The 71,015-nt window shown below is 36.3% G+C and overlaps 7 protein-coding genes, 1 long non-coding RNA gene and 3 pseudogenes across 8 annotated transcripts; 6 read left to right on the top strand and 5 right to left on the bottom strand.

The window, feature by feature from the left end:
* The first annotated feature begins 2,231 nt into the window (after positions 1–2,231).
* Positions 2,232–5,658, top strand: LOC146159085 (transmembrane protein 53-B-like). Its single transcript, XM_083384857.1, has 4 exons — positions 2,232–2,241; positions 2,982–3,136; positions 4,610–4,816; positions 5,389–5,658. The coding sequence occupies exons 1-4, from the start codon at positions 2,232–2,234 to the stop codon at positions 5,656–5,658; spliced, it is 642 nt and encodes a 213-aa protein (XP_083240983.1).
* Positions 5,659–7,134: 1,476 nt separating this feature from the next.
* Positions 7,135–10,962, bottom strand: LOC146159084 (uncharacterized). Its single transcript, XM_083384856.1, has 5 exons — positions 10,702–10,962; positions 9,914–10,058; positions 8,451–8,560; positions 7,642–7,828; positions 7,135–7,187 (listed from the first exon to the last, which is right to left on the bottom strand). The coding sequence occupies exons 1-5, from the start codon at positions 10,951–10,953 to the stop codon at positions 7,135–7,137; spliced, it is 747 nt and encodes a 248-aa protein (XP_083240982.1). The 5' UTR covers positions 10,954–10,962.
* A 10,151-nt stretch (positions 10,963–21,113) lies between these two features.
* Positions 21,114–21,813, top strand: LOC146159083 (uncharacterized; annotated as a pseudogene).
* A 1,054-nt stretch (positions 21,814–22,867) lies between these two features.
* On the bottom strand, positions 22,868–23,692 carry LOC146159082 (uncharacterized). Its single transcript, XR_014494732.1, has 3 exons — positions 23,557–23,692; positions 23,359–23,411; positions 22,868–23,096 (listed from the first exon to the last, which is right to left on the bottom strand). It is a non-coding gene; the product is annotated as an uncharacterized LOC146159082 (long non-coding RNA).
* A 164-nt stretch (positions 23,693–23,856) lies between these two features.
* On the top strand, positions 23,857–24,507 carry LOC146159081 (uncharacterized; annotated as a pseudogene).
* Positions 24,508–25,477: 970 nt separating this feature from the next.
* Positions 25,478–28,432, bottom strand: LOC146159080 (uncharacterized). The gene is made up of 6 exons (XM_083384460.1): positions 28,331–28,432; positions 27,782–27,888; positions 27,228–27,305; positions 26,281–26,409; positions 26,083–26,135; positions 25,478–25,820 (listed from the first exon to the last, which is right to left on the bottom strand). The coding sequence occupies exons 1-6, from the start codon at positions 28,398–28,400 to the stop codon at positions 25,709–25,711; spliced, it is 549 nt and encodes a 182-aa protein (XP_083240586.1). The 5' UTR covers positions 28,401–28,432; the 3' UTR covers positions 25,478–25,708.
* LOC146159079 (coenzyme Q-binding protein COQ10 homolog A, mitochondrial-like) lies at positions 28,429–29,721 on the bottom strand. The gene has a single exon (XM_083384459.1). It carries the CDS (start codon positions 29,616–29,618, stop codon positions 29,022–29,024), a length of 597 nt encoding a protein of 198 aa, XP_083240585.1. The 5' UTR covers positions 29,619–29,721; the 3' UTR covers positions 28,429–29,021.
* A 4,647-nt stretch (positions 29,722–34,368) lies between these two features.
* Positions 34,369–47,324, bottom strand: LOC146159078 (uncharacterized). Its single transcript, XM_083385535.1, has 12 exons — positions 47,224–47,324; positions 45,773–45,975; positions 45,301–45,373; positions 45,050–45,155; positions 43,741–43,974; positions 42,974–43,179; positions 40,816–41,002; positions 39,274–39,359; positions 37,250–37,438; positions 36,217–36,322; positions 35,218–35,381; positions 34,369–34,874 (listed from the first exon to the last, which is right to left on the bottom strand). Exons 1-12 carry the CDS (start codon positions 47,308–47,310, stop codon positions 34,710–34,712), a joined length of 1,806 nt encoding a protein of 601 aa, XP_083241661.1. The 5' UTR covers positions 47,311–47,324; the 3' UTR covers positions 34,369–34,709.
* Positions 47,325–49,430: 2,106 nt separating this feature from the next.
* LOC146159077 (uncharacterized) lies at positions 49,431–52,852 on the top strand. The gene is made up of 4 exons (XM_083384854.1): positions 49,431–49,682; positions 50,913–51,057; positions 52,070–52,179; positions 52,541–52,852. Exons 1-4 carry the CDS (start codon positions 49,431–49,433, stop codon positions 52,850–52,852), a joined length of 819 nt encoding a protein of 272 aa, XP_083240980.1.
* A 4,706-nt stretch (positions 52,853–57,558) lies between these two features.
* LOC146159076 (uncharacterized) lies at positions 57,559–60,145 on the top strand. Its single transcript, XM_083384853.1, has 4 exons — positions 57,559–57,810; positions 58,662–58,806; positions 59,251–59,357; positions 60,116–60,145. Exons 1-4 carry the CDS (start codon positions 57,559–57,561, stop codon positions 60,143–60,145), a joined length of 534 nt encoding a protein of 177 aa, XP_083240979.1.
* Positions 60,146–64,974: 4,829 nt separating this feature from the next.
* On the top strand, positions 64,975–68,472 carry LOC146159075 (uncharacterized; annotated as a pseudogene).
* The last annotated feature ends 2,543 nt before the right edge of the window (positions 68,473–71,015 follow it).

Raw genomic sequence — 71,015 nt, 5'->3', positions numbered from 1 at the left:
GTAGATTTATGCACCATGTGTAAAATATTGCTTTTTACAAAATCTATTGTAACCTTCAGCCTCATAGAATCTTATTGATTTGGTAAAGTCACTGTTCATATGTTGACATTCTGAACTGCCCCTTGCTACCCATTTCTTTTTTTGTTCATATCTAAGAACTAGAGGCCACTCCCCCAAGTCATTGGATTGAGCTGCCAGATCTAGAACCTTTGATGTTGGTAAGGAAGAATGTTGAGTTTCCATTTCCTCGGTTGGTTCCTGTTGTTCTTGCTCGGTAGTACCTGAGCTTGAGCAAGGCTGCTGAAGTTCCAGCATACTAGCATCATTATGAAAAGTTGTGCTAACAGCAGATGGTGACGGAGTACAAAAAAATATGTGACTTTAGGCATTTTTGCAGAAATTTATGTTGCCGTTCTGATGCCTCTCTTTTCTTCTGGCTTTCTCTGCCCCGTAAAGATATTTCCTTATATCTCTCTCTCGTGAAGTCATTGTGAAGTCGTCTCATAAAAGTTAGCAGTAATATTGAACTTAATTAAATTTCACTGAATCAACTATTACAGAGGTTCCCAACGTGGGCGGTACCGCCCCCTTGTGGGCGTTGGCGAGTTACAGGGGGCGTTTTGGGTTTGTTTCTAATTTGGGGGGCGCTGAATGCACATAAGGGGGCGTTACATAAAAGTATTTATAGGCTAAATTTTATAAAAAGTTCACATAACAATAGTAACAAACAGGACTGTAGGTAACTTTTAACCTTAAATGGCAATTTTCGTACTGCGAACTTGTAGTAGTTTTCCGAAAATTGTTACGTAATAACTGACTTTCTTATGTAAAGTTGTTGGTTGTTGTTGCGTTCACAGTTTTATACGCGGCAAAATGTTTGTATATTTAAAGCAGGGGTCGCCAAGTTACAGCCCGCCACCTCTTTGACAACTAGACACGAGTCCGTTTTAAATACTTTTTGACTATTTTAACTGAGTACGGGCAAAAAAATTGTAAGAAATGATCTTACTACGTCCAGTTTGTTTACGTTTTGATGCTGTCTTTGGAATAAATTAGCGCTTTTTTACCGTTGTGGAAAAACGGAAAACGTATTCAAAAATATAATATTTCATTTTTTTATTTTTTCGGCAATGTAGTGAATACTAGCACGAAATTTAAAATAAATGTTTGTATATACCAAAAAAATCGCGCTCGCTTTGCTCGCCAGGACTTAAAGAGCTTGACAAACACTGAATTACACTATCTATAAACACTAAGGTTATCACGTTTCCTCAAACTAGTTTTATAACACTTTTCATTGGTAGCATGAATGAAAACAATCCGAGGTCCGCCTGATTCACAGTTGTTCTAACATTCCAATAACGCAATTCTTAGTTAACATTTTATGCGGCCCACAGATGCCTTTTTGAGTTTGATTGGTTACCGTGACAACAAAAAGGTTGCCGACCCCTGATTTAAAGTATTGGTGCAGAAATTGAATTTTTCCTGGTAATGACATAACCTGGTGAATGAATGTATCCATAAATTCCTATAGTGATTGTATGACAACCTAAAATAAGGCTGACAGCTTATCGAAACGAAAGTAAAAACAATATGATGTTAGGCAACGATTATTATAATACTTTACTGTAAAGCAATATGAGGGGGACGATATGAAATAATATTGAGCCCACTAGTGTCAAAAAGGTTGGGAAACACTGAACTATTACAATCAGTTTACAGTTAGTCTGACAATAAACTTAAAGTACAACAGACTACCATAGGAATTACTGTAGGCCTTCGGCTGACACCCAACCATTCAACCAGCTGGCTAAGTTTAGTACAAAAGGTGCTGTAGTTGTCTCAATCACGAAATAGCTAGTTAGAACTTACTTACAATTTTCTCTCAGAAGCAATAGGCTAAATGCAGTTTAAATAAAATGCGAAGCTGACGTTCCCTCGAATGGTCTCTTAAACAACTATAGGACTAGCATCGTGGCCCTTGTCACAATTAGTATCTAACAGTGGTATTTAACATTCTTTTCAGATGAAAAATACCATATTAAACTTGTTTACGACTAAAACCGTTCGTATTACGTCACAATGTCTCAAAAGTGGCGTGTTGTTTACTGCGTTAAAGCAGTGCGTTCGATGTAAAAAATATGCGAGCTAACAGGAGTGTTTTATGTGCGATTGGGAAACCAAGCTGAAAGCGAAACTAATAGTTAACAGTTCTGGGTATACAGGCTGAAATGTGTCGAAGTATTTCCAAAGTAGCGGTCACATTATTGTGTTCGTGAAAGCACTCGATCAAGTTGCCTGAAAATTACTGTTTTTAAAGTTTACATTAATTAGCAAGGGACAATATTTTGGGAATAGTAATTTAAATTTACAAGTTGCAACTATAATATTATCCTACGCCATTCCAGTTTGCAAGCCAAAAATTTCTTATCAACTATGTTCGACATTTTTTTGACAAAAAAAAAAAAAATAAATGTTTGCTTACCAAGCGCGGGGCCCGTAGCAGCTGCCACATCTGCCAATATGTTAATCCGGCCCTGATCACTCTGTTTGAGTAATGTGCTAAACACTCTTTGCTTGATGGTGTCTAAAAATATGAATTCTGTTTATCAAGGAATTGTGCGTAATCAAATATGGCAACCCTATATAACACTAAGTGAATTGAGAAAAATGTACCCTAAGTATATCTTTTGTAATGATATAAAAATGTAGGCTATTTGCAAATGTCAAATCAAAATCCTAGGATTACCAATTTTTTGGAACTTAAATTTTCTTTAGGGTAACTATATAATTGTACGGCCATTATAAACCATTATTTAAAGGATTGGCAATTTAAAATGTTCATGCCCTAAAACCACATAAATACAAGCACTAAAGAATTACAAAAACGCGAGCAAAATACTTGCTTGAATATCGTTTGTGTTGCATTCCCATGAAGACTAGCTTAAAAACTGACCAGCATGCGTTATTTTTGTCGGCAGCTGGCCACAACACCTCGACACCAGTGGTGCTTATTCTCGGCTGGGCGGGGTCAACTCATAAGCAGCTTCTCAATTACGGGGACCTTTACAAGAACTGCATCGTTCTCTGCTATACCCATCCCTTGTTATCGGTGTACTTCAGACGTAAGGCGACGGTTTGTCTTTTATATATTTAGTGGTAAAACCAACAATTAATCCTATGCAACACAAGATTATCAATATACCTTTCAGACGAAGCTCAGAGTAACAACTACCAATATCATAAGAGAAACAAATTTATTTAACTATAAATATTATTATTATAATTATTATTAAAGAATATCTATATACCGGAATAAGGCACTTTTACACGCATCATGGAGCATGACATATATCTTCATTGGAATAACACCTATAATGCAGAAACGTTTATAACTGTTATATTACCTTCTATAGTTGGGGCGCCCGACATTGTTTAAGGCCCGGGGTAAGGTTAAACTTGGATTAGGAGTAGATTATTGCATAGTATGTTTCTCTTATAAGCTTACAAATACGTAAGAATTAAATGTGTTGTGTCCAATTTACTATTTTAGTACGTACCGGTACGGCAGTAGTAAAGATACAGGTTTTATGTAACTTTATTCGTTTGGTCATATCTCATGTAAAACTTGCAATAAAATTGGGTCGCGAGCTAAAAAAGTTTGGGAAGCACTGATTTAGAACCAAACTTTACGACAACATAGGTTTTCCAATTAGCATTCTAAAAACAACGAACAAATTATTTTGTATGTTACGGGAGGTAATTTTACAGTCCTATGAATTTTTTCATCCCGCAAATTAAGCCATGCGTTTAAACAATCCCAAGCAAAGAAGCAGCACTTATAGACTTTGCAAATTTACAGACCCGAACGCAAAAATACACCAGAAAACCTCTGATCGTTTGGTTGAAGTCCTCGATAAAAGCCGACTCGGTTCTAATCCTCTTCTAATTCATCTGTTTTGCAATGGAGGATTTTTTATCTACAAAGATCTTGCGCTGCTCTTAGAGGTTTTGCATTTGTTTAATTTATCATATTTATGGGACCCAACAGCTTATAAGAAATAAGATGTGGACGCACAGAGAAATGTTCAAGATATGCTTTAACGAAATGTCTCTTCGGTTTAACACATCGACAGGCGTTTGGCATTTTTAATTCAGTAAAACATTACCTTCTTGTAAGTGAAAACCCCCTAACTTATTCCTTTGGTGTGGTATTTTTTGTTCAGCATAATTTGGGTATAACACTGTGGTGTTTGGGGCATTTAGTGAGTATTAAATTACTTGTAATAGCCATCGTAATTTAAGTAGAAATAAACGTAATTTTGGTGAAACTTAAAATATAACTTTGTCAATTTTGTTGCGTTGCGTCACCGATTTACACATTGCTTCCCTCTTGGCCTTGTTTTTATCAATGGCTTTCTGTGGGCTCTACACGTATCATGCTTCTTATTCTTTTTTACTTCAGTGGTTGGCGTTAAAAAGACAGCTTGTCTTTGTCCATGTTAGCCTTGGATGCATTTTATTTATTTATTTTACACTTTTTTGTATTTTAATATTTTTTGTAAATTTTTGTTGTTAAAATAACGGTATGTGACTTGTGTTGTTTTAGGGTGACAAAAATCGTGTGCTGGGGGCTATTTTTGACAGCAGCCCGGTGTACATCACTTTCTACCTGGGTTATAACGCCATATTCGGCATTCCAGCATTGAGCAACTCCTTTTTGAGAGCCTTGGCTGTGCTCATTTATCTTCCAATCTATGCCAAGGCGACAATTCAGCGACTGACTGGACAAAGTGAGCTTAACAAAGGCTACAGAGTAAGTCGTTAAAAGGGTTGGCTTCGGAATGTCGGTAACGGTAACTTAAAAATGCAATGAAATGATGTTAACAAACTAAAATAAAGCCATGGCAGAAAATTCTCAAACACATCGGTTGCTCAAGACATGTCTCGATCCAAGTACATAGCTGCCAGAGCAAGTCAAACAAATATAAAAATGTCCCCAATATTGGTGTTGTTAAAGATAAGCGATTTTGGAAAATAATTTGTTTCAATTGTACTAAAACTCATTTTACCTCTACAATCAGGCTGCATATAGCCTATATAGGCCTATACGTTAAATAAAAATTAAAAAGTGAATCGTAGGCCACTATTAATTAACTCTAGGCTATATATCGGTTTGTCTAAATGCATTAGAATTTTTCAGGCTGATGTGTTACACAAACGTAGGTTTAGCCATTTATAACAGTAAAAGCATTAATTTATAGTTTTAGTCAAAGTTTATTCAAACTAAAGTTAAGTTTATTGATCCTCAAGAAATTTCGATTCGATACATCCGTTTATAGGCCAGGAACTTGTATTTTGAAAATCTTCGAGCTTTGCTTTTGCCAGATTCTAACGGAGTCACAAGAACATACCTGGCCTCACTTGTTCCTTTATTCCGACGCCGACGTCGTGGCCCCTCCCCAATACGTCACGGCATTTGCCGACAATAGAAAAAAGGCAAACGCGAAGCTGGTGCAGGCGCACAACTTCGGTGACTCCCCGCACGTGCACCACTTTTTACGGTACCCTGAAGCCTACAGCGAAAATGTGCAAAACTTTTTCCGGGAATGCCTGGCCATTAAAGAGCGTTTGGATTCCTCAAACCAAGCAACTTGAACAGTTACGTATTTAGAACGCTTTTTTTCAGTGCAGTACAAAGTCGAAATTATGTTTCTTGATGCAATATAAATGCAAATATATTTCTAGTGCAATTATAAATAAAATATATCTTGGTCAAAGCAATTTCCCAGTGAAATTAGATTTGAACAATTTATTCTTAGTATAGTTTAGTTAAATATGTAATATATTATTCGTCGAGATAATCTTTATCAATAAATCTACCAGAAAAATTGCTTTTTCGTGAAAGAACAAGTTATGTTCTCAGCAAAATTATCATAAGAAAAAATATATTTCTTAACATTGGCTGTCAACTTATTACAAATATTACAAATAGTTTATCTGAAAAGATTATGCCGCAATTGTACAACAAAAAAGTATTGAAGCGACACCCAGTGTTGATAACAAGTCATTTTGAAATGACTTATAAGTCCCAGTCAAGTTATTCGTAAATTGACTTGAGTCCAAGTCAATTCTTTCGAATAAATAACTAATCCAAGTCATCGGTGGCCCAAGTCAAGTCATATTTGGAGTTTTCTAAAATTGACAAAAAAGGCGTAAATTTTGGTTGTATTTTACTTTTGTAAGCGCATCGTAAACAATGATATACAGCTAAAAAAAAATTGGGGAAAGCAGTGTTCTAGTGAATTTAATCAATGGCAAGTGCTCTTAAGTCACTGTTTTCAAATGAGCTGACTTGATTTGTATTTTTGGTAAAACCACTTGAAGTCTTTTGGGCAAATTACTTGATTTGGAATTAAGTAATTTGGTCAAATATTTTGTCTGACATTAAGTGTTTTTTTTGTTTTTTTAAGCACCTGCTGAAGGACTAGAGGCAGTCGCTAATTACTTTCTTATCGTTTTGTTGCTCGCGTTTATTTCTGTTTTTTTTCTTTTTTTCCTTTCCATTTATTGTACGAGCGTTCAGTGTCAATCACCCTGACGAAGGCGGCTCGCATAAGTTGCCGAAACGTTGGTTAACAATTACAATTACCAGAGGGGCTGTTTTTGATTTATATTAAGTGTTTTTGTTTGATATTTTGTTATAAAATTTCATTATTTATCCTAATTGTTGTACGTCAAGCGATCAGATTCATACTGTTGTTTTTTTCCTATTTTGAGTTAACTTCGCCACAATTTGTAGTTTAGTATAGACGGAATACTTTTCGTTGGATTAAGCTCTGAATTTACATAAATAAGTATTTCGTTATTAATGCGCTTAAAGATAAAATACCTATAAAAGTCAATCATAATTTAGTTTGGTTTAAAAACACTCAGCATATCATTTTACGCAATTTGACGGTGGACTCGTTACCAACGGTGGACTCGTTACCAATGCCAGGCTTGTCAAAGTGTCATATAATTAAAGAGAGACATAAACGTTACTTAAATTCGGGGCCACAAACCAGATTCAATTTTGTTATTTGATGCTGAATACAATTATAAAACGTTCAAATAACATTTCAATCAAATTGTCTACCAGCCAAATTTTGCACCGTCTTCAAAAGGAATTGCTTTATGTTGTGAAACTAAAATTGCACAAAAGCTTTTTTGAAGAAAAAAATATAGACTCACAATATAGTGAAAGAACAGTAATTATTTGTGAGATTTTACCTTCCAATAAGCTGATAATTTTGAAAAAGTCGAAACAATTTACTTGTGTTTAAAACAATATTTTCAGCCAGTACAGCACGTTATATATGATTTCATTGCTTTAAAAGCAGTGGACGTCGCAAAATTGTGACGTTTATTCATATCACAATGTGCGTTTATAAATCAATTAATTGAAAACCACCAAAGTTAACTTAAAAAACTCAGATCAGACCAATTTTCTTAAATAGAACACTCAATAATTAAATAATTAACGTACGTTTATAAAGTGGTTGAATACGTTCAGGTAGCAGTTTTTTACCCAAGAAATCGGGTTTGAACCAGTCGCTAGTTTATAACCAGCGTAAAGCGTCGTAACCGTTATTAACCCACAAGAGAACAAAAACTCTCGCTTAATGCGGATAAAAAGCGGATTGGTTTTCTCGTATTCTTGAATGATGTTCCCTCCAACGTTGCGACGCGGGAAGGGGGTAGCGGGGATGGGTTTGTCAAGAAACTGACAAAGCGGGCCCCAACCTTGATCCACGGCGTACACCAGCAGTTTGTCTTTTGGTGCGTTCTGCCATTAATACCGCAGCGTAAAAAATCCTATTCTTTTAAAATTACTTCTTCATTGCGTTGGTTCAAACCTTTAGTTGAATGAGCTGAATTTTGTTTAACATGCTCAACGGAAACCAAACCTTATACTTAGTGTTTTCGAATAAAGAATAAGTCCCAGTCAAAGTCGTCAGTTGCGTAAGTTAGAGCAAGTCAACTTCAAGTCATGTTCTTGTCAAAAAGATAACGTTAAACAATTTTTAACTCGTACGATTATGAACAATAACAGAACTAAAAATTAAGAAAAACGCAACATATAGCAAGCAATTTGTTTTTTGGGGCAAACATTGGATAAATAGCTCAATTTTATAAAAAATGTACTTAAAGAAAACACATCATTTCAACCCAAGTCATTTGTCCGAAAGCCTTAAGTTAAGCTTTACCCAAATGACTTTAGTCAAGTCACTTGAAAACAGTGACTTGAGTGCATTTAAGTCAAGTCATTGACTTAAGTCATTACAACAATAGTAAGTATGTTACAGACTATATTATACTTTGCTATTATCCGTTTAACATTAACGTATCTTATATACATGAATTGTATTCGAGCATGCCGTTGCATTAAGGTAGTATGGTAAACGTACCTGCATAACATGCGCGTTGTGCATGCGATAAGCCTTTTTAAACAACATCTCATTTCCCGGTACTTGAGTGAATAAGCTTGGCTCACCTTTCCAGCCGAACGTGACTTCAACTGCGAAAGGAATCGAGTGTTAGCAAACATTTGCGAGTCGACTATACTTCGAGCGGAAGATCACTTTTTCTCAAACTCTTTGATTAATGCATCAATGTCAATTGTGTAATGAACAAATGGAGGCTATATCAGTATTGCCCCAGGGTGTCACCGAGCAATCTGTGGATTATGTGCACTGTCATGCAAAAGATAGGCAAAAAGGTCTGAAAAACTGTATGGCCTGACCATCGCAGGCCGGATGACTGTTATGATGTACGACCCGACTTTTTGAACTTTTAATTATCGTTTAATTAATTTTTTTAGTTACCCAAATCGTTATCATAAGAAATATAAATACATATATGCAATAAAACTGCAATGGGTTTTAACAAATTTTCGTACAGTTCAAAATTCCATCGAAACTTATTTCGATAAATTCCAACTGTGTTCATTTTGATTAATGATTAACCAAATTGTGTAATGGACAAAAAAAGGCTATACCAGTATTAGCCCCCTGGTTCCACTTGGGTGCACCGGACAGTATACAGCGTTTATAACAGGGGCGTTTTGTGAATTGGCATGCATACAATATGTAGACGTACAATATTGTATATATATTTGCCAGGACTGAAAGGTGGGTTGGTGTCAAATTGTTAAGCAATATAAGGAGTTACAGCGCTATACTAAACGCCCCATGGGCCTTGACCCAAAATTGGATCACCGTATGATTTTGTTGGGTCGTCGACTTCATCACTTCACATGGTTAAATTTATTTATATTCTCAAAAACTTAAAAATATACGGAGGCAATCTGAAACATGGATAATATTCGAACTTATTTATGCTATTGTGTTTTGTTGTGTTTATCCACAAAAAGCTCACGGAAGAGAATTGGGTAGCCAAAGTTTTGCAGTTATACTTATAGGCTTATATTATTAGGGTCGCCGCGAAAAAAGGTTGGGAAACACTGCTCTAGACCAGTGACTATGAAACTGTGTGCGGCGTAACGTTTGGCAACTTTGATTGACATCCGATTTAATAAAGGACATATACAGACCAGTAGGACAGCAAATCTAGATTGTTTGTAAGAAAAGTGATAATAGCATGGTGTACACATTGTCTTGCTGCGCATAAGGACCGAATTGAAGATATAAAATTATTAATTTGTAAATAGTGTGGCGCAAATATCTTAGTATTTTTTTTATGATTACAGATAGACTTTTGTTTCTAGCGCCATGTTTGATGAATTAAATGGCGTTGCCTATAGGTCTGGCGCCTTATTGACCATATTTCAAGATGTTTAAAATACTAGCAAACTAAAAACCAAAACAATACAGCTATTTGTTCTCTCTTCCAAAATATTATATGTTCTTACATATCTTGATAGCAAATCGCATCATCTGAGCGTGACTTGGCGAAAGGTATGGAAAGAGTCGATTTGGCATCTCGAAACCTGCTCTAGCTTGCTTCAACCAGCTTTGCCACCATTCCTCCTCTGTCTTACGTGTTGTTAAAATAATCTACAAGCAAAGAGAAAAACTACGTCAGTATATTGGGAGTGCTTTTCGGGTCACGTCAATTTAGTTGAAATGATGTGGACGTTTAGGCAAGAGTAAACTTGGGAAGAATCTTTGACCTGTTCAATTTGGTTAAATATATCGTTAAGGTTTCCCGAAGAGAGGATCAGTATCAACTGGATACCAGAGACGGATCCAATTTGTTAAAGTGTATGTTAGCAATAAACCACCTTTAATTCAGAAGGATACAACCTACAATTGTTATGAGAAGTGTTTTCAGAGTTTTTAGAGATTGTTATGTAACGCAAGCCTTAATAACAGAAGCCCCAATTGATTGAGCATTAAGGTGTAACTTTATTAGGTTGAATATGAACCACCTTTAACTTATAAGGTGACGTGACACTTGGTAAACAAGTGTGCTTCGAGTTTGTTATTATAAATAAATATGGTTTTGCTACCAGGCATAGTATGTACTGAAAATAATTTCTTCTGGTGTTTGTCCGACGTTTCGGCTACCTATTGAGAAAGCCTTCATCAGGGATCGTTACACACCACGCCCAACAACACGCAAAGTAAAACGACACGACGATTTTTTTTATTTGTGTGCCACAGGAAAAAATGTGTAAACCACTGATCAATCGTTTACCTTTGCATCCGGGAAAGCTTTGTGGATTTCATCCCAGAAGTAACAAGCTGGCAAATCAACGACCGCATCCACGTTTTCGTACATTCGACGGAAATCGTCCGTGGTTCCGCCTTTTTCCATGATTTTCTCCCAATCCTTTTTGTGATATTCAAAATGCTCGGGAAAATCATACACGGCGTAGCCCAGTTGTTGCAGGGCAAATCCCATTGATTTTGTGCCAGTTTTGGACAAACCGGCTAGTATCACCTTCATTTTGCCGGAGTTTTGTAAACCTTATATCTGCTTTAAATTGGTCTTAGATGTAGTGATTTAAAATCGAAGTTGAGAAAGCAAAAAATGTATCATAAATTACTTGAATTACTAGAACAGTGAAGAACTACAATTAGTACAATCATTAAAAAAAACAACGCCAGAACCGGTAAGATATAAGGTATACCGAAAACAACAGCTTCTAAATGCAATTTTAAATAACTTAAATGTGTAACAGCGCAGCGCATTCGCAAATGTGTAGCGCTGCCTAAAACTAGCGGCTAACTATGGCAATATGCCAATAAAATATAAAGACAATTTTCTAATTTGATTGCAAAGAACCAGATTATGTGGAAGTTAAAAAAACGTAGGCCTACCCTTTGTTGCAACAAACAACCAATTGTTTTGTTTAACTTTTTGCAAAAGCTGTGTTTGTGTTTGTATGTATGAAATAACCCATGTAAATAATGCTCGACTAACGTACGTCGACAACTGCATTTAGCTGGTACTCACGTTACTAACTCGGCTGTTTTGTGTGTTATAAAGTTTCTGTTTTACTGGCAGAATCATTTTTGTATTAGCTTATATTTATTCAGCACTATAGCATGCCTGCTGACTGGCTGAACAAACGCTTTATTCTTGCAGGCCGAACTTTGGAATTTACTGTCGGGTCTCACTACTATAGGCCTACTGCTCATAAGGGTTCGCCACTCTGCAAACAACCCTACGATTAAACAGCAGCCATATAAAGTCTGGAATATAGCCCTTGGTCGCAGTTTGACTCCCTATAACACATCTGAGCGAAATGAGCGCACGAAATATTTTACGATATGCAGCGTTCAAATTTTTCGCTCAATTACCCTATTTTACAACAACATTTAATAAACAATAAGTTATACAGCGTCACAACTACAGAAAACAGTTTTGTTCTTTTATTGGTGTTGAGATTGCATTACTTATCCCAGACAACATAGGTGTTTTACTCTCTCGCGCTAGTCGTTTGAATAGCGTTTATTAAACTATTACTACGGTATTAAATAATAATTAATTATTATTTAATCAATAACTACAGGGCACACCTAACGTTTTTCGGGGATGAAGATACAAAGTTACGTCATAAAGTAACTTTAGAAAACAATTTATCGTACAAACACTAATTGTTCTTGGGCAGACTGGTTCTCAAACATGTAGCTAAAATCCAATCTAATCGAGCGAAGCATATACGAAATTAAGTTTATTTGTGTTCAAATTGGCAGATCTTTCTATTGAAAAGAATACTAGACGCACAAGGTAAGTAAAATAAACTCATGTAGCAGAAGTTTAACTTTGTTGACTGTACAAGCTTCTCGGTGTAACGTGCCATGGTATTCAAAAGCGGATCCAGGTATAGTCACTTGATTAGCCATGCACACCCGATTAGTATTTTTAGTCAATTTTAGAAATGTCAATACAAAGCAAAAACACCTTACCAAACTAAAACCATAAGAAAATAAACGGAATGTGTAGTGTCCTCACGGTTGGGCCTACTTCTTTATGAAGTCACCTTTAAATATAGCTTTGTTAAGTCAATTTTTGTTTAATGCCGCCCCAAACAAAAAAAAACTGGATCCGCGGCTGATAGTAGCCCATGTATGGCGGTTTTAGGCTGAAAAGATTTCCTTAAAACATACAAAAACATAGGAAAAATGAAATGATTAAAAAAAAATATTTTTACATACCTATTATGTTTTCAACGCTTGTAGCGCTCGTATTAGGATAATTCGGGGCTTTAAAGCGTCTGTGTTAGAACATGTGTTAAAAATTGGACCCTTCAAGCGGACTGTATTAGAACAGTATACAGGCGAACAGCGAATGCGCAGACTAATCATGCATAACGAAACGTTGCCAAGCGATGCAGACTACAGATTTTTTTTATCTTGTACAGTTTGGATATTGTAAATGCGGAAATGTTTATAACTGTACCAAGTTAATGCGATGTTTATAATTTTACCCAGTTAATAGCAGGTTAAAGACTTTTATTGTTGCTGAAGTCTACCACAGCAAACATTATTTGGGTTGGGGCTTAGCGTTTGGGTTTGGGTATAGGTTAAACAATATTATTAAATAATAATACTTAAACCACCCTCACCCCAGTCTGGAAAGTATAACAGATCACGCTGGTGCACGGCCGAAAAAATTGGTTGACCGGGTGCAACAAAGTTAAAAAAGGGCGCTGGTCTAGAATTCTACCACATTATTAAATCAACGCACAATATTTGGGTTAGGGTGAGAGTTAGTGTTTGGGTATGGGGTGTGAGTGGGTCAAGTATTATTTTATTAATTACGTAACCCTAACTCAAATAATGTGCGTTGTGGTAGGATTCTAGACCAGCGCCAAAAAACGTGCATCTCTTGTCTGCTTTCAAATTCCGGACGTCCACATTATGATTTTCTCATGCACTCTGCATTGCATACATTGCACTGTAAACGTATAAATAGGGGTGCACGAACTTTTTCCATGTTTAGGGTGCAGTTTAGATATTTTTTTCGGGGTGCACTTTTAAAAGGTTGAACAAAACTTGCAGGTGCACTTGCCATACTTTCCACAGTGGCCGTCACCCAAACAGTAACCGACATCCTGACCCAAATCGTGTACGTTGCTTTAATAATTGTTTCAACGCTGGTGTAGGATTATAGACCAGCGCCAAGACTTTTATTGTTGCTAAAACTAATAATGCTGTTTCTGGCTATTGACTTTCATTCCAAAGTTTTATTAGTTAAAAGACAATATTATTTACATTTTTAATGCTAGAAACTATTAGTTGCAGCTAATTGTCAACAACTAGATAACACCCTGTCGCCGACTTCTCAAAATTTGTAAAAAAGTGACCAAAATGAAAGTTTAAATCAGCTAATATGGCTTAAAATATGTTTGTTTTACATTCTGCAGATGCCTTTATCACTTTCTAACTGTACTAATCTTGGTTGTTAGTCGGTTATTCCTGTAGTAGTAGTACACTCTTTAAAATGTGCTGTCGGGCGACAAAATAAAACCTAACAATACCCCTAAAGTACTTGCATATACGTGTTTCAGCATATAGAGAAAATTTGTATATACGTGTTTCAGTATATAGAGAAAGCACACTTTTAAAACCAAGCGACAAAACAAACAGACCTCTTTATTGGTTTAATATGTTGGTAATATACATTTTAAACAACAAAACAAATACAGGTAGGCCTATATTGCAGTTAGTGGAAGCATAGCCTGACAGAATTACTCAAAAAAGAAAATGCTTTATTTGGCATTTTTTATAAATTTCATCAGTAACTTGCAATATTTAATAAACGACCATGACTATTTAAATCAGTGGTCGGCAAACTGTGGGCCGCGGCCCAAATGTAGGCCGCAGAGCTATTTTTGGTGGGCCGTGAGTCACTTTTGAATAGCTTAGTGTTGTCATGTAGTTGTGTGCCGCGTGATAACCGTACATTCATTACACTGTACTTAAAAGTTGGTGTGGCTAAGTATTTTTACATTGTCTCCGGCAGTGTTTTCGGCATCAAGGAGTCGTATAATATTTCACCTTTTCTTGGCGTCAACAGCCTAAACTGTATGAACTTAGTTAGACTCCCTGCAAAATGCAATTTCTACCAAAATAAATGTAGTTAAAAATAATTTTCTGTTCAACTTAATATGGCGCGTATCATGAGTAACATTTTTCCAAATTTTAAAACAAGACTAACGTAATGGATTTCTTTTACGCATTTCGTGCGAACGTTTTACGTGATTGCGGGTGCTGCGTTTTACGCGATTGCGGGTTCAGCTTTGTAATTGATATAGTGTTAATCTTTTATGCATTTAAGTACACGTCCAAGGTAAGCGATTCGCCAACTAAAAACAAATATACGCAATTTTTAAGCGTTTTGCGAGATAAACTTGCTTTAGTTACATAATACCACACTGGTTGGTTCGAGAACAACATACACGTTTCTTAAATTACTTGAACTACGGCGTTACTTGTGACGTTAAATGTAGGGATTTTTATGTACTTAAGTTATATACTTTAATCTATTTAGCCCAAAAGAGCGTACTGTTCTATAATTTCTTGCATCCTGTGACTCATAACTGGTACAGTCCAATTTCTGTTAAATGTTACAATAAATGCCGTTATTTTGAGCAATATTCGAATTCTTTTATGTGACTTATGCGTTACATATCCTTTTAAATGAAGTTTTGCCAATGTAAAACGAATCAACTAAGTTTGTTTTTTATATTTTTTTTATACGCTCAATTCAACTGGACTTCAGATTCATATTTGCGCACGAGTGCGTTCGAGTAAAACAAGTATTTCTAACTTTGGGACGTCATTCTAATGCCTCCAACTTAAAACAAATATCCTGGCACTGTTTGCGTGGTGGCTTTACGTAGTGGGCCTTATAGAGCCCCGAAAAGAGTACTTTGGGCCGCGACTAAAAAAGTTTGCCGGCCACTGATTTAAATCATACTATTTGTGGTTAGCTAGAGATTGCTATATAACACTTTTTTAAAATTATGTTTAGAAAGTGTGCAACAACATGACTTTTTATTGAGCCTTCAATTGTTGCATTATATAAAATAGAGAAATCAGTAAAACTTAAAGGCTATAAGAAGACTTTCTCTCATAGAAAGAAACGTTTATTTTCTGTCTGGGAGCACACGAGTTTATTTTTATTTTACCCACTCGCCCGGCGTCTCGCTTAAGAGAGAGCATAGTATAAGCGACGTTGCTTTGTCTGTCTCCTTAAAGATTGCCTGTCAGCGACCGAGCGGCGAACATGTGCGCAAATGTGTGGTGGTCGACCGACCGGCCGAGAAACTTTTAAATTTAGTTAGATAGATGTGCAAAAACAAGCACTGTCAACCGTGGTTTTATTTTTTACTTAGTTTACACCTTAGAACCTGTGCCTCAAAATTTATCTTTGATTGCTGTTTACAACAGAATGTCCCAGCTAATACACAGCGTTTTTTTCGACGTAAACGTTGTGGGAATGTGTTCAAACGAACGTTAAGAAAACATGTCGTGGCGTTGTTATCAAAAGCAATGAAAAACGTGGCCCTAACGTCTAATTTAAAGCTAGAACAAACCGCAATGCGACAAAACTTTAACGTCATTTGTAACGTAAAAACGACGTTGATTCCAGACGTCGAACCTAACATGTGTTACATCATTACGGACGTCACTGAACGTATTATGAACGTTTGTTTGTAAACGTTGCGACGAACCACAATGAAACAAATTTACAACGTCATACGTGACATGCAAAGAAAGTCTATTACTGACGTCAATACTAACATTTTTAGACCAGTTTAGGCGTCGTTTACACGTTAAACTAACGCTGTATTTTAACGTTGCGTAAAACTATAATGCAACCAGTTTAGAACGTCATACGTGAAGTAGAAATAACGTTGATTTTTAACATCAAAATTAACTTGTTTTAGACAAATTGTAACGTCATTTTAAACGTTTTATTAACGTTCTTTCTTAACGTTGAGACAAACCAAATGCAACTAATTTTGAAACGTCATAAATGACGTACAAAAAACGTTGTTTACTGACGTCAAAACTAACGTTTTTTCAGCCACTTTTACGTCATTTCAAACGTTTTAAAATGGTATTTTTTAACGTTTTAGCGGACCACTAAGCAACCTGTAAAAACGTCAAGGTGACGTACGAACAAGGTTAATTACTGACTTCCAAGCTAACTTGATTTATGCCATTTTGGACGCCAGAGCAAACGTTTTGCATACACTGGTCTAGTGAGAAGCCCACGATAATTGAGTTTAAGAACTTCGGGGTATAAATAAACGAGGTATAACTATAATATATGTAATATTATTCACAAAACACTGTAAAATTGTTTCCTACAGAATTACAGTCTAATAGGTATTAGTCTTGGAGACATTAGAGTCATCTTGTGATCAAAAGCCTGCATTTGGCTGGTGTTTAGCAAGCCGGCCAGAAGCCGCAACGCAACCGTCCCGTGTATTAACTAGACAAGACTGGTTATATTGATATAAGCTTTCGCATATATAAGTTAAAGGTTTGCATCAAAGAGAAAAGGCAACACCAATGAGTGCATGTTGCATGGTCTTCCTTGAAGATCCCATGTGGACTCTCCACACAGCCAGCAAGATAAAATTACCCATTTTATTGTTTCACTACTTGACTTCTTTAACAATTTCTGGTTCAACAGAGGATCTCCACCAGATCACTTATTTAAAACATTCAATGTATAATGTTGTATATAATTTGTAAGTTTTGTTGTTAACTTACCAGCCGCTGGATTAAAAGAGCTGCCTATATGATCAGGCTAAAAATGTCAACCATTAAAAAGCATTAATTTGTAGCGACTGGGGTCATTTAAGATGTTTTATTGAGTATTTAAGACGTTTATTTGAGTTGTGTTCTTTTCACAATGTAATGATTGACGATTTTGTAAATCGTGCATCCCTCAAATTGGTGCCCCCGAGGCAACAAGGGTCTCATAATCTCAAGGCCGTGAGTTCGTTCCTCACTCGGGGCACCAATTTGAGGCAATGGGTTGAATTATGAGCCTCATTAATGTCTTGTTGCCTAGGTGAAATCAACCTCACTCCTCCAATCAGTATTGCTGTAGTCTGATTACAAGTCCACGCAGTTTGGTTGGCTGGTAGTCTGATTACAAATCCACACAGTTTTTGTTGGCTGGTGTTTAGCAAGCCAGCCAGAAGCCGGCAAGCAACACAACCGTCCCGTGTATTAACTAGACAAGACTGGTTATATTGATATAAGCTTTCGCATGTATAAGTTGAAGTATTGCATCAAAGAGAAAAGGCGACACCAAAAAGCGGAAATGATTTATAACCCGGAGCCTTTTTGGCAGCCGGGAACTGCAACAATAACGCGTTCACACAGGTGAAATACTTTTATCTATAACGAAAATATGTGTCACACAAAAACATTTATCATGTGTGAAAATGCCAGGCGGTTGGTTCGCAAGCGACGGGATGTTTTGGTAAAGGGATGCACGATTTACAAAATTGTCAATCATTACATTGTGAAAAGAACACAACTTGAATAAACGTCTTAAATACTCAATAAAACATCTTAAATGACCCCAGTCGCTACAAATTTAAAGAGTAGAATTTATCAGTTATGAAAATCCACAATTAACAATTATGAAAAAGTTTTTAAGAAGCACACTTTTTAAAACGGTTTTGCCTAAACTATATCTGTGTTTAATTGTGATGACTGTTATATTACACGTCGATAAGAGTAATAAACAATCAAGAAGTCCATTTGGTTTGTAATTTTTTTTCCAATTTTGCGTTTTCCCTATTTGCTGTAAATCATTTATTGGCATAGAAAAGAAAACGCTGTAAGGATATTATTGGATATTCTACTTTGAGCGAACTACTCAAAATAAACTGTCCGGATTCCCATAAAGATCATTTAACATTAGACGTTATTCCAAATAAAATCTTAATAACGGTAAAAGTAACAAAAGAAAGACGTTATACATTGTGACTACCAATGTGTTTATTTCAGGATTAGTACTGAAATGTTGGCAAACTGGTTTGTGGGTGTTAACAGTTGACATGTCAAATGAAACTGGACTTATAGTTATGGGTAACAAATGAACTACTGCGGAACAAACTACTGCGTTTTAAACCACATAAAAATGCGCTTTTGTGCACTGCAAACTTTTCCAGATTTAAAAATAATGAGTGACAGGGTGTCAACGAATCGGTGACAGGGTGTCACCAAATCGGTGACAGGGTGTTACTGAATCGTTGACAGGGTGTCAAGGAATCAGTGACAGGGTGTCACCAAATCGGTGACAGGATGTCAACAAATATGTGACAGGGTGTCACCAAATCGGTGACAGGGTGTTACTGAATCGTTGACAGGGTGTCAAGGAATCAGTGACAGGGTGTCACCAAATCGGTGACAGGATGTCAACAAATATGTGACAGGATGTCACCAAATCCGTGACAGGGTGTCACGGAATCGGTGACAGGGTGTCACCTAATCAATGACAGGTGTCATCAATTTGGTGACACTGACAGGGTGTCAATAAAAAGTCACGACCCCTCCTCTTTGGTCGGGGCATGAAATGGTTAGAATGACGTCACAAAGCATCGTCAGATACATTAAGCTCCAAAAACTTGCTGCTATCGTCGAACTTGTGCGCAAATGAAATCGAGTGTTGTAAGGCTGGAAAAAAATGGTGCGTGCAAAGCGCGAAAAATTTGCGTATTTGACAAAACTTGTAATTTAGATGACTGTATTTCATAAGCGTAGAATATTGGCGGAAACCGTGCGTGCCTTACTAAAATTGGGAAAGATATGTTGCAAACTACACAATCGCTTAATTACAAAGATGTTATCGCGCAAAAAGGTTACCTGATGAATTTGGCTGAAATTGCATCTTGGAAAGGGCCAGGGCGTTAGCCTAAAGTCACAGTGAAAACCAGTAAAACAATATTTTACAGCAGTTTTTGTGGCCTGCAGGCCTAGGTTTGGACCAAATTAGTAGACAATAATGACTAAATTTGTAGACAATAATGCATAATGTACAATAACGCAATAATCAACAAATTCATGCCAGGTTTTAAATAGGCTAAGCAGTTTCAGTTACTCTTTAAAATTTTAAATAAACTTCGAAAGTTAGCATACTGTGAACCTTTTTTTTTTCAAATTTGTAATTCGGTTAACATTTATTAGTTAACAAATCATACAGTACGATTTGCCAAAAATTGGCGAAAAATCCCCCAAAAATTCCTAGATCATCAAAATCCCCAGATTTGTCCCTAAAAGGGGCTAAAAGTTCCAATTTGGAACTAAATCCCTAAAAGGGAGAGCACTGTCTGCATCGCTTGGCAACGTTTCGTTATGCATGATTAGTCTGCGCATTCGCTGTTCGCCTGTATACTGTTCTAATACAGTACGCTTGAAGCGTACAATTTTTAACACATGTTCTAACACAGACGCTTCAAAGCCCCGAATCATTCTAATACGAGCGCTACAAGCGTTGAAAACAAATCGAATCGGGTGGCTTAGTACAGTGATCGAATGGCTGTGTTTTTCGTGAAATAATATAGCGTAAAATAACAGTTTTAGGGATTACGTTACCGCTGGTCGGCGTCTTCTACGCAAAGATTTTGAGTGAGAGGTAACCATTATCAGTTTAAAGAAGTGGCGTCAAAATTGTGCCAGCAACAAGTAACCGGTGGTCTTATCATCATAGGAATACAAGACATTCAATTGTAGCTTGGGCGGACCGCGCAAAAACAAACTCAAAACTGATAACGACTTGTGACGGTTTTAAGAGTCTTATTGCAGGATCGGCCAGGTTGCTTAGGTGATGCGTAAACAAAATTTAGTAATATATATATTTTTTTTTGATAAAATATTTGCTGGATAAGATATGTCGCATTAAGTAATGTGTGAAAATTTTGACTAAAAATCTTGGTTAGGTTTATTTCTCGAGTTATGGGACTTTTGCTTTTAGCCCAATTGAACATTTTTGACGTTTATGAATTTTTTAACGAATATTAACAACCTATCCCTAAATTACTATTGGTCGAGTCGATATCATGTCTCTTTGATAGGTTGCTTTGAATTAGGGCGTCGCAGTCGGACTCGGTTTGTTTTGCTGGAGTCGTACTCGGGACTCGGGTAGGAACATGTAAAACTACCAGAGTCCCGAGTCCGACATGCGCAGTACCACATTTTTAAACTGATATGGCCGCCGCCAACTGGAAATTGTAAAGGCGGAGTAATTTCCAACCATGTATTGTTAGCAATAGCGTATTTAGGGGGGGAGGGGGGTGCCATGCAAATGTTCAAAATTCTGTTTACGTACCATTGTGTGGCACGCAACCTGAATCTCTGTCTGGCCAAAGCTTGAAATATGCCACCAATATCTGCGGCACTTGCCACTATTCAATCTTCAGCCGTATTCTTTTTTGATTCTAATAAAAGGATGGCCTTTTTGCAATCGTTTTGTCCAGAAAGCGCTCACACAAGACTGTACAACACTGTCAGACACGATGGGTCTAAAAGCAGACTTCTGTTTTGATATTCAGAGAGCTTTACCCTGCTGTTGTCGCACCATTAAATTCTTTGACTTCGTGTCCTCGCAACGGAGGTAAAGTGCTGATGTTAATGAGACCTATCAGTAAGCAATCATTGTTAGTTGCTCTTAAGGTTACTGCAAAAGTATTGGAAGTTACTAAACCGTTAGCAATGCTTCTCAAAACTGTCTCTTTCGATTTGCATATGGCTGAAGCTTCTGCAAATAACTGTTTTGACACATTGCAGCAGATGCGAGAAGATGACACATTTCCAATGTTATTTTCGAAGGCCGAGTCATGCCATGGCGGTCCTATAACCCTGCCCCGAATTATTGGACGCCAAGTTCACAGAGGAAACGCACCAACCGATTCTACAGCGTCGCACTACAAGCGAAAAGTTTTTTTTAACCTTTCATTATTAATGTACTACCATATCACAGCTTCGTGAACGGTTTAACGAACACTCTGCCAAGGCACTGTCCATGTAGTCTTTTCTTCAGAAGTTCTGTGTAAACGAACCATTCGGGCGAAGCTGCTGTTGAAGAGTTTGGTCGCTTCCTTCAAGGACCGAAAGATGCAGTATGGAGCTGAGTTTTTGCGATGGAAAAAACTTTTCCAGTCACAACCGCCTCAAAGTGAGCATTCATTGAGTACGTTAAAAATTACAGCGTTCTAGTATGGGTGAACCTCGATTGAAAGGCCTTGCCTTTTTATTTATCCACCGCGACATTAAATTAAATTACAACGACGTAATTGTGGAATTTTCGAAAAAAATAGACGTATAGCAGGGGTGGCCAAACTGCGGCTCTTCACCCAGTTATATGCGGCTATTACATACATGTTGTATTTATAATTTGTTTTCGATTTCCTTTGGTTAAGTTATGGATTATTGTCAGCTTCGATTTCGAATCCGACTGTTTGCCGAAGGCCATTGTATTCATTCTAATATAAAGTTGTGTCTAACGGAATAAAGGCACTTTTATCGCGCTTTGTGGAGTTAGTAAGAAATGGAGTGATGGGCCGTTCATTTCGTTTCATGTGTATGGTTTGGCTCTTTACGATTAACCAAGTAACAAATGCGGCTCTTGGTATCTGATTGGTTGGCCAGCCCTGACGTATAGACTTCATTATATAGATGGTGTATATTCCCTGTGTCGTATTACCTAAGTGTATATTTTCTATTTCTTCCATTCTTCATTCGTTTCCGTTGAAAAACATACCAAGTGTTACATGTAAACGATCTAATCGTGACTATATAACGTTCGTTAGTTACAGCAACAGTAAGGGCTTCACAGGGCCTTAGGCTAACCAGCATTTAGTTGATATTGCGAGTTTAGTAGGCACAACAGGTGCTAACAGAGAGGCGCATTTGCCGCCGCAAGGTGGCCCAATAAATGTCATATCCCCCCCGACTCGACCAAATCGCACGTTTGACCAGAGTCGGGTAGTCGGGTTTATTTTTTAAGCCGGTGTTGGACTCGGGTTATTTTAACCGACTCCGCAGCCCTGCTTTAAATAATGTGTAACAATTTCTGATCGAACTTGTTTTCTTCCGGCGATATTAAACGATGACATTTCGAGCTGCATGCTCCCTTTGGTTTGTTTCTAACAATGTCGCGTGGTTTATGTTAAGTCATGCTTGGTTTACGTATCACACAGCTCAACACTTAAGCATTAGTCGAGTTTGACTTGCTGACAGCATGGCTTTACAACTAGATAAGTAACTGGCAAAGTAATTCACGCCGTGCAAAAGACCAATTTAATTTATTTATATGCATATTGCATAACAGTCAGAAAAGAAACCTGTTTTTTTTTGTTTCACTTCGAAACTGAGTTTTTCACACCACAAACAAACCACTCTACTGCTTTATCAGCCTTATATGACTTCTTAGCACCGTTCTGCTTACACCAAGAAAAAATCAACCTTAAAATGGTTATTGGTGGTAATGACCTCCACTATTCTTTCAAAGTTGTGTAATCATCCTGTTCTTGTTCATTTATTGAATTGTTAGCCCTACAACTCAGGAAAGTGTTCCACCCCACAGCTATCAACTGAATAAAGAGCATTCTAGAAGAAAGAAAGACATGCCAGTAAATAAAAAATGACTTTTCTATCAACACAAAAGTTACATTATAATTCATCACAAAAATACTGCATCATTTACCATGTATCATTAGATTACCTTAAAACTAAATTTATTTTTAATAGCCTAAAGGTTATTTTGTAATATAATCGCAAATCATTGGTTGGTAAACATTTGCCCAAAGCATACCGTTCATTGCAACTCTGACAAACATAATGTTAAGAATGTACCAACATAAGTACTTACCTATATTCATGCGGAACCAGGGAGAAATTTACAGTTTGCACAGGAATCCAAACCTGCAAGCAAAATTGCTGGTATGTTATAAAATTTCACCTAAAAGCAAAATTAATGTTTCAATACAGAATCTTTGGCTGTGTTAATTTAATTCTATAAACACCAAATTAAAACGATTTGGGGTAAAAAAATTGTTTTCTTCCATACCATCCAATTTGTTTTCAGTAGGTCGAAGTAAGAGTTGAAAAAGATGGACTTGGACTCTTGCCAGCTTTTTTGTGACAATACAGGATGTAGCAGGGTGAATCCTCCTAATATTATAGGTGCTGCAAAAATCTAAACATTTAAAAAAAATGCTCTTAACAGATAAACATATCAGTATTATTTTTTACCAGTGTTTCCAAACCTTTTTTCAAGGTTGCTAAGCGTAAGTACAAACGAAGCTTTAGACCAGGGATCGCCTCGTTAACAAAAAAAATGCCGGTTTTCCAGGTGCGCCCGACTTAAATGGGTTAACAAACACTAAACTACATTAAAGGTTATCGCGTTTCCTCAATGTAGTTTTAACTGTCTTTTTGTATTTGCATATGGCTGCAGCTTCTGTAAATAACTGTGTTGACACATTGAAGCAGATGCGAGAAGATGACACATTTCCAATGTTATTTTCGAAGTCGAGTCATGCCATGGCGGTCCTATAACCCTGCCCCGAATTATTGGACGCCAAGTTCACAGAGGAAACGCATCGGTCGATTCTCCAGCGTCGCACTACAAGCGACATGTATTTTAACCCTTCAGTAATACTGCCATATCACAGCTTCGTGAACGGTTTAACGAACAATCTGCCAAGGCACTGTCCATGTAGTCTATTCTCCCGTAGTTCTGCGTAAACGAACCGTTCGGGCGAATCGAAGCTGCTGTTGAAGAGTTTGGTCGCTTCCTTTCAGGACCGAAAGATGCAGTAGGAGCTGAGTTTATGCGGTGGAAAAAACTTTTCCAGTCACAACCGCCTCAAAGTGAGCATTCATTGATTACGTTAAAAATTACAGCGTTCTACTATGGGTGAACCTCGATTGCCTTGCCTTTTTATTTATCCACCGCGACATTAAATTAAATTACAACGACGTAGTTGTAGAATTTTCGAAAAAAATAGACGTATAGCAGGGGTGGCCAAACTGCGGCTCTTCACCCAGTTATATGCGGCTATTACATACATGTTGTATTTATAATTTGTTTTCGATTTCCTTTGGTTAAGTTATGGATTATTGTCAGCTTCGATTTCGAATCCGACTGTTTGCCGAAGGCCATTGTATTCATTCTAATATAAAGTTGTGTCTAACGGAATAAAGGCACTTTTATCGCGCTTTGTGGAGTTAGTAAGAAATGGAGTGATGGGCCGTTCATTTCGTTTCATGTGTGTATGGTTTGTGGCTCTTTACGATTAACCAAGTAACAAATGCGGCTCTTGGTATCTGATTGGTTGGCCACCCCTGACGTATAGACTTCATTATATAGATGGTGTATATTCCCTGTGTCGTATTACCTAAGTGTATATTTTCTATTTCTTCCATTCTTCATTCGTTTCCGTTGAAAAACATACCAAGTGTTACATGTAATCGATCTAATCGTGACTATATAACGTTCGTTAGTTACAGCAACAGTAAGGGCTTCACAGGGCCTTAGGCTAACCAGCATTTAGTTGATATTGCGAGTTTAGTAGGCACAACAGGTGCTAACAGAGAGGCGCATTTGCCGCCGCAAGGTGGCCCAATAAATGTCATACCCCCCCCCCCCGACTCGACCAAATCGCACGTTTGACCAGAGTCGGGTAGTCGGGTTTATTTTTTAAGCCGGTGTTGGACTCGGGTTATTTTAACCGACTCCGCAGCCCTGCTTTAAATAATGTGTAACAATTTCTGATCGAACTTGTTTTCTTCCGGCGATATTAAACGATGACATTTCGAGCTGCATGCTCCCTTTGGTTTGTTTCTAACAATGTCGCGTGGTTTATGTTAAGTCATGCTTGGTTTACGTATCACACAGCTCAACACTTAAGCATTCGTCGAGTTTGACTTGCTGACAGCGGGGCTTTACAACTAGATAAGTAACTGGCAAAGTAATCCACGCCGTGCACAAGACCAATTTAATTTATTTATATGCATATTGCATAACAGTCAGAAAAGAAACCTGTTTTTTTTGTTTCACTTCGAAACTGAGTTTTTCACACCACAAACAAACCACTCTACTGCTTTATCAGCCTTACATGACTTCTTAGCACTGTTCTGCTAACACCAAGAAAAGAATTCTGCTAACACCAAGAAAAGATCAACCTTAAAATGGTTATTGGTGGTATTGCCCTCCACTATTCTTTCAAAGTTGTGTAATCATCCTGTTCTTGTTCATTTATTGAATTGTTAGCCCTACAACTCAGGAAAGTGTTCCACCCCACAGCTATCAACTGAATAAAGAGCATTCTAGAAGAAAGAAAGACATGCCAGTAAATAAAAAATGACTTTTCTATCAACACAAAAGTTACATTATAATTCATCACAAAAATACTGCATCATTTACCATGTATCATTAGATTACCTTAAAACTAAATTTATTTTCAATAGCCTAAAGGTTATTTTGTACTATAATCGCAAATCATTGGTTGGTAAACATTTGCCCAAAGCATACCGTTCATTGCAACTCTGACAAACATAATGTTAAGAATGCAACAACATAAGTACTTACCTATATTCATGCGGAACCAGGGAGAAATTTACAGTTTGCACAGGAATCCAAACCTGCAAGCAAAATTGCTGGTATGTTATAAAATTTCACCTAAAAGCAAAATTAATGTTTCAATACAGAATCTTTGGCTGTGTTAATTTAATTCTATAAACACCAAATTAAAACGATTTGGGGTAAAAAATTTATTTTCTTCCATACCATCCAATTTGTTTTCAGTAGGTCGAAGTAAGAGTTGAAAAAGATGGACTTGGACTCTTGCCAGCTTTTTTGTGACAATACAGGATGTAGCAGGGTGAATCCTCCTAATATTATAGGTGCTGCAAAAATCTAAACATTTAAAAAAAATGCTCTTAACAGATAAACATATCAGTATTATTTTTTACCAGTGTTTCCAAATATTTTTTCAAGGTTGCTAAGCGTAAGTACAAATGAAGCTTTAGACCAGGGGTTGCCTCTTTAACAAAAAAAGCCGGTTTTCCAGGTGCGCCAGACTTAAATGGGTTACCAAACACTAAACTACATTAAAGGTTATCGCGTTTCCTCAAAGATGGATGACGACATGTGGACTCCAATTCTAAACCAAACGAACGCCTTTTTCCCCGCTTGGCACCAACACTTTACTGACACCTTAAAAGTAACTAAACACGTTTTAAAGTGCAAAAATAAAATCCGAGGCCCGCCTGAATCACATTTGTTCTAACATTTTAATAATACAATTCTTAGTTAACATTTTGTGCGGCCCGCAGAGACCTTTTTGAGTTTGGTTTTGGCCAGCGACTAGAAAAAGGTTGCCGACCCCTGCTTTAGCAGATCAATTCTATAAAATGAACTTTTGATAGGTGAACAAAAATGCATAAATAATTTTGAATTTAATAAATCCAGTCACATTATTGTATTTCTCCTGGAGTTTTCTCAAATGTTTAAGATATCTTGCCCAGTGCCGATTAAAATGAATTCAACCATTTAATGAATAAAAATAAAATACACACATATATATATAGAGAGAGTTTTCCATGGTATTGTAGGATTACGAATGACATTACAGGATGATACCAACCAGAAAAAACACCATTCCAACAAATACATGAACAAATATTGCAGTCAAGAAATTGAATGTTTGGTTAAAAAAATAAACAACGACAAACCTGATCAAGTACAACAGTCAAGGAAAAGTGAAGATTGAGATGTTTCAGTGTTCTTAGCCATACAGAGACCAAAGGACCCTAAATAAAAACATGCATACTCCTAGATAATATACATTCACTTATTCCTGAAAAAACGAAATATTGAAAGTTAGATATAAAAAAGGTATATTTAGTAACTTTTCTTTGAAAACCACAGTTAAAACCAACAGTAAATTTAAATTGACATTTGCAGTGCATGACTATGTTGTGTTAAATTAGGAAGGATATACACATATTAAATTGATATGGGGGCTTAGTTTAATACTATTTTCTACTGAAAATAAAGGGAGATATAAAAACAAAATTTTGCAGATTGAGATTATTAAGTTTCCTTGAATATTTAACATCACTAAACAGGATGTTATTTGCTAAATGTTTATCTAATTATACAATACTTGTAAAAATAGATGTTGGCCAACTGGTCTCTAATATTAAATTAAAGGTTACAACTCAGTTGCAATCATATAATGTTATTTTGAAGAAACAAAACAACAAAATCAAATGAATGTAGTTACAAAGTAAAATAATCCACATGAAGACATAACCAGAGTTCTCTTGAAGTTGTACTTTTTGCAGCCCTCTACCCACTGCGCAATGCCATCTCCTGTAGTGGTTAGAACCCCTAAACAAACATATGTTAATATTAATTGAGCAAAAAATAAAAACGAGCTAGACATTTTCAGGAATTTCATACAGCACTATATACGGATCTGTTCATAAGTTTAATGGTGAAAATAACGGCCTAAATAGAATAAAGCATGTCGCTTTTAACGTCTATTTGGGCCGTTATTTTCACCATTAAATTCATACAGCAGTTTTTACGATAAAATGTACTTTTATATTGAAATTCAGTTGTAAGTAACTCAAACTTTTAATAGTAAAACAATAGCTTAAAATTGTAGTAACATAGCCTTCTTTTACCATTTTAATTCTATATTATTTGCTGGATTAACAATAAGCAATGTAAGAATTCTTCAAACCAATTTGCCTAATATTTTCTTAAAACCTAATCAAAAATAATTAATACATGCTGAACAGAACAGCCTTATGGCACACACACTTACCTGCAGTTACAATTTGTGTTAGGAATGGTCGCCTTTTGACCAGCTCGCCATACCAGCGCAACAAACGCATAACAATATATCTGACTAGAAATTACATATTCTGCGTTTTTAAAAGAACAATATATATTAATTGTAAAATCATGTGTACTAAATTTACGCATATTTCTATTGTTCAACAATTAACAACAAAATTACACCACATTATAGGGATATCTGATGTTATGTAAGTGTCCTTTTAGAATGCAAAACAAAGGGGTTAAATTTGGACATTTATACTTAAAACAAAGACTTAAAAAACACTCAAAAATAAATAAGCTAATAAAACAATCGATTGACAAAATGCTAAATTATTATAAATGTTTCTTCAACGACCAAATTTAAAGTAAATTAATGCGCAATAAGAAGAAAATATTTTAGTTTTTCTTTAGCATTCAACATTCCTAATAAGTGTTTTCTTGCCAACAACAAACTACTAGGACACAAGCTATCAGACATCCCTGTTTAAAAAAAAGAAACAAATTACCTAGCTTAAAACAGACACAGTGCTTTTAAACTAGAGCAGTGAACAGCGGACATAAAATCAAGCAACAAACAAATAATAGATAAAAACGCCACATAAAACTAAACATCACATATAATTTCATACAGAAATTATTAAGGTTTAATAAGACCAATAAACTAACATTTACAATCATATAGACATATTTTTTTTTCTTTTCAAAACCTGTAGTTTAGCTCTAGATTCAAATGATGAAACCATTTTCAAAACGACTTCGTTGAAAAACATATTGGCTAGTTTTGTATACATCAATGATCGAAACTCAAATATGATATGAAACTTAACAACACATTTTGAAGGGTCTGGGCCAGGAAAAAACTTCCATGTACAATCAAGCATGTTAAATAGCCTTCCTTCAGTGCAAATTGATTTAACATATCTTGGCTTGTTGAGCACCAAAGTTGAATTATAGTGTTCCATAATCGGGCCAAACCCAACTGAAAGTCTCGCTTTAGCGGTCCGATTCGTTGTTGATAAAACCTTGCTTTGGGTGCAGTAAGGAATAAACTCCTTGTATTTATCAACGTCAGCGACCACTTCATACATTACTTCCATTGGGGCATCAACCACTTTGCAATCAGCATGCTCAAGAGTTTTGGAGAACACAGAGTAACTTGCATGAGGAGTCAAAACTACTTTATTGTTCAGGGCAGTTCGACAAAAAGAAATAGAGGTAGATTTTGCAACATTGTATCCAATAGATACAAAGGCTTTTTTTATAACAAACATGACGACCAGACAGGTTGTATGTGTAGCGGCATGGGCAAATTTGAAGTAAAAACTTGATCAACACAACATGTAACACATGATTATCAATTACCTAGTGAGGCCTACCGCTGAAACCAATCAGTACATTATTACAATAATTTAAATCATTTTTTGGACAAAACAAATTAAATAGCCTGCTGATTAATAAATTGTGTGGAAATACTATATATGCAAAAACATAGGCGCTAAACTTTCAAAATTCCAGGGCGTTTTTTAAAATCAGTACAAAATGTTTACTTGTCAATAATCAACAACAAAACAGAACAATACTTGGGAAACCGATAGCGCTTCCGTGTTAACCAGCACGAAATATTTTATGGTCTACCAGTATTATTTGAAAAAATAGCCTGCACATTTTCTTACATAGGCTTCATTGCTGCGTTATCTTTAAAGTACTGAGGCATGAATAAGATTTGAACCATGTGCAAAAAAAAGCTTTTTCATTATGTAAATGCCAACAAAAATTTATGGGAAACGGCCCCGTGCCCGGTTTGTAAAAAGCGCTGTAAGTTCCGCACATAATTTTAGTCAACTTAAACTGTGCAACCTGTGGGGTATCTTTATTCTTTATTATAGTTGTTTCAGAAGTGGAGTTTGCACACTAAGTGCAAGTGCAACTTGATCAAATTTCAGGGCGTTTTGACACCCTGCCTGGAATCCAGGGTGTCTAAATACGCTCTGCACACCCACGTTCGGCGCCTATGTGCAAAACTAAAAGGTGATCCAATAAATATATATATAAATTATTGTATTTGCAAGAGCATATCATCATACACAGGTAAGAAGCTAGTAAGGTAAAACCAAAATCTTTCGCAAATAATAAGTGGTATTAAGTTTAATTTTTGACAGTTTTATAATTGAACAATTTCGATCCACCAAAATACTTCCCATGTTGGTGAAAATATACAGTGAAAGCCATTTGCATCTATACACGGAGGTTATTTAAATTTTTATTAGAATTTATACTATCTATGTTAATTTGCAAATGTGCCAATTTTTTTATTTCTATTCTGTGAGAGCTTCTTAAGAGCCTATTTGTTACATTTGCGGAGAAAAAAAAGAGTAAGAATAACACAAAAATATATGGCAAATACTCAATATAAAATGTCAGCAAGCTGTTTTCATTGAAATATATATCATAAATTTAAGGAAAACAATGCAAATCAGCACGGCAAATCTGTCATTTAATCCGAGGCCAGGTTAGGTCAATTTTCGTATATTATTTATTTTTCAGCAGTGAAATATAACCCAAACTAGCAACCTAACCCAAATAATGTGCGTTGTGTTAGGATTTTAGACCAGTGCAAAAATTAGTCTGCGCATATTTTAAGCTGCATAAACGTATACCAGTCCGTATTGTGAAGGTTTAGTACACAATAAGAAAACAAAGAAAGGTACTAAACTAACGCTTAACCTTTAATCAATAAATAAGTATCAGCGCTTTTCAGCTAAACTTTCACTTCAGTAGACTTTACAAATTACTTTTGATGCAAAATGTCCAACAATTATGCATTATACAATCTTGATTAAATATCTAAAGTTCGTATTTATTAATGACTGCTGAATATTCGCTAAAGTAACTCAATTGTGACTCACTACATGCAATTTTACACTAATTATATAAACACCGTATGACTGTTAAAGTTTTTGTTAACACTGGTTATTTGCTTACGGCCGACAATGACAATCAAATAGAAATTTAAACAAGGTGTCTAAACTTTTTCTTCCGTACGTTTATTTCGAATGTTGTTGTTAAACAATATCTACAATCATTTTCTTTTTACCGTCTTTTTTAGGCGAAATAATTTTGTTTTTTGAAGTTCTACAATTTATTTGTTTATTTTTATTTAATGCTGCTTACCATAACATTCCGATGGGACAAAACAAGTATCCGATGGGACAAAACAAGTATCCGATGGGACAAAACAAGTATTACAAAACTTACTGAAAAATATTAGTAGTTTGTGCTAAAAGAGTAAAACCATAATCTGCTTCCAGCAGTATGGCAAACTGTCATAACAATTTAAACTAAAGTAAGATCGATTAAAAAAGAACACTTTTAATCGACAATTTATTGTTTAAATCGCGATTCTACGTACGGTATTTAAAGTTTAAACCTTACGATATAATAATACATATTAGTATAATCAAAGAGACTTCAACATTTAGATCTCTTTGGTATAATATAGTTCAGTTCCATTGTTTTTATATAGTGATTTTTAACTAACAACAGAGTGAGAAATGTGAAAAAGTTTAATATAAAATAATAAAAAAAACAATATTAGTATGTAATGGCAAAGAGATTATAACTTTTATAATCTCTTTGGTAATGGTAAACGGCATTAATAGCGTAGTTACCATGCACTCTGTAGGTCTGTATATAACGGCAAAGATCAAGTTCCTGCTGTGTTGTCACAATGCTGCCACTATGCTCTGATCTGACTACTCACTTCACCAGCGACCGGCCAATTGTCTCTTACTACGGCCATAACCATTTTCTCTGATCTCCCTTGCTTCCCCTCTACTTGACCTTCTGTGATGGAATAAACAAGCTAACAGTACGATACACTTAGGCCTAGTAGTTGGCTATATACGTTTGATATGCCCTACAAAAGCATCAGAACAACATTGAAAAAAATGTCCACAGATATATTTTCCTAATAGATAAAATACCTTGTCTTATTAGGGGCACAACGGAAATATTGCCCTATAAAATATCTCGGCTCTTCAAGAGTATTTATCACTTTATTCTAACCCGGCGTTGACCAGGTTAAGAGTATTCACCAGTAGGCCTATAATTCTAATCGATAAAGACTAATAAAGCCTAGTTTTACCAGCGATCAAAATTCATTGCAACTGCAATATCCGCGAAACTTGCGAAATCTACCTGAATAAATTTAATTATAACATCATAATGATTATAAAAAGTAAATGCGGCAATTAGCTTGTAACGAAAAAGTTATTTTACAATTAGCATAACATATTTGACCCAGGGATAAACAATTCGGAAAAAAAATTATTTTTTATTTTTTATTTTTTAAACGAATGTGTAATCCCGGTACCAAACTGCGTCCAACGTAAAATAATAATCAAGTTTAAAATGAATATTGGTTACTGGTAAAACAGTTGCACAAGCCGTTATGCCATAACTTATAATTTAAGTCCAGACGTTCCAGTACGTGCGCTACACATTGGATAAATAGAAATTCGTAATATATAATATGTTTTTTCCCGTTTTGCCGTGATCGGAGCACGTGTATAGCCAGTCTATTTACCCGTGACTGTGTCTGAGATTGGTTCTAATTTTGTATGAAATAGGTTAGCTTTGCTTCCCACAATAAGACTGTCACGGTATAAGGATAAAGGCCTGTAAGGAAGCTTCATTGAATTGACTAACATTTCACCTGATCCGTTAGAAATTAGTGCATTTCTAAGCAAAAAGGTCTACGACAATTAGGGCATCCAATGGCAGAAAAGTCTAGCCTTTTAGACCTTGAGGTTCTGGCAATGCACTAATTTGGACCTTTAGGTAAACTCCCGGCGTAGATAAGTTGAAAATATTCGTTGAACATTCACAAAAGATTACAAAAACTGTGAGATAGCATTAATAACACTTGACTCACCCTAACCCAAACGCTAACCCGAACCCCAACCCAAATAATGTGCGTTAATGTAATAATTATTTGAATGCTGGTGAAAAAGTCCAAACTCGGGTGGGCATAAGATAGTTTCTCGTCTATGGTACCATAGGATTGTTACGTCACAAATTGAGGTATTGGAGCCTAAAGCGTTTATGTAATTATTAATTCAATGCACATTATTGGGGTTAGGGTGCTGGTTAGCGTTTGGGTTTAGGTAGGTCAAGTATTATTAAACTTAATCTTTTGAAGCACATTGTTAAGTCAAATTAGTGCATTGTCCGAGACCTCAAAGCCTAAAAGTCGGACTTTTTGATCCTTCGGATGCATTAATTGTCGTAGACCGTTTTGCTAAGAAATGCACTAATTTTTAACGGATCGGGTGAACATTTATTGTCGCGATTGGTTGTGTGACTGCAAAAATTAAAGTTCAGCTTTCGTCTTTGTAAGATAGGCCTAAATTACCTACTTTTAAACATGCATTGTGCCGGTGCAAGTGTTTTGTTTGAAATACCCCAAAAGCAATATGTTGTGTGCTGTGTAACTTAAAATCATGACCTGTATCAATCTGGAACCGGTTAAAAACGTTAAACGTATATTGCCCGGGTAGTGGCAGCCAGAGTTCGACTAACGTGACATTCAAGCATAATGCGTCATACCGTTTGCAAACTGTGCCAAACGTAAAAATTATTCAAATTGAACAAAATACTTATTGTCAAGTTTGACGTCACCGCCCGTTTTGTTCTTCAACGATTTGTTTCCCTATTCGCAAAGCAAGAAACGCACTAAAGCGGACTTAGTGACACACTTCCTCATTTATAGAAGAGATATTTTATTTTGTTGCTGAGCAGAGACAACGTATATGATATTTGGTAAAAGACGTACCGTAACTACTTATTTTGTTGCTAGTAAAATAAAGCACCTGCAGGAAGTTTCGTACATTTGAAATGCAGCTCTGGAAATAAGTTTTTACTCTGGTCTGACGGGGTCAATAGAGCATGAACAAAAATGGAGGTTCACGGACGAAAACGAGTGGTGAAGCTCAGTTTACACTTTTCAATTCTGTAACCTCTTTGCTTGGTTTGTTTGACCATCATGGGCGGATTCAGGGGGTACACGTGAGTCGTGTCAATGCTCCACTCAAACCAATTTGAACTTTGTCAAACATTTTACAGGATCTGTCCTTTTCACAGTTTTGTAGCAAAAATTGTAATCCGCCTGTTAAAGGGAGTACAGTATTTTTTATTTAACAGTCTATACTGCAGACCAATTTTAATTATTAACGACTAAGGTAGCGCTTATTACAGTTTTGGAAATAAACCTCCGTCATTTTTCAGTCCTTGAAGCGAGGTTTGTATTACATACAAAAGTTGTAGAAAAGCACGGCACCGAAAAAAAATTAGTTCATACGCGTTCAAGACGAAACGGGCACAAAATTAATCTCGCCGTTAGTTGAAGCGAGTAGCGTGACATCACCATGGTTGCTCGTGGCAGCGACACGTAGCGATGACGTCTTTAGAGGTACGGTTGAGTGATTTCGCTTGACTTGGCAAACCGACGAGTGGCCGTTCAGCCAATCCTATAGTAACAAAAATCAGCATTCTATTGGCCTGTTTTTAGTAGTTCAATAGAAAAGCAAATGATGTACCCCAAGGGCGGACAAAGCAAGCTTTTGGGCGCCATAGGCTTAAACTTGTTTTTATTTAATTACCAGTCCAAATGGTATTTACGTTTTTTTACTAATGAATTGTGAAGCCCTCCGTGTGAGGTTTTGTAAAGTTTTTTTTTTCTGAAACGTAAACTTGTTTAGGGGAGGGAGCACAGTCTGCGGAAGGGGGGGATCAAACACGGCAGGTGACATACCACTGTGTCAAGGCATAGATCTCCTGCAAACAGCACTATTGAAAGCACATTCGAGCTACCTTTTCCTGGCAGGCTGGCGAACAGTAGGTGGCCTTGTGGCATCCGGTGCACTCGCTCACCGCCGGAGCGCCGCAAGTGGCGCAGTTGTGGGACACAGCGACATCTGGCGGCGGACTTGCCCGTCGTTGCACGGCGTTAGAAGCGCTAACGAGCTGCACAGAACCTGAAGGGAAATAGCAATGTATGGCGGTCGCATTTGCCAGAACTCGCAATAAGGTTGACCTAAATAAATATTAAAAAAAAAAATCTGATTTTGATACTGATTTCCATACTTGGGCTGTCAGAAAACGTAAAAACCAAAAAGTGAGCAGAATATAATCGAACTAGAATTTTTATAAAATTTTAAAATAAAAAAGAGTTACATCTCCTGTGTTTTAAGTGGAAGGTACTAATCGACTTCAATTTGTGTAAATTTTAAGTCACAATGGTATAGATGGGTTTTCCAGTAAACATAAAAAAAAGTATTATTTCACAAGTTAGTATCGCATGCCTCCTTTAAAAAACAGTTTATATTTAAAAATAAGAACAGAAATTTGAAACATTTTATAGACAAAACCTGGGAAACTTTAAAACGCTCGATTAAGACAGCACTTTTACTGCTGGTCATCATTTAACCTAAAGTTATTGCAAATAAACTTGCGTAATTTGAAAACCGAACAAAATACTAAGGTAACAAAATGCAATGTGAACAAAGAGTGCTTATTGTGGATTTTTAGTCACATAAGGCAGAACGGATCCATTTGAGAAAAGTAAGTATACAAACATATAGAACTGAAGACGCATAACGTTGGTTAAAAAAAATTGATTCAATTAGGTATAGCTTTGTTCCAATGTAAAACTATTAAGAGGTTAATTTTGATATTTGACAATACGTATCCTAGGGAACTCCCTAGCTCCCTATAAATTAACTATATTTTCATATGTTGGCGTACTATAAATAATATGTACGAAGAAAGAACGGAAATCAATGAAAAACTGTAAAACGTTTCACCACAAACCTTTGGCAATGGACGTCTGGGAGGTATCGGTGACGCTGCTGCACGCTTGAGTGGTTACCAGGGTCACGTGGTACAGCGGGGCGCTCGACCGTGACTGTTCTTCGACCTATTGAGCGATAACACGCATTTCATACTCGGAACAACTGAATTGCCATTTATTACAAAATGTAACTCTAACTTAAATCAATTAAATTATTTAGTTTAAAAAAAGTTTTAAAGTAGTGTTGGTCGGCTAAATGGCTGTTTTATTTCTGTTCTGAGGCTCCCGTAACTCAGGAAACAGCGAGTGTCGTCTTGTATACTGAAAGATATATAATGATATCCACTGGAGTTCATCGGCAAAAATACAGTTAACCAGTGCACTTAATTTTCTTTGCAATACTGCATTTCTTATCGTTCAGAGCGACTGAGTTCCACCTTTTGCAAGTAAAGTTGAAATATATTTTTGACCACATCAACATGATACTACAAGTGCGTATCGAAAACGTCTTTGTAAGGATGATGGTGGTTTGCTCAACCTTTTTCACTTTTTGAAATGTATCAGTTGTCATTGTTCCGATAAGTTATACAGTCAGTTGAGCTGGTGGTAAAGTGTACAGTAATAAAGTTGTAAGGTGAAGCTATTAAACATTAGTCATAATTATATAAGTAAGTATAGTCATTTAGGTTCCTCATAAAATACTTCAGTTTGATAAAACTTGCTCAAATTTTGCCAAAAGATTGCCGGCACGTAAAACTTGTAAAAGTAGGATCTACAGATGTCGGGCAAAACTAGAAGTAATATTGAAACACGCACAAGATTATAGTTAATTTTTCAAATCTTTCATATAGGGACACACCACATCATTGACACCAACCTGAATAATATCCAAAATATTTTAAAAACAAATGCAACACTATCAAAATACCTTAATTGGTTATAAAAGGTTTTTCTGACCGAGCGCCTCATGTCTAAGTTCAGGGAGCCAGACTACAGACACAAAAGATCCGCAGGTTGCCGACCGTTGGCCTACAAATGACAACAACCAATCACCTGTTCGGCCAGCTCTTCGCTGCTATGTTCGGTAAGGGCGGCGGCAAGCTGTTGCATCATGTGGAGGCGTCGCTTGGCGCAAACCGACTTGGCTTCCAGCACTGCCACGTTCAAAGATCTCGTTTGTTCCAGAAGGTTCTTGGCCGACTCCTCGAGCCGCCACCAGAGTCGCTGTTCAGCCAGGTCGTTCTACAAAGGTTTAAAAATTTGCGTTTAAATTTTGGGAAGAAGTCACAGCCTGGATTTCATCCAAACTTTTTATATCCCTACAAGCCATTCCAGTAACTGTTCTGTTTGGTACTGTAAACGAGAATGATTTGCTAAACTGTTAACTGATTTGTGCTCGCTTTGTGATTCATCGATGTAAATACGCCAAAACTTTGCCTTCCGTAATGATATTTAAGAACACGGTAAAAACAGCGAAAAAAATCAGAATACCGTATTGCGCTAAGAAATAAGAATCTCGAAGCATTTCGAGTTAAATGGGCCAGTCTTTAAACGTATATCTGTCGCTTCTTATTAGGTGCCATTTATTTTTTATTTCTCGTGCGTCTTTAAGGTGCAAAATATGTTAAGTGGGCTTGCCTTTAGTCCAGCCCAACCTGTCGCTTCTTGATATGTGCTATTTTTTCGTTCGTCTTTCGATTTTGTTGTTTAAGTGTAATGAAAACAAGCGCACAATATGTCACAATTTTATTAAAAATAAAATAAAAAAAGAATTTGCGTTTGTGACGTGTTTATACTGGAAAAAGGTGAGCGTGTGATTAAGTATGAAACTACGAAGGTCGTGTATTTTTATCTCGAGCAATTAACTGTTTGGAGTGCACAAAGATAAACCGTGCAAAAAATCTGTAAATTGTGTTTTTTATGTGCAAGATTTTGTAATTTATCAATGCAAATATGCCTAGAGTGCCCAGGCTATGCTACGCTTTTTAATTTCCGAGCAACATTCGGCTTAAAAAGAGGAAGTATGACGATACACAAAAGTAAATGGTCGTTAGCTGCTTGAGAGGTTTACTGTTTTGATTTGTTTTTCTTGTTCGTTTTTTCAAGAATTTGCGTTTTTACAGAACTATTTCAAATATGTGATAAACCAAAGGCTCTTTACAATAAAATATAAAACAGTATGCACCCGTTTGCCCAGAAAGACAAAAAAATCGGAGCGGGACTTTGGCATATTTCTTCAAATAAATCTTCTAGGGGAAAATAGTATTTTAACGCATAAAATTCCACAGTTGACTTGTTGAATTACTCACTGTTACGTGCGCGGTTCGTTATATACCGTTATTGTAAGTATGCAAAGACAGTACAGCCGCTTTTTGTGTTTGCTATTATAATGAAGTCGATAAAACACCCAGTATATATCTGTGCTTTGAATTCTCGCAACAAGGTAAAGTTAAGTGGGCTGGCCTTTAGCCCAACCTGTCGCTTCTTGATAGAACTTTTATTTCAACAACACAGATTTGTCAAATTCATAAAATTAATACCGAGTCTCCTAGGGACTTGGTCAACGTCACGATCGTTGACACTACAGCTGAGCTGAGCTGAGCTGAGCTGAGCTGAGCTGAGCTGAGCTGAGCTGGGCGTAAAAATCGCTCCAAAACGGAACGTTTTTCTATAGCTGCAATGGCCTTTATTTTAGCAAAGCGTAAAAATCGCTCCAAAACGGAACGTTTTTCTATAGCTGCAATGGCCTTTATTTTAGCAAAGCGTAAAAATCGCTCCTAAGCGTGTTTTTTTACAGCTGCACTGGGCTTGAGTTTAGCAAAGCGTGAAACGCTAGCCACAATAGAATTTGAATGCAAATTACGTTCTGCTCAGCTCAGTGCAGCTGTAGTGTAAACGGGCCTTTTAAAGTATTTATTCAACAGTACAACTCCACCAAAACGGTTTACGAACAAATAGAAACATTAATCCTCTTTCCATCTAGAGCTCAGTAGAATGATAGGTTGCCCTAAGTTTCCGACTATAATTTTTCTAATGTTATACGACAATTAGGTCACGAAAAATCAAGATAAATGTACCTCGCTGATGATTGATTTTATTAGGGCTTCTGTTTCGGGCGATAAATTTGCTGCCAGTGTTTCCTTTTCGTCATTGTTGTTAAACGCTGTTCAAAAAAAAAAAAAAATTCTTGTATAATATTAAAATAAAATTAATAAAATATTATTCAGACTAAAAAGTTATTTCGAAAAATATAATTTATCATTACAATATTTATTCACCTTAAAATATAAATTAAATTTTCCGACTACATATATCCAACAAAACTTAAATGTTGTTTAATACAATATTTAAATTGCAAAGATGAACACTAATTTTATGTTGCATAACTAGAATAGAAAAAACGTTTCCAAAACAATCTTTAACGAATAGGTAGCACCAAGACACGAAATGCGCACTTCACTATTAAAATAAATTAAAAAAAACTATAATTTAGACTAAAAAGTTATTTCGAATGAATATAATTAATCACTACAGAATTAAATCAACTTAAAGAACATATACTTATTTTTCAAAACTGAAATGTTAATAATACAATAATTATAGAGAACATGATAAAACTAATTTTCCATTGCTGTATTAAATAACTATAAAAAGCAAAAAATTGCCAAAACAATGTTTAACAAATAAGTCGCACCAAGGCTAAAAAAGTGCGGAGTATACTGAAATACTGTAACAGGAATCAACGGAATATAGCACAGAATAACAACTTATTTCTACAAATTCGAAACGTCTGATACTTATTTTAAAACCCATAACTATTATATAAACTGTTGCTACCAGGCATGGTAATATAAATCAAAAACAGCTCCTCTGGTAATTGCAATTGTTTACCAACGTTTCGGCAGTCTATGCAAGCCGCCTTCGTCAGGGTGATTGACACTGAACGCTCGTACAATAAATGGAAAGCAAAAAAAGGAAAAATAATATTTTTGGAATCGTGGAACATCCATAAGAAGGGTAACACCATGAACGTCAAAACTGACGTGATGCTTTCTGCATGCTACAAGCACCTGCTGAAGGACTAGAGGCAGTCGCTAATTATTTTCTTATCGTTTCGTTGCTCGCGTTTATTTCTGCTTTTTTCCTTTTGCTTTCCATTTATTGTACGAGCGTTCAGTGTCAATCACCCTGACGAAGGCGGCTTGTATAGGTTGCCGTCGAAACGTTGGTTAACAATTAGAATTACCAGAGGAACCATAACTGATATTTTGAAAAAAATTATCGCGGCCTGATCTGATACCAAACGACGTCATTACTATTCTCAAACAAGTAGGTAAAGTTAAAAAGTGCAACGCCATTTTTCCAGGGTTTTCGAGCAAAATTTGCTTTCGCGCTGAGAACTTTGGTTACCCCTAGTTGTTACCTATATTATTTTATTTAAAAACTCACCGGATCACTGTGTTGGCTAGTAAATCAACACTGCAACTCAACTATTGATTTCTCAGGGCACTGATGCCACCCTAGTATGGTACGAGTGCCAATGCCACCATTTGGCATCGGATATCGGTTCGTAATCAAAATTATCGAAAATCGACAATTCAAATACTGGCCAGTCATACCTTTTTGCGGGAGGATGGATGGAGGTAAATTCTTCCCGTCGGAATGCGAAACGAGCAAACTGGGGCTCTGGGAGGGAAAGGCGGTAACCCTGCTGTGGTTTAGGTAGGGGCTGGTGAGGGGGGATTGAGGGGCCACTGCGCTGCGTCTTCTGCGCTTGTAGGGAAGATAAAGCCTCACCGGACAGTTCTGCGCAAGGCAAATAGTGGTTAGCAAAGTGCGTCAGCTTGCAGCGCACGCATAAATTGAAAATGACACACTTTAATTCCAATCTAAATGAAAAATTACTTTATGACTCTTCTTGCTAGACGGCAAGGTAATATGTAACCCGTAGTGCATTTTTGTCCAAGTGCAGCCCTTTTGACAGTGCGATGTTAACCGTAAAACTTACCGCTCTAAAGGAAATTGAGAACACCTGACCTAAAACGTCGCCAGAAAAAAAATAGCAAGGTGCGCCAGCTTGCAGCGCACATATAAATTAAAAGGCGGCACAGTTTAATTTCAACCGAAATAAAAAAATATTTTATGACCCTTACTGCTAGACAGTAAAGCAATATGTAATACCTGAAATGCATACTATCTCTTAGCAAACTGAAAAAATGCATACTATCTCTTAAAATACTGGAAATATTAAAGCATTTGCCGTTTGCTCATCAATGTATTACGGGCGATTGTCAAGTTATAAAATAGTATATATACTAGGTTCGTTAAAAGTGTGCCGCGTATTGGTTTGCTGTGCTAAAGAAAAGTTAAAAAAGTGCTTAAGAACCACTGCCCTAAAGTATTATCTTTTATCTAGTGAACGCTTGTCTGTATGCTTAATTGTTATGTTATTTTAGGAAAAAAAAAATTTTTTTTGAGAAAATTTTTTCCAAATAATAAATAGTAGCATTAATTTAAAGGAATTGACAAATAATAATATCTAATTTTATGTTGCAGTCGAAAAGCCAGTTACAGCCTTGAAAAAACAAACTGAATCGACATTTACAGTACACGCATGGTCGAGATTTCGCACTCGCCAGCTTGGGTGATGTTGATGTATGACACCAACTAACTAAAATAGTTCTAGTTATCAGCCAGACCTATTATATCAGTGATTCTCAACCTTTTATGGCTTGCGGCATCCATTAGAAATAATGAATAGATTGCAGGACTCCTACAAGAATTTCCGTAGGTAATTCACTAGAAAGTCAAAATAAACGGAACTGGAACAACACACATCAACTATACACAACGTAGGAAGTTTTAATTGGAATTATTTCACTCTAATCCTACACAAAAAGTTGTAAGAGTTGAGTCAAAATCAGATTGTTAAAGATTGTCAAATAGCTCTCGGCACCTTTGGGCATTAGAAATGGCACTGCAGGGTGCACGTTGAGAACCACTTTACCATATTAACCGCCAATGACTTTTTACAATAAATAAGGCAGGGAATGCGAGAGATATGTAAACGCAGATATTTGAAAAAAAGCATGTTAAATCTATCTTGAAAACAATTAGGTGGGACGGAATTTGCAGGCAACGTGCCGACATTTTTTGGAAATGCAAAATTTTCTAAAAAAATATATCGAACATGCTTTACGATAAAAAAAATTCTAAAAACTTTGGGAGAACCATCTCAACAGTACACAGTATAGCCAGAGACTGAGCCAAAAAACGGCATTTTACGATTTCGCTAGCATTTAAAATTTCTCACAACACCGCACAGCTTGCGAAGAGCCAGACCCAACTAAAAACATTTAGAACGACCGGAACTTACAACTAGGGGTGTCCAAAACCTGATGCTACGGTATTTCTTGGTGTTAGTATCGGTATTTGATCGATACCAGGCTGGTATCGGTGCCAATCCTACCCAGATTAGTGTTGGAATTTTTGCCCTAACCCAGCGACTTGACCTAGGCATGTAAATTAAATAAAAAAATAGTAGGTTGAAAAACAACTGGAGGTAACTAAACTTAACAACGACAAATCGAATTTTGATTAAAAACTTGGTAGAAAAAAACTTTTGAACGTTTTATATTCATTTATTTTGCCTGTTTGGGCACAGCACAGTAATAAAACATTTTAAAGTCGGATCGGACCGTGATACTTTTAGTCCAAAATATCGGGTATCGGAATTGAATGTCAAGTATAAAGTATCGGCCATCCCTATATACTTACAACGCTGGAGTCGCCGCTGCAGATGGCGCAGGCGCACATGGCGGAGTGCGGCTGAAGAAAGCCGTCGCTGATCAGCTTATGAAGGCTGATGCCGCCGTGTCGAATGCTGCGCTTCCAATCCTTGGAGCCGCAGAGGCCGCAGGCGTTTTCGAACTGGGACGGGCTCATCCACTCGTTTTGGAACAGGATGCACTTTCCTCGCTGTCCTAAAGCCATTGCAAAAAATTTATTTTACTTTGTTATGTTCGAGAAACCAAGTCGACAAAAATGAGATCAAACCGCGAGGAAAAGGTAATAACCGCAATCCGTACCTAACTTTATTACATATACTACAAGCCAATGATTCCACCCATCATTCAAACGACATCTAATCCGAATAATTGCCATCCTGTCACAGCGCAAACAGTACCGTGACAAAAAGGCGGTACCCAGTCGCCTAGCTAATACAACCTAAGTTAATAGCAGTAATGCGAAACCTACGCTTAAAAAAATATTTCCTACCTTGCGTTAGCCCGTACAACATACCGCTTTAAAGGAAATTGAGAACACTTGACATAACACGTCCTCAGAAAAAAAAACGCTAAGCACTACATGGCTACCTTTGAAGCAAGCACTATAAACAACAGGCTTTTATACAACTTGCCAAAGACAAATGTACAATTAGGCGCAAACTTACACGGTAAAACAAAGAAATAATACCGGTTCCGAATCCAATTTGGAATTGAATCTAAAGTTCAGAATTCTGCTTAGAACACCTATAATCGTACCTGATCCTAATTTTGTGCGATCCAACATTGCCCGGTTCTTTTTGCAAACCACAGGTATTTGATCTCCATCGCTGAATGGGTTGTTTTCTAGAGGGGTCGCAGGGGTAACAGGTTCAGTGGTCGAGTAGCTAGGAGAGGGTTCGGGATTGGTGCTAACCGCAAAAGTTGGCCTCACAGTAAGTTCGTTCAGACTTTGCAGTGGCAGACTTCTTTTTTGAGAGCTCGGTAAGACAGCTGTAAAAATCACAAAATAGTAAAAATAGAAGGTTTTTAAACTTAGCCCAGAGAAAATTACTAAATTTAGCATGTTATATGGTTATAATTGTCATATGAGATTTTTTTATGAGATTTTAATATTGGAATAAAGTTTTTTTTTTTTTAAACAAACTTTTTTTTTAAACAAAATCTACACAGCTTGAAAGCAAGAATTTTCTTACATCTACAACAACAAAAATGGAAATTGAAATACATTTATGGAATATTACTTTGATGTTCAAGTATATACTGTTTCAAAACGGATGTGAAATTCTATCAAAACATAAATACAAATAGGGGTGTCTGATATTTGAGATTTTACTTCGATAACAATACACTGTATTTTAGACAAAATGTATCAATGCGATGCAATACCAAATGACATCATTACTATGCTCAAACCAGCAAAATAAACACAATTGATAGGTTTAAAGGTAATTTTACAGGTCATTATACCCAAAGTAGCTTCAGTGTTAATAAATTTAGTTACCTCAAACTGGACAAAAAAAATTTTTTTTTAAAGTTTCAAGCTAAAAATATCTGTGGCTGATCGCAAACCATGCCTTAAATTCTTTTGAAAAAATTGGTATTGGTTGAGTACCAATACTACCCCTTGATATCGGGTATCAGCTTTGATGCGATATTATCTACCCTTTTAAAAACAAAAGATATCTACTAGAGACTGATATATCGGTTTTACAATAATATTGGCTGACATATCTCCTTTATTGATATAATATAGGCCGATATTACGTTTTTACTGATATATCGGTATCAGTAATTCTGGCCGGTTTTTTACAAAATATATATTTTTTTCCTAAAAAACAAAGAAATTTCCTATTTTTCGGGAAAAGATATTTTTGATTTGTTTCGCATCATGCTAGGTTAATATGCCAAACAAGAGTTTAATATATATATAGATATATAAACTGAAATGGTATTTTGAGTTTGTTTTTTAATTAACTCAATTTATTAAAATGATCCAGGTATATAAACAAATCGGTATCGGGTATCAGTTGCCAAACATATAAAAAATAAGGTATCAGTATCTTACCTCTGGATTGAGTGGACTGTTGGAGTCGATTGGAAATAGTGGCAGGTGGTGAAAGAAGATTGCTGGCAGATACAGTTTGAAGGGTATTCACACTTGACGACACAATCTACAAAAATTATAGCATTGTTGTGATTTGTGAACATAACTGTATCATTATTTAAAAAAAATTAAATCAAAAAAATACTGAAATTAGTACAATTATATTTTGGATATATCATACGATAAAACATGGTTGTAATGAAATCATTTACCTGTGGTTGTGAAAGGTTGATGCTCTTCATTACTAAAAATGTTTTCATCTGAGATGAGACTGGAACAGATTGCCTGAAATGATATTATTTTATTTAATATGCTAAAACTTATTTTGAAGATTTTGGGTTTAAATACCTTTTAATTGCATAGTTGAGATTTTGCGTTCGCCTGACTGGCGAGCAAAACATTGGTTTTGGTTATTATTATTATCAGGCCTAATGGAAGCTATGATTTGTTAATCTGTGATGTTGTTTAACTTCATTGAATGTAAAACACACCAATGTAGAAAGGCATATTACATTACATAGCAGAAATTATCAGACAATATGCAGACAGATTCGCTAACTGTTTTTTTTTCATGGCGAATGATTTGTAGACACTCGCTTGACTGGGGCATAGGTTTATTTTCAAATGCCAAGCCTGAATTACCTAAAACATAAAAATCTTACTTTAAGTTTTTCAAAAGTGTACCTTTCTGGTCCATTTGGCCTTAGCTCAACTAAAGTTGATCCAGTTTTCTCCAAAGCATTAGGCCTGCTGGTACTGGCATGATTGGCAAGTATGTTGCAACCTGCTGAGTCAGGCGTGTTAGTAACAGAGTTCAGAGATGTAACAGCAAAAACAGAGTCATCCGGTGGTCTGGTTATCGGACCAGCATTTTGTCCAACATTCACCTGAAAAATTATAAAGTATATGTAACAATTTGCATTAAATACCAGGTGAGAATTGAGAATATCAATGAAAGTCTTCTGTATGATATTTTAGAAGAGTGTGTCTCAAAAGTCTTTTGGGTGTGTCACCCACTTTGAAAACTATGGCAATTCAACCATTTTTTTTCTTTTTACCTCCCTACCCCTATTTGTCGACCGTGCACTCATAAGAATCTTTTTGAATTTTGAAAAAATAACTCTGTTTGGTTACAAGCATGCCAGTCTGCATTTCATGGCATTTTATACAAAGATCTCGGCAGTGCAGGGTCAAATTTGAAGTGTTTAGCCACTATGGAAAGCATAAGTGCACCGACAAGTTTTTTTCAACAGACTAGACCTGCACCTCTAAAAAATAATATGCACCCGGTTTTCCCTTATGTTATAATGGCGGGTTACACTTTTGACCATTGAACCCGGTCACCCGCAAATTTTTTTTTTTTATCTTGTCGAGATCTGCCATATTTTCCAGAAAGGGTGTTCAGGTGTGCCATCGAGATTTAATGCACACCTGAAGTTTAAAAAAACTTAGGCGTACAACTATATCAAGTGTACACACTGCACACAAGTTGCTTATTAACAAAAAAATTGGGTGAGTACCTGGGCCACAGAATGTAGGACAAGCAGGAAAGAATGAATATTTTAGTAAACAATAATTGCGCCATCAGTTGCCTTGCCAAAAATATTTTACGAAACAAGTTGGAGAAAAAACTGATTTAGACAATTGATAAATTTAAGCCGGAATGCACAGACTTTTGAACTTGGTTGTTAGCTGGTCTAACTTAATTTTTGAACATAATGCAAAAAAAAAAAAAAAAATAAATGAAAAAATCATGTGGGGTAACTGTAATAAAATTGGGTACAAAATATATGTAGTTTATCTGAACTTGGTAAAGTTGATGAAGAAATAAGATGTACTATATTTATAAATGATTATTGTAAAAAACAGTAAAGGTAAATATCATATTAAATTAAATATATTTTTTAAACTAGGTGTACATAGTACTATTAGGAATTTAACACAGTTATGCTTTTTTAAATATATAGCACAGCATAGAGCAATATTTATCAAATATTTAATTTGACAATATTTTTCTCTTTCGGTATACAAAAATGCAAAAAGCTGGTATTGTTGTTGATCAGGTCCAACTTAAACACAAAGGTATAACGCCAATGTTTGCATTATCAAAAATCAAATCGTAAACAACCACTCACCAATTCAACACGGACCACTTCTGGCGAGCCTTTCTCGTTAGATGCAAGGTTCGCATTCGGAATCGTTTTTTGGACTTCGTCGGACATATTTACGTTTTCGGATTTCGTCTTCGGATTTCTACGGGTCAGCGATTCTATTCACTCAGGCGTTTCGCGTGAGCCCTTCGGTAGTGCGTTGATGGCGCCGCCATAAATACCTTAAATCTTGCTAAAGCTGTTAAAGTTAACTTTTTTCTACTTAGATTCCCGGTCGTAGTTATCCAGTAGAGGCTGGGAACCATGTGCTAAAAGGATAGGCTAACGTCCAGCAGGTAGGCTAAGATTAATGAAATCAGGTCAAACTTGAATCTGTTATTGCGTATATTTAACACAGATTGATAAAATCCTTGCAGATAATATTTTGATGGCAATTCTAAATCTTGTATGAATCAGTTTTTAAGAGAAGAATAGGACCGAAGAAGTGGTGCGTTTTCTATGTGATACAGTAATTCTTGAACTGCGTGCCCCAAGAAAGAAGTATGACGCAAAACTTTCTGAAAATTAGAAAATCGACGCTATTGGGATTGTCAATCTTTTCACGGTTGACTATACTGCCAGCTTGTTTTATTCCTTAAAAAATTGAATATCTATCATAATTGGGATGGGCGCATTAAACATAGTGAACCGCCCAAGTTCCATAAAAATGACTGTATATTACTGATATCATGATAATTTAATTTCCAATTGGTGCCACTGTGACTATGTAAAACCACTATTGGCCTAATTTAAAACAACAAGTTGCAATGTTTGTTGTGATGTCCATAATTGCTCTGAAAATGTGCGTGATTTCCGCCCATGCAGTTCGCGTGATTTTACGACCGTTTTTATAACGATTTTATCAGTGTCGCATATTTCAGATTTGAATTGAATTCCAGTTTTTAATTTGTGGTTTGCGGCCAGAGTTAAGCTGCCGGATAAACCGGCTAAAATCTTAATATTATATTAACACCAGCTAAAATCTTAATATTATTCTCACATATCAAAGCACAGGACAAGTGCCTCGGGGTAAAAAATGCACACCGGTTTTACTTGGGCATTGTTTTTAAGTTTCGCTCTATTTGCTGAGAGTGATTGTTTACAGAGCGTCCCAGCAAACTGAATGCGTTTATCCACCACTAATGATGTTGAGTGATTTAGAAGCAAGTTCGATTTAGAAAAGCTTTGAACAAAGTCATGATTAATTCTACTCTTATTGGCTTACTTATTGCAATTGCTGTACAGTTAACTCTTATTTACGTGTGTTTAAATGGTTGCAGCAGGCCGGTAAGTTCGATTTAAGTTTGAATGAAAGACAAGTTAAAACTTAAAGGTTGTATACATTGGATTGCAATATATCAGATTGTTAACTAAAGTATATAGTCGTAAAAATGTACATTTGTTTGGTAGCTTAGCGCTAAAAGAAAACCTATCCATTGTTTGCAACGGCCAATTCCGAAACTAATGTAGCTGAAATCGACAGAAAGGCTATACGGGGATTCCGGAGCGCTTAGAATAGGATACAACCAGTGGTTGGATTCAGCCGTTTTGCACCAGTTCTATAGGGCTGTCTCACGAAATTTTATGAGATCAGCCAACCGGTTATCATATCCAAGTAGATCAGGTGTTTTATTTTTCAAAATGTGCAATGTTCAAGTTTACACGTATAACAATTATACATTGTGTTCATTTTTATAATTGTAGTAATTTTCCTTTTGTGATTGTTTGTCCGAAAATTGCACTGTGGCGTCGTAAGTAGGCTACAAGTCATGAGGCGACTGCCGCTTTTTAGTGTGGCTGTTAGCAACTTAGCAGTGATGGGATTCAGTCGGTTCCCACCATTCGCTGGAACCCGGAGTTGCATCCTGTTCTTGCAACTACTTTAATTATTTGCCGAAAAAAATGACTTTTTGTAACAGAACCGGCTGGAAAATAAGACTTTTGTGATAGAACCGGCTGAAAAAAATGTGAATCCGGATACAACACATAGGCCTACTGTTTAATCTAGTGGAATAAGTTGTCCTGACTTTTATTCCAACAGTCCTGCCTATTTAAGCTTTGTATACATCTTTTAATATTTCATTCCTAACTATAATCGTAAAGGCATCGTTTGTCATTGATCAATATTGTAATGAATGTCGGTCAGTTTGGTTAGAAACTTATAGGAATCGGTTTAATTCCATACCGACAAAATGAAGGTGATACTGGCAGGCTTATCAAAGACTGGCACCAAGTCGATGGCAGTAGCTTTACAACAGCTTGGGTATACCGTGTACGACTTTCCCGAGCACTTCGAGTACCACAGAAAAGATTGGATGCGAATTATGGAGAAAGGCGGAACCACGGACGATTTTCGTCGAATGTACGAAAACGTGGATGCGGTCGTGGATATGCCAGCTTGTTATTTCTGGGATGAAATACACAAAGCCTTCCCGGATGCAAAGGTAAACAACAGGGAACTCGATAATATCGGATTGGAGCCGATACCCGATGCCAAGTGTTAGTATCGGTGCTCGTCCGATTCTAGGCCAGAATCTGTGCAATGTTTTTACCATAATTTCTCACCAAAATGTATTTTAGCCATGATTTCTCACCCAAAAAAGCAATTGCTACGTTAAAAGATATATTCAGCAAACACTAGTAGGTTTAACAACTGATAGTAATTAAATTTCTTAAGAACTACCGGTACAGAAAATTTTTACCTTAGCCTATAACCGGAAACAAATCCCCGTAAGGTTTGAATTTAAACTTTTTTTTGTTTGAGCATAGTTATGACGTCGTTGCTTTCGGATCGGATCGCGATATTTTTGAATAAAATATCGGGTATCGGTATCGGAATAAAATGTCAAGTATCGGACATCCCTAGTAAACAACTTAAAGCAGGGGTGGGCAAATTGTTTTTACCGCGGGCCGCATGAGAAACATAAAATGATGTCACAGACCAGTTTAAAAATAGGTTCTCAAACACACGCAATATGACGTCATACTGTGACGTTTATTAAACAAGTAAGCTAAAGAATCTGTATTACTGTGCGTTATGATTTGTACGCTAATGAGCAACGGAAGTAAAATGAAGCGCGAAAAAAGCGGCCATTTGTTTAAAATAATAAATTTAATTTATATTTAGAGGGAGACGTAGCGTATTAAACACAGATAAAATATGTTTGAAAATATTGGGATAAAAATTCGTATAAAAACGAATTTAAAAAAAGCTGAACTTATTCTAAAAGTCTGCAACAAATGCCATGTTAAAGTGTATAACAAAAATTGAATGCTAAACAAATAAATGTATAGGCAACAGGACAAAAAAAGCGCTAGAAAAAGCAATATTACCATAAATTTTGCGCGTGTTTTACATTAAAATACGGTTCGGTGCATAGCCAACACAATCGTTTTCAGAATTATTTTATCACCCAATTCGATTTGTGGAAACATGCAGATGGAAGTTTAAGACAAAATCTTCAGCAAATATATGTTTGTTTTGTCGTTTTATAAAACGGCTGTCGGGGATATTACATAAAAACGATTTTGACGGGATTTGTTTTAGTATGAAATGTGTGCAGCAGTCAAGGCTTACTGTTATGTTTGTGACGTAAATAATAAGCCTTACTTCTTCGTTGAGTTAGACATTTCTCTGATGCATTACAACTGTTGATGAGCGTTTTTTTTCGCAGATAATTTTGACAACTCGTAAGACAGAAGAGGAATGGTGGCAGAGCTGGTTGAAGCAGATGACGTTTAGCTTCCAGATGCCTTATCGACTTTTTCCCTATCTTTCCCCCACCGATGCCGAAATGGTCCAATTCTCGTTCAAAATGTGTAAATACGAAATGTTTACCTCGGCCTTCGTAAAGAATTTCTTGGTCATTATAAGTTTTCCCCAAAATTTGTCACCGATTTTTCATAGTTTAGTGTCCGTATGTATAAGTTCTCATAACAAACCTTGTATTAATGTTACATTTTAGGACATTTTTCATGTTCATACTTAAATCATTTTTAACTGGTTAACTGTAGTCCAGTCTTTCAGACATATGCTTTGACATTTTCCCATAAAATGGACAGACGTGTTTCTGTAAAAAAGCATTTTTGTTCAATTTACATAGTTATTGCGTTAATACTCTTAGACATTTGAACACCTAAAATAGTTTTCGATTTGCCATTTTAAAAACAAAACGAGTGAGTTAGTAATATTAAATGTTACAGTAATATTTTTGAAAAAAATATAGGTTAGCCCAGTGGTCGTCAAACTGTTGCCCGCGGCCCAAATGGGGGCTATTTAGCCATTTTAGTGGGTCCCCAGATATTTATTATTATTTCCATTCATCATGCAGTAATGCGCCACGTAATAGCCGTACCTATCGTTAATCATTGTACTGTATTTTAAAATAGGTGTCGGGAAAAGCTTTTATTTCGTTGCACTTAGCGGTAACTTTTTCTGGTTTTAATTAAATTTATTCAATCCTAAGGCACGAATGCATGTTATGGCATATTGCGCCTTGTGCTTTATAAACTCTACAAAGTACAGTTTTCGTTTAATTAGACTGTAAGTGCCGTTGTTGGAAGCAATATTTTGATTCTAGCTCTTTTACGGGCCTCTTTTTTTGCCATTTTAAAACAAATAAAGAAAAAATATTTTGTGCTACTTGATTAGACTGGATTTCAGCTGCATATTTGCACAACTCCTGTCTTTACATTCGTTGCAACCACTTAACCTAGGTTTTCAAAAAAATTTACTTGATAGAGAAGCTATTCAATTTGACTTTCCAACATTGCGTTCAACATAAAAAGTAAACGCGCATTTATTTTTATACGAACTATTTTTTTTGCGCAGTTCAAGTCATTTTTGGATGGAGAGGCGAACTTTCTTTATTCTTTCCGAAATTAGGACACGAAATGCTGTTCAAAAAGACCTACCGAATGCACAACGCACATGTAATACAGGTAAGTGGGTGGAAAGCGCGATTAGCTGTACGAAAGCTGTGTTTAATGTTGTTTTAAAACGGGCTAAGTTTGCTGTTTTTTGTTCTTTCAAGCAGTGAGTCACAGCTTTGTGATGTATTGAAGACAAAAGCTATATTAAACTCGATTGACCCTTATTGGATGTGTTTAAGTCGGATAATCATTTTACCTAATATAAAATTGATATCAACTGACTATAGTAGCCTCTTTGACTTCACCAAATGCCAGACAAATTGTTGGATTTTGAGGAACTTCCGATTTGCTGTATTTGAGAAACTTTCTTTCAGCTAAAGAAAAGTCGGATCTATTTGAATACTCTAAACTTGGCGTTTGTGTTTTGCAGAACGCACCGAAAGACAAACTGCTGGTGTACGCCGTGGATCAAGGTTGGGGCCCGCTTTGTCAGTTTCTGGACAAACCCATCCCCGCTACCCCCTTCCCGCGTCGCAACGTCGGAGGGAACATCATGGAAGAATATATGAGCAGCAATCCGGTTTTTATGCGCATTAAACGTGAATCTATGCTCTCTTGTGCCATCATATTGGTTGTGACGCTTTACGGTGGCTATAAAGTAGCCACTGGTTCAAATCCGTTTTCGTGGTTACGCAACTGTCATCGATCTGCCGTTGACTACATTTTAAACGTACGCAATTGATGAAAAGCCTTGACAACGTTTAGTGTAGGCCTATAATCTTCCAACTATTTTTTTTTGTGTAATAATTCTGACAGAATGTATCAATAGATAAAATAAAACAAACCTTTTTGAGTGTTATCACTTAATTTCTTTTATTTCCTCTTGCTGTGACCATTGCTTGTTTCAGTTTTATTTTACTTTATTTGTTGTACAACTTAAGAACGTTGAAAAAACAAATAACACAAAAACAGCATCTTCATCATCGAATCAAGCTGTCTATACAAGCTACCCATATTGATAACCTCAAAAAAGGTGAAATTGGAGATTCAAATGTGTGGACGGTTGTGTTTTTCACTAGATAGCACAGTCATTGATGCATTAAACCAACTTATCAGTTTCAAATCATCTAAGTGGTCATTACCATGTGCAGGGTTTTTTAAGGTTTGGTTTGGGTGACCGCTAAGTAGTTTTAAGAGACCGCAAGTGTTTCATTTAAATACCAAAAAGTTGCAAGTCCAAAATTTGGGAAACCGCTGGATAAATAAAAAAAAAACCTTAAAAAAAAAGATAAAACGCTGACCATGTGTACACTATGTACAGAGCACACTTGATTCCATGTCTGATGGACCCTCATGAGACACGAAGCTATATTTATGTCGTGTTGTAGCACGAAACACGAAAACACTTTCTCTGGTGTGTCTTTACCCTCTTTGAGAATGTAATAAAACAAATTATCGCTCTTTCCAAGTGTATTCTTCTCCAATTTTATATGTGATTCTGGGATAAGTCCAAGGCCCTTTGCTAATTTCTAGACAAATTAACAGGTAGTTATTTCTATAACGAGTCATTTTTTCTATACAGTATTTTTGTATAATGAGTCGTTTTTTCTCCAACAAAATCTCAAGAAATATTTGCACTTTTGGTGGTTTCTGTTCAGCCATATATGTGTGGGTAAATGCCGTCAAAACGTATTTGCCTAAAACATCTTGTTAAGTAGGGTCATGACCCTAAATAAAAGTGTGCTAATTAAAGCTGTCCGCTACGATTTCCGGTCCACATTGCAAACAGAAGGCTTCTTAAAGTAACTTTTCTATGAGTTAAAGTTTAGGCATAACAATTTCAGGTAACGTCGCTTTTTTTGACTTTTGAAATCGTAGGCGCTACCAGGAGAACGCGATAACCGGCTGCAGCCTTCTAATGGCCGCTACTGCACAAAAATTGGTAAGAAGGTGCAAGAAATGTGTCTTGCATAAGGTTCATGGTGTTATCATGATTGTGTATCGCCCAGAATTCTACGAAGACACAGCGGTGGAAATCTCCTTCTCGAGTTACAACAGATGCACATTCAAAGTCGATGTCATGACGTTGCTTTGTCGCGTGACTTTTAATCCATGGTTATCGCGTTCTCCCGTTATTCGCGCCTTGTTTCCTTTTTTCGTCTTTTGACTCACTGTATATATAGTATATCTTTCTGTGAAGTTGCAAGTTTAGTGTCCAGTTAATCGAAACGTTGGCACTGAATACATATTTGTCAGAAGAACCCCCTTTATAATTGATAGTGAAGCATGTGTGGGTTGAATATGAGAATCATTAAAGTCTTTTTGCCCGATGAATCTTCCCTACTTCTCCAATTGGAATTGCAAAGTCTGATTACAAGTCCACACAGTTTTTTGTCGGCTGGTTTTAGCTTAGCGGATTTAAAATATCACTAAACGGCGCATTCAGCGTGGCATACAGCGGCGAAACGAAAACAGCAACTAAATATTCCATTACATGTGATTATACATTAATTACTGCTTGTGATACTACAATAGTATGCCTGACAACAACAGTATATTCATTGCATTTAGGATATTAGCTCATGCAATTATTTTCTGTTTGCGCGAACGTAGGCTACAACGCTTTTTTTGCAAAACGGCCATTATTGTATCCTAAATAGCATTGCGGGATATTTGCCGTTGATTTCTGTTGGTCAATTCTGGCAGAAGGTTTCGCCCTTAATCTGCACCAGTGAGCACATCTCATCAACCGGTTCTTTATTTGTTCAAAGTTGTGTGCACAGCGCTTCTTTATTTCTCCAAAGTTATTGGCACAGTGTCCAAACATTTGCATAGCGCACTTTGGCTACACTTTTAAAGTTCTAGTTATCTGGTAAGTGCAAAATGTAGGTTACTCATTTTACAATACGATGTGCTGTCAAGTTAGAACAAACGTTTTTGGAGCAAATTGAAGTAAATATAAACTGAAGGACAAAGGGCTAATGCTGCAGAAACAACCTTTAGATAAAATCTTCAGATTGAGGTCAATGAAAAGCACAATCCTTTTGCAAATTTAGTAGTGGACGCAGTATATATATATATATATATATATGTATATATATATATACATAAATATATTAGTGTAGTCGTATTTCATTTTTTTTTTTTAAGTTTATCAGCTTAAATTCGATTCAAGTTTAGAAAAGTTCTTGAAGTAGCAACGTTCAACTTAAAAAAACATATATTCTAAAGTATTATGGTCTAGCTCGGTCATGTTCAAATGGCGGATCGCGATCCGGTTCCGGATCGTTTCAGCGTTTTGTGCGGATCTTCTAATGTCGTCTTGAAAAAATAAATTTTCTACAGTGTTTTCATGTGAATACCAATTGTCAGTGTTAATGAATTTTGTAAAAATCAACCATAGAACGAGACTCCCAAATGCTAATCTTTGTAAGCGTTTGAGGATATCAGTCAGCGACAGAAAGCCCCAATTCGATGCTATTGTAAGACCTAAAGTCTAAAACAGGGGTCGGCAAACTACGGCCCGCGGGACGGATGCGCCCCGCCAATGTATTTCATTCGGTCCGCTGCCTCTTTGACAAACTGGATACGATACGAGTCCATTTTAAATACTTATTGACTATTTTAACTACGTAAGTTTGAAAAATGTCCCCGCTTCACGCGAATTATCTTTCTACGTCCAACTTGTTTACGTTTTGATGCGGTCTTTTGAACTAGATCAGCGCTTCTTTACCGTTAACGGAAAACGTAATATATTTTTAACATTTTTATTTTCGGCAATGTAATAAAACCTTGCAAGAAATTTAAAAAGAAATGTTGGATACCTAAAAAAAAATCGCGCATGCCTGCAAGTTATCGCGTTTCTTCAAACTATTTTATTACATTTTTCATTTGTAGTATGGATTACCACGTTTGGGTTTTTTTAAACCAAACAACGCTTTTTTTTCGCGCTGTGCGCCAACACTTTACTGCCTTTTTAAATGCAATTAAACACGTTTTTAAGTGAAATAACACAATTTTTCTCAGTTAACATTTTCCTTCTGAGTTTGGTTTGGGCCCGCGACTTGAAAAAGGTTGCCGACCCTGGACTAAACCAACCTGTCATTGTTCTCACTAAAATCTTGGTGCTGTATAGCACACTTCACTTTTGGGTTTTACAAAGTTATCAATATGTTGTAGGGCAGGGGTCGGCAACCTTTTTTGCACTGCGGACCGGTTTAAAATTAAAATTTTGTAGCGGACCGGCCCTTTAAAAACAAATGTTCAGAAAAGGAAATTTATTACAACTTTCAATGCGAACTTTATGCTTGTTTTGTCGCAAAGTGAGGCTCCCATCTAAGAATTATTGAACTTACTGAAACCCGCGGGCGGCATTCGGCCAGTCAAACAATTTAATTTAATCCAGCCCGCGGCTCATTTCAATAAAACGTTTAGGCCTTTACGTTTTTTCTTAAATTACACTTGTATACCAATATTATCAATACCTGAAAGGCTTAGGATAGACATACGTACAAGGCTTACCAGAACGGCTTTTTTGACAACAAAAATCATTTTTTTTACGTGGTTGATGTTAGAAAAATCATTTGTCATTTTTGTCATTTTTATAGAGTCTAAAACTATAGAGGCTAAAACTAATTAATATTGGCCTACATACGTTTTTTTAGAAATCTTTCCTGCCTAATCAAAATAATATATTCTTTCATTATGGGATATAGTTTTTAAACATTATTGTTTACATGAAATTCTATTGCACTTTAAGATGAGCACGCTTAAAATTAGAACACATGATATTTTAGCCCATTTTTCGATATATTGTAAGTACTGGAAGTTAGATTTTGTAATAAAAATATGCATTATGGATGTTGTGAACGTACTATGTAACTCATATAGCCACATTAACACACTAGTTGTTTTGAACCTAACGAGCTTGATACTAAATTGTGATTTTTTAGTAGACCAATCAACAATGGAGTAGTAGGCTATATTAAAACGAAGGTAAATGTGTTAAATATAAAAATACATTTAATTATTTTTGACTTTTTACCAGGTTGTTACGTACAGTTCGTATTTAAACAAAATTTTAATCTGACAACCCTGCTGCGGACCGGTAACCAACTTCTCGCGGACCGGTGTTTGCCGACCAATCTTGTAGGGTACATTTACATAATTAAAGCAACATAACAATTAAAGCGTGGCCAATATGTTTACTATTCGTATTTGGTGGATCATCATGTTGTCAGGTTTGGCTGTGATGGATCATGGCAGAAATCATTTGAACACCCCTGGGCTATCTATTTTATCATCTGTGGCCTATCTTCGGCACTTTTGCACTAACTCTAACGGTTGATGTGTTTTTGTTTTTTTTTATAATACATGAAGATATTTTATTAGTCAAACTCCTGCTCAATTCGTTTGACTCCGGGCAACGGTTTTAGAAAGGGCTAAATTATGAAGGTGATACTGGCGGGATTCCCAAAGACAGGCACAAAATCCATGGGATTTGCCCTGCAACAACTGGGCTTCGTCGTGTATGATTTTCCCGAGCATTTCGAATATCACAAAAAGGATTGGGAGAAAATCATGGAAAAAGGCGGAACCACGGACGATTTCCGTCGAATGTACGAAAACGTGGATGCGGTCGTGGATTTGCCAGCTTGTTATTTCTGGGATGAAATCCACAAAGCTTTTCCGGATGCAAAGGTAAACGATTTAGGCAGAAAATAATAACCGGAAACATAACTCATACAAGTTGAGGTTACTTTTGAACATTTCGCGTCCATCATGCTTAATGTAGTACCGGAACAGTTGCAAAAAAACAAATCTTTAGCCAACTTGTAAAGCAATAGTGTAGGCTTGTTCTTTAGTATAATAAGTCTAACAGATTTCTAATTAATTTTTCGCGTTAAACAAATGCTATTTGAAGCAGGAGGGTCAATTCAAACCCCACCTCGAAATAAGTATCTGTGTCCACTACTACACTGTTTAATTTATTGCTTTCCGAAATTCAAATTCGAGTACCGGTACCATATATTCAATTGTGTCGTAAGCAATCCATTTTTGCACATCAGTCAACATAATCGTACACGATTTAATTTTAAAAACAGTTATATGTGCTGGATAGATGTGTGTTTTACTACCATTAATATAGCTTATACTGTAATCAAAATTGTGGCCCTATACTTTATATACTGGCAATTATATGTCTGATACGTTGTATTTGTTATAGGCTCTCAAATTTAGGACGAAACGTACAACCGTCCGATCCGACACCTAATTACATCATTGCTAATACAAAAATAAAAAATATTAATAAAATTAAAACGCGCAAATTTAGGCTAATGTTTTAATATTGTTATGGTGTCAGTTTTCGCGATAAAGAGCTAGGTTACAATTACAGTAATAGTGGTTTCAGTATTCTGAAGGAAATAACTATTTTAAGTTAAAAAACATTGTGATGGATTGTGAATCCAGACTAAAAGGCATGAATAAATGTTGTATCATACCTATCGTACAATAACAACACTGAATAAAAACTCTCCTATTTACTTCAGATAATTTTGACAACTCGTAAGACAGAAGAAGAATGGTGGCAGAGCTGGTTGAAGCAGACGAAAACACTTTTCAAAATGCCTAATCGACTTTATCCCTACCTTTCTTACAGTCACGCTAAAATGTGGCAGTTCATCGTTGATATGAGTTAGTTATATACGTTATAGACCCCTTTTCAGGGTTATATAGCCTATGTTCATGTGTAAGTTGAACGAATTCCCAGCGATTTGTGGCAGTGTTGTAAACAAGTCATTTTGAAACGACTTAATTTCCAGTTAAGTCATTTGTAAAAAAAAAACAAGTCAGGTCATTTTGAATTAAGAACAAGTCATGTGCCAGTCAAGTCATAATTAAAAGTTCACTTAAGTCAAATCATTTAAGTCATTAACTTAAGTCATTACAACACTGATTCGTAGATTCTTGTATTTGTAGAGTAAGACCTTGCAGTCCTTCAGTCCATAAAAACAAAAATAATGTAGCATTAATTTAATTTCGGTACATTTTTGGGTGTTTATCATTGATCATAACCATATGTAATAGATATATATTGGATATGTCAAAGTCTGATCTTAATTACCTTCTATTTTGCAGTTGGAGTCACATTCGGTTGGAAAAGCAAATCCACATTATTTTCATCTAATGGAAACGAAATGTTATTCAAAAAGGTTTATCGGATGCACAATGCGCATGTTATACAGGTCCGTAAAACACTCTTTTTTCCTGTTTGGATACCAGACAATTTTTAAATAATGAATTTAAATCATACCCATACCAATTTATAAAGAGATAATTTCATCTAAATTTTACATCATGCCCAGTGTGAAGTTTTTCTACTTTTGAAACTTCAGTAAGCAGTTTTCCGAAAGAAAAACACTGCGTTAATTTTGTAAATGTTTATTTTGGTTTCATGCCTAATCATAAGACTCAGTCTGGGTCAAATAAAAAGTGAGATTGATAAAGACAATCGGTCGACCGAAATGCGTGGTCAGTCTTGAAAACTATACACTTTGAATTACATGGTCCGCATTAGGTCCTTTGCAGCATAAAAAAGGTTAAGTCAAATTTTTAGAACATTACTAAATCAATGTCGTTTTTAACCAAAGGTAAAAACGTCTTATAGTTTTCTAATTTATTTTCTTTTTTAATTTATTTCAAACTACGCTTCACGACTGATACAATTTACGCTTTAGATTGATTGTTATTATTCTTTGTTAAGCATGTAAATTCTGTTGAAGAACATTATGATTTAAAACAAATTACTTGACGCTATAAGGAATCACCAAAACATATGTGGGTGGTTGGTTTAGCCCATTACATCTATAAACTGTATTGTTATTTTTTTTATATTGAAAACTCCTTGGAAATCAAATCTTACCATATTTAAATTGAATGAGACAAACTTAGAAAATCTGTTACTGGTATGAAGTTATAATTTACTCTACGGTATTATTGGCAGAACGCACCAAAAGACAAACTGCTGGTGTAGGCCGTGGATCAAGGTTGGGGTCCGCTTTGTCAGTTTCTTGACAAACCCATCCCCACTACCCCCTTCCCACGTCGCAACGTTGCGGGAAACATCATTCAAGAATACGAGAAAACCAACCCGCTCTTTATCCGCATTAAGCGGGAGTTTTTGTTTTCTTGTGGGTTTCTAACGGTTGCGATGCTTTACGCTGGTTATGGACTAGCGACTGGTTCAAATCCGATTTTATGGATGAAGGCCCGCTTTCTGAATGCATCCAACTTTATTCTAAACAAATGATAGTAAGTTAACGCTTTGACGGCATTTTTGTTTTGCATTGACATTTCTAATATTGACAAAAAATACAAATCGGGTATGCATGGCCAATCAAATGACCACCTCGATCCGCTTTTGAATACCATGGAACGTTACGCCGGGTAGCTTGTACAGTCAACAAAGTGAAACTTCTGCTACATAGACTGTAAATGCAGTTATGTTGAGCAATATCCGAGTTTATTTTTTGTACCTTGTGCGACTCGTATCCTTTTCAATAGAAAGTTTTGCCAAATTGAACAAATAAACTTAATTTCGTATATGCTTTGCGGGATTAGACTGGATTTTAGCTGCATTTTTGAGAACCAGTTTGCCCAAGAACATTTAGTGTATAGCTGCCATTTTTTTCTTACGGCAAACATCTAGAAATACAATAAATTAAATCTAGAAACATCTTGATTTTTTTTATAGAGAACACTTAAAATAATGTAAAAAGGACTTTTGAAAATATTCAATACATTTGGACAAAAAACAACAACATTTAAAGCTTTTATGCCGGAATAAAGTGTCTTGCTGGAGGCTTTAGATCTAAGATTTTCTGTTTTATAAAACATTTTACTGAACTTGACCAGTTACTGAAATTTTGATTTTATATCTCACTATTTTATTTTCAATTAGCAAAAAATTTAAACTTTTGAAATTACTGAAATATTCATCCTCGATAGCAAAATCATTTTTTATAATAATCTAAAAAAACATTCAACATCTAGATTGCATTATCCTACATCACAAACCAAAACATCCAAATATGGATTAAAATAATCCAGAATGGCAACTATGGATACGTGTTTGTAAGATTAATTGTTTTATAGCAGTGGTTCTCAACCTTTTTGTTCTCGCGACCCCTTTTAAGTTTTCGATAACTTGCGCGACCCCCCAATTATAGTGTGTGACACATAAACCTGAGTAAATTAAAAACACATTTTAAAATTGGCAAAATTTAAATAGGGAAATATTCTTGACTAGGATTGTATCAAAATTTGGTTAAAATGCGCTATGCACAACAAGCTAAAGTTACGGTTTGAGCCAGGGTTGCCAGATGCTTGGTTTAGGATTAGGACATTGTTGGTGTGAAATTCTAACATTTTAGGTCAAATAATATTTAGCATGTATCTAGTGCGAGACTAAAGGGAATCAATGGAGCTAAATGTTCTTGAGCAGCCAAAATTTCTTACAAATTTGCAAAACGGTTAGTCGTTAACAGCAGAGCAATAATAAAGCTTTGTGTGAATTCTATTTCCTTTTGCCAAAATTGCAACTCCAAAATTTTATTACTGGAATTCTGTGGATGTTTTAGAAAAGGCTATGTAAAAAGTTATGATACCGCTGAAAAGTAGAAATACTTTACCTGTAACCTATTGTCAACCTAGCACAAATTTTATGGTAAGTTAGCCTAATTTTCAATTTGGAACTAGAGCGTCCTATGACTACCCCTGACGCTTTTGTGCGTCACAGAATTATTGTAGAAACACGCATCAAAATCGCGCAAAGCGTGAAAACTTTTTGGACTTACGTTGGTAAAGTTGGTATAAATCATTTTGTAGGCCTCGTGAGCCCATGGTTTTACTTCATCCGATGTTGCAAAAAAATTCGGCAAAATTGGGAAAGAAAGTTTACTGTCCTAATGATTTACAAACCGTCGGACACAGCAGTTGAAGTTAGGACAATTTATCGTTTGGGTTTCGAATTTTAGGCTATCTGGAAACTCTGGTTTCCATTTCATCGCTATTCAAACGACAAGCGCGAGGGAGTTAAACACTTATGTTGTCTGGGATAAGTAATGCAATCTCAACATTAATAAAAGAACAAAACTGTTTTATGTAGTTGTGACCCTGTATAAATTTTTATTTATTAAATGTTGCTGTAAAATTGAGTAATTGAACAAAAAAATTGAACGCTGCATATCGTAAAAATTTCGTGCTCCCAGTTCGCTAAGGTGTGTACAAACGAGAAAACCAGGTTGGAATAAAAAATTAGCTTATTAGCGGCACAAGTTTCAAAGATAATGCTTAATAATAACCAGGTGTTCTATATAGGGAGTCAAACTGCGACCAAGGCCCATATTCCAGTCTTTATATAGCTGCTGTTTGTTCGTAGGGTTATTTGCAGAGTGGCGTACCCTTATGAGCTTTACATGTAGTGAGACTTCCAGCCGGCAATAGGCTAAATTCCAAAGTTCAGCCTGCAACAATTAAGCGTTAATTCAGCCAGTCAGCAGGCATATCCTATAGTGCTGACTACAGCAAAATAATTTAAAAAATTGGTGTTAGTGTAAGAGGGACTTTATAATTCATAAAAAGTCATTTTAAAGTTGGAAACGTAAGGTAACAGCAGTCATTATAGGCTACGCTAGAGCATTATGTGAAGAAGCCCACTGTTTTGTTTTTTAACGTATAGGTACAAACATAAACATAGCTTTTACAAAATGTTAAACAAACCAATTGGTTGTAGGCTATGTGGCAACAAAGGAGAGGGGTTCGTAGCCGATGTCGCATATATACTGGCGAATTTCTCCACGAACATACTGTGTGGTGAAAGGCGTCGGAATGGCGTTCTATCATATTTTAGTTGGCCAATATAAAGTGTTTGTGTTCCCTGAGAGTTATGACGTTATATCATGTCTTCATGGTGACGTTACACTACTCGAGTGCTGTAGTAAATAGCTCATATTTGACTAGGTCGCATATACGGGCGTTCGCATAATGTCGCATATACGGGCGAATTTCTCTACCGAACATACTGTGTGGTGTAAGGCGTCGGAATGTCGTTCTATCAGATTTTAGTTGGCCATTGTGAAGTGTTTGTGTTGACTGATAGTTATGACGTCATATGATGTCTTCATTATGACGTCACACTCATCAAGTACTGTAGTAAATAGCTTATATTTGGCTAGGTCACATATATACGGGCGTTCGAATAATGTCGCATATACGGGCGAATTTCTCTACCGAACATACTGTGTGGTGTAAGACGTCGGAATGGCGTTCTATCATATTTTAGTTGGCCATTGTGAAGTGTTTGTGTTGCCAATAGCAGTTATGGCGTCATATCATGTCTTCATCGTGACGTCACACTAAACTGTAGTAAATTGCCCTTATTGGACTGGCTCGTTAACCACTAAAGGTCGCATATACGTTGCAGTCGCATGATGCTGCATATACGGGAGAATTTGTGTAACTACTACACGAAGAGGTCTATGGCGGACTCCAGCCTTAAGATCGAGATAAGAACAGCACCAACGTCAAAATAGCACACAATTCGAAATAAGGCCAAAATAGGACCAATACCTAATGGTATCAGTACCGTCTAAATCGGAATAAGTCCTAAATCCGTCGGTATTGTGTTTACCATTTTGCTTAATATTCTGTCGGTTAGCTGAAAAAAAAATTGGCAGCGAAATCGTATAATCTTTCACTTAAAGAAATCAATTACTAAAAAATTACTGTAAAACGTAAAATAAAATACCGCGGAATCCTTAAAACAACGCAACGGAATTGCAATAATAATAGTATTCTCACATGCGGTATGTATATTATTAAAAAAACAGATAAGTAAATGAAATATAAATAACAGGCGTATATATCAAACTAGATTTATTGATTAAACACAGTGGTTCTTAAATTGAGGACCGCGACTGAAGTGACATGAAGGATTAGGAAAATAAAAAAAATAATTTTTGCTAACACAAATTATTCTAGCGACCTATCCAAATATAAGTAATTTGATACACCGCTTGATTAGTGTGACGTCACGATAAAGACATGATATGACGTCATAAATATCAGGCAACACAAACACTTCACAATGGCCAACTAATATATGATAGAACGTCATTCCGACGCCTTACACCACACAGTATGTTCGGTAGAGAAATTCGCCCGTATATGCGACATTATGCGAACGCCCGTATATGCGACCTAGCCAAATATGAGCTATTTACTATAGCACTTGATGAGTGTGACGACACCATGAAGACATGATATGACGTCATAACTGTCAGGTAACACAACGACTTCATAATGGCCAATTAAATCTGATAGAACGCCATTCCGACGCCTTACACCACACAGTACGTCCGGTAGAGAAATACGCCCGTATATGCGACATAATGCGAACGCCCGTATATGCGACCTAGTCAAATATGAGCTATTTACTACAGCACTCGAGTAGTGTAACGTCACCATGAAGACATGATATGACGTCATAACTCTCAGGGAACACAAACACTTTATATTGGCCAACTAAAATATGATAGAACACCATTTCGTCGCCTTACACCACACAGTATGTTCATTAGAGAAATTCGCCCGTATATATGCGACCTACAGCCGCCCTTATATGCGACATAAACGCCCGTATATGCGACATCGGCTACCAACCCTGATGCAACAAAGGGGTCTTTAACTACCGGTACCACACAATTTGGCTCTTTCCAATTAAATCGGAAAATTCACTCTATATTTTAAGGACATATTACCATAAATGCCGCTAGTTTTAGGCATCACAAAAATTCCCACAAAATGAAGGTGATACTAGCCGGTTTATCAAAACCGGTACAAAATCGATGACAAAGGCCTTACAACAGCTCGGCTATAACGTGTACGATTCTCCCGATCACTTTGAGTACCACAGAAAAGATTGGCTGAAAATTATGGAGAAAGGCGGAACCACGGACGACTTCCGTCGAATGTACGAAAACGTGGATGCGGTCGTGGATTTGCCAGCTTGTTATTTCTGGGATGAAATCCACAAAGCTTTTCCGGATGCAAAGGTAAACGCTTGATCAGTGGTTTACACATTTTTTTCTGTGGCACACGAACAAAATAAAAACAGGTTCCCAGCCGACGTTTTACAAAACTATACATTTATTAGCTCACAAATCAGCCAAACTATCGCAAGGTAATGATTATACAGCAATGTATAAAGATAAAATAGGCACCAATTAAGGGGCACATGAAGCCTACTCACTTCAAAAACTTTATTCGTTTAGGTTTTTGATATACACAAAAATGTGATGATTTTTGCGCTTCGAAGGACTTGCCTTAACCAACTTTGCCAATCTGTTTTAATGCAAAGTTGCCAGGCGTTACCTAACAATCTCTAAAAGCCTATAAAAACATATTTCATAAAAAAATTGTACTTGTATTTGGTGGAATGTTTCGGTCATTCAAAACTGAACGAAAAATCGGTATAGGCCTATTGCGGCCCGTTTAAATGTTCTAATAACGTCGATATCCACATATTTGTTAAACTCTTTCAGTTAGCGCTTCTAAACTGTCTGTTTAGTGTGACCATTGTATCGTAACTTTAATATGATAAATACGCTGTCCTTATTTTTTGTGCGTCGCCCTAACTATTTTACCTGTTTTTGTACAGCGGTGAGATAAATGGCCTTCACAACGTGACTGCGTGATATAATAACTGTAGGTTATTGCATTTAAGAAGTGCCAATTTTTCGTGTTTATGTTTTTAATCAGAGTGTGACACGTCTCCTTCTAAATTCATGATGGCTTTATTTTTAACGTTATAAGCTACAACTTAATCAATTGGATGAGTTTCTGATAAATTATCCTTATACTGTTAGATCTTCGAAACCTGCACGATATAGTTTAACCAAATTAAACAAGTCAAAGATTCTGCTTAAGTTTACTGTTGCCTAAACATCCACATCTTTTCAACTAAATTGACGTGTGTCGAAACTATACTGATGTAGTATTTCTCTTCGCTTGTAGATTATTTTAACAACACGTAAGACAGAGGAGGAATGGTGGCAAAGCTGGTTAAAGCAAGCTAGAGCAGGTTTCGAGATGCCATATCGACTCTTTCCCTATCTTTCGCCAAGTCACGCTCAGATGACGCGATTTGCCATCAAGATATGTAAGAACATATAAGGAAGACTATAAATATCTATATTGGGTTATTTTGTGGTTTGCTGGTATTTTAAACAAGTCAATAAAACGTATGTGGTCAGTAAAGTACAATACCTAGTCATTGCCTTAACATTCATCATATGGCGCTAGATAGAGAAATAAAGGTTAACCTGAAACCATAACAAAATACGTTTTTTTTTTATATGCAATGTGTAGAGTTGTCATAGTAAGGTAATTTTTCTAGGCGTCGCCACGTAGTTTATACAGGACACTTTACGACGTGGTCGCTTGAGATTGGGCTGTGTTTTGTCTGTAGGCGAACAGACCTGTGAAAGGACCCGTCCCGCGAAGGGATTTTGACCGGCCCGCAGACAGTTTTCGGTCTTACATGATAATGTGGCCCGCGGCCACAGTCTGTCGTAATCCTCTACTACTTGCTTTCTACGTCAAAAATATTGATTGTTAGTTAGTTATTCATTAGTTCTTTGTTTTCTTTGTGCTTTTACATTCTTTGTTCTGAGTTAAAATTACATTAGTTTTTACAATAAATATTTTCATATGGATTTTGGCGTGCCAATTTTCATCTTATAACTTCTTCCCGTGCCAAAGTTTCGTAACCGATCCAATTCTTTCTAATTATAAAAGCGCTTTTTTACCAAAAATAAGAACGTTTATTTAAACTAAAAAAAGACGCCCCTGATGTAGGCCTAATCTTATATTTTTTCTGAGACTAAAATCGAGTCTAATGTCGCATTTCAACATCCATCAAAGGTAATACTGGCATATCATCAATTTGTTCATTACACAATTGACCTTCCTTTATGCAATAATGAAAGAGTTTGCCAAACAGTTGATTATTTGATCGAAGTTTAGTCGACCCGTAAACACTTGCTAACATTTGACTCTATTTGCAGTTGAAGTCGCGTTTGGCTGGAAAGCTGAGCCAAGCTTATTCACTCAAGTAACGGGAAATGAGATGTTGCTCAAAAAGGCTTATCGCATGCACAACGCGCATGTTATGCAGGTACTTTTAACATACTAACTTAATGCAACGGCAGAATCAAAGAAATTTCATTATTAAAATGTAAATCGAAGCAGGAACAAAAATATTACCGGACGGAAAATTTTCCACCACACGTATTATGGACAGGGGCAGATTAAGGCGGGGTCTGAGGGGGCTGCAACCCCAGGCACACCAAAACATTAGGCCCACCGCAACAATAGTTATCTTTTTGAAAAAAACTGTCAAGTTATAATCTAATATCACCTCTCATACCAGATAGTTTCATTGGTTAGAGTAAATATTCATCATGTTTATTTTTATATTTTCGACCATAAGCTTGTGACGTCAGTGCGTGTTTGTTACTTCACAACATGAAGCTATACTGTGCGAAGACAAGCTTTGTCTTGTCTAAATTATAAAGGTATAAAACATATTAATTGAATCTGGTTCATAAGAGAACAAATCAATGTAATTTTAAGTAATTGTGGTTGGAACAATAATAAACAGAATGTAAATAGTTCAATAGGCCTCTGACTAGCATACAGCCCCAGGTCAATGAAAACCTTAGTCCCTCCGTGATTATGGATTATACGGCACTCCTATGAGAGGATTGCTGTTAACCAAATAAGTTTGTATTTACTTGGATAAGTGAAAATACAACTAATCTCTCTATAAATTGATCCCAAGTCGGACTCAGGTTGTTTTAACCAAGCGTGCTAAGAAGCAATGAGTGTAAAATTCGATTCGTCTTTCAATATATTAAATGAAAATTATTCTCCAAAGGTTTGAATACACACAATAACGTCGTCCGTTTCACGCAACTTTGTTATTGGCAGAACGCACCCAAAGACAAACTGCTGGTGTACGCTGTGGATCAAGGTTGGGGTCCACTTTGTCACTTTCTGGACAAACCCATCCCCGCTACCCCCTTCCCGCGTCGCAACGTTGCAGGGAACATCATTCAAGAATACGAGAAAACCAACCCGCTTTTTATCCGCATTAAGCGAGAGTTTTTGTTCTCTTGTGGGTTAATAACGGTTACGACGCTTTATGGTGGTTATAAACTAGCGACTGGCTCAAACCCTATTTCTTGGGTAAAAAGCTGCTACCTCAATCTATTCAACCACTTTATAAACGTACGTTAATTATTTAATTATTGAGTGCTGTATTTTTAAGAAAATTGGTCTGATTTGAGTTTTTTAAGTTAACTATGGCGGTTTTCAATTAATTCGTTTATAAACGCACATTCTGATATGATTATACGTCATAATTTTGCGGCGTCCACTGCTTTTGAAGCAATGAACTCACTTATCTTCCCCCGAAATATAACGTGCTTGTTTCAAACACAAGTAAATTTTTCGACTTTTTGTTCGTCCAAAATATTAGCTTTTTGAAAAGTAAAATCTCACAAATAATTACTATTCTTTCACTAAATTGTGAGTCAATAATTTTCTTTAAAAAGCTTTTCTGCCATCTTAGTTTGACAACAAGCAACCTGAATTTCAGACTCACAACAGTTTTTGTAATTTTTACCTATTTCCCTTCCGCTCACAACTCATTTCTTTACATCTATATAATAGCGGCGAAAAAAATAACTACTCAAAATCAAGCTCGCGATATCTTTTGGCGTGAGTTGTGAAGAGATTAAGTTGGTTAACTATTTTAGTGCAGTTTATGTTAACCGATATATTTGCATATGGTGCCGATTAAATTAAGCGACCAGGACTGTCAATCATCCAACAGCAAAACGACAGTACGAAATTGGCGATACAACTTATGGCTACGAACAAAATTCAACAAACACCACGTTTTATTTCAATATTATGATTCGTCTAAGTAAAATAATCACCAGGGTACGACTTCAGTTTGTTGATTCGTTTTACCTAGTCAAACAATCACCCAATGTCTTTACACTATAGTTTTAATGGTAAAACAACCAACTTTTATTCGTAAAACAATCAACTTTTATTTGTAAAACAATCAAACTGATATATATATATTCGATATGCATTCTTCAGTTTAAAGTTTAAACCAACACAAATTACATGTATTTCGATTTTGTACTTTTTTTGTGTTGGCTAAACGACCACAAACTTCCATAGTTCGCAGTTGTTTACTTTGTAGTTTGTTAATCTCGGTCCACATTTAATCCACTTAGAACTTTCGGTACGCGAGCTGGATCGATCTCAGTGAAGAGGAGAGCTGCAGGTCAGGTTTCAATCCGGTTTCAGGGTCAACGTAGTCGGCTAACTTAACTTCCCTGAGGACAGTATAGCCTTCAGATTTTGCGGCTTTTTGCAAATAAACCGATCCAAGAATTGCCACGAAATACTCGCAGCCTCTCGCTCTCGCAACGCCGTTCGTCACGTCTTCAAACGCGCCGGCCAAGCCCCTGGAACGGTACTCGGGACTCGTGCAGCTGTACCTCCCGCGCATGTAGCAAGCGGTGTTAAGTTCGTTAAACATGTCGCCAAAGAATTGATTGAGAAACCGAAGTCTCACCGCGTTTCGTTGGCTGGTATTGGCAGGGATGTCGTGAGGCGGTTCACGATCTGCTTTGCTGTGTGCAGTGTTCATCCTTAGAGCTACAAGTTTGTCCGTCTGCTTTTCGAAAACTCCCCACGAAGCTTTAGATTTTAGATATTTCGTGGCTAGCTCGACGTCAGAATTTCCTGAGTCTTCGTGTGTAATCCTAAAAATTTCCCGAAACTGATTGTTGGGATAACTTCTCGCAATTAGTTTGTTGATTTCGGGCAAACATTTCTCGTCTAAAGCTTTGCATACCAGTCCAGATAAGGCTTCAGCACCCTTGCCTCTTAAAAACACTTCCCGCATTATTTTACTAAACAATTTAAGATGCAAAAAATAATGGGAATTTACGGCGACAAAGAATTAGATGTTTAGGGCCACGTAGATAAGTCACAAAAGTAAACACGCCATTCAATTAAAGCCGCTTTCACACAGACTGAGGGGTGTTATTCTAATGTTTGGGAAGCATTAGATTAACCGATTTTAGACACACGATATGACATGATTTAAAACACATCACATGACTTGAAATTTCTATTTAGTGACACGCAGTGCAAACGTTTTGGCATAAGTAAAATATTACGCTATTTCAAAATACGTTTGCAACATTAATGCCTCTTACGAAAATTTTACGCTATTCGTAACATTACTTTTTGGGTATATACGTTTACCACGTTTATCTTCCATAATCATGGGCTATAGCAGGGATGGCGAACCTTTTCATCGTGCGGGTCACAAACACAACCTTAATCCTTACAAAATGCACAAGTGGGTCATATTTTTATTTATATGTTAATATTATGCGAAAGTGTTATGGTTTTTGGATGATTTTCAAATTCGGATACCCACAAATATTAAGAAGCTAAATAGTTAACAAATGCTGCAGAATTTTTATGGGATTACAGGAGTTCAGCAGAAAGCTTTTCAGCATGGTTTATTGGTTTAACCAGCCCAGCCTAGTTTTAAACAGTATACAGGCCTATCTAACGAAGAACTGTTTTTTCATCTATCGTTTCATGAAAATGATTGATATTATTTCGGTATTTCTAGAGAGACAAGTGGGTCATCAAAAATCTGTGGTGGGTCACTTCGTGACCCGCGGCACAGTGGTTCACCATCCATGGGCTTTAACATGAGGCTAAAAGTTTAACATGTTACA

Source organism: Ascidiella aspersa, chromosome 3, assembly GCF_963924565.1.
Source record: "Ascidiella aspersa chromosome 3, kaAscAspe10.2, whole genome shotgun sequence".
NCBI lineage: Eukaryota > Metazoa > Chordata > Ascidiacea > Phlebobranchia > Ascidiidae > Ascidiella > Ascidiella aspersa.
This window is presented reverse-complemented; position numbering and strand designations above follow the sequence as displayed.

Coding starts and splice junctions, on each gene's coding strand:
- LOC146159085 (XM_083384857.1), top strand. Junction 3,137..4,609: donor ACTTCAGACGTAAGGCGACG/GTTTGTCTTTTA, acceptor GTGTTGTTTTAG/GGTGACAAAAATCGTGTGCT. Junction 4,817..5,388: donor AGCTTAACAAAGGCTACAGA/GTAAGTCGTTAA, acceptor TGCTTTTGCCAG/ATTCTAACGGAGTCACAAGA.
- LOC146159084 (XM_083384856.1), bottom strand. CDS start 10,953: ATGAAGGTGATACTAGCCGGTTTGTCCAAAACTGGCACAAAATCAATG. Junction 8,561..9,913: donor GCGATTTGCTATCAAGATAT/GTAAGAACATAT, acceptor TTCCTTTCGCAG/TTGAAGTCACGTTCGGCTGG. Junction 7,829..8,450: donor ACAACGCGCATGTTATGCAG/GTACGTTTACCA, acceptor TATTAATGGCAG/AACGCACCAAAAGACAAACT.
- LOC146159080 (XM_083384460.1), bottom strand. CDS start 28,400: ATGCGTTTGTTGCGCTGGTATGGCGAGCTGGTCAAAAGGCGACCATTC. Junction 27,889..28,330: donor AACACAAATTGTAACTGCAG/GTAAGTGTGTGT, acceptor ATGTTTGTTTAG/GGGTTCTAACCACTACAGGA. Junction 27,306..27,781: donor CATGTGGATTATTTTACTTT/GTAACTACATTC, acceptor GTTTTTATTTAG/GGTCCTTTGGTCTCTGTATG.
- LOC146159079 (XM_083384459.1), bottom strand. CDS start 29,618: ATGTTTGTTATAAAAAAAGCCTTTGTATCTATTGGATACAATGTTGCA.
- LOC146159078 (XM_083385535.1), bottom strand. CDS start 47,310: ATGTCCGACGAAGTCCAAAAAACGATTCCGAATGCGAACCTTGCATCT. Junction 41,003..42,973: donor GCAGCGGCGACTCCAGCGTT/GTAAGTATATAG, acceptor TGCCTTGCGCAG/AACTGTCCGGTGAGGCTTTA. Junction 36,323..37,249: donor GCGAAGAGCTGGCCGAACAG/GTGATTGGTTGT, acceptor ATCGCTCAATAG/GTCGAAGAACAGTCACGGTC.
- LOC146159077 (XM_083384854.1), top strand. CDS start 49,431: ATGAAGGTGATACTGGCAGGCTTATCAAAGACTGGCACCAAGTCGATG. Junction 49,683..50,912: donor AAGCCTTCCCGGATGCAAAG/GTAAACAACAGG, acceptor TTTTTTTCGCAG/ATAATTTTGACAACTCGTAA. Junction 52,180..52,540: donor ACAACGCACATGTAATACAG/GTAAGTGGGTGG, acceptor TGTGTTTTGCAG/AACGCACCGAAAGACAAACT.
- LOC146159076 (XM_083384853.1), top strand. CDS start 57,559: ATGAAGGTGATACTGGCGGGATTCCCAAAGACAGGCACAAAATCCATG. Junction 57,811..58,661: donor AAGCTTTTCCGGATGCAAAG/GTAAACGATTTA, acceptor TATTTACTTCAG/ATAATTTTGACAACTCGTAA. Junction 58,807..59,250: donor GCAGTTCATCGTTGATATGA/GTTAGTTATATA, acceptor TCTATTTTGCAG/TTGGAGTCACATTCGGTTGG.